The sequence below is a fragment of the Gobius niger genome (genome assembly GCF_951799975.1).
Source record: "Gobius niger genome assembly, chromosome: 13".
NCBI lineage: Eukaryota > Metazoa > Chordata > Actinopteri > Gobiiformes > Gobiidae > Gobius > Gobius niger.
In genome coordinates, this window is record NC_136864.1 from 33,026,879 (window position 1) to 33,098,967 (window position 72,089).

Below are 72,089 nucleotides of genomic sequence, written 5' to 3' on the forward strand. Positions count from 1 at the left end.
AAGCTAGCTTAATGATAGCTACGGCTCCACAAGCGTTAGCATTCAATAAATACGCGACATTTACTCCTGGAATCTCTCGTTTGAGCAGCTAAGAATGTGTAGCTCTACGTAGTGGAGCTATTTTGACCCGTTTTCCAATGTGTAAAACAAGTGACAGTGTTTTCAGCTGCTAAAAAGTTCTTGCTCCTATTAAATAACATGGTAACCGGAAGTGATTTACTCACTTATCGGAATGCGGAAGTGGTTAGCGCATAACCCCTATTAAAAGCAGAACATATGTTACGGGTATACACTACACCAGACCAACCATGACAACATTGGCATGTAAGAAATGTAATTCATATGTAATATTTTGTGTTGCCACATTTTTTGGACAGTGTTTTTTTAGAGCCAATGACAGAACGCGCAGACCATTCTGAGGCCTACATTTGTAGAGTGTCCCGGCTTGTTCATTGGCTCACGTTCACACGCGCTCTTTCAAACACTGACCGAAGCCAGTTGGGCAATACCGCTACTACAACAATATTATGTGCGTCTCTACATGACTCAGGTAAAATCATAGTTACTGTCTGCTGTGTACAGACGTGGTGTCCGCTGTTTGTGTTTTTTCTGCCTTACTTGCTGGGGCAGGGTGCAGCTGACATGTCGGTCTGTGGTCCTGGGAGCTCCGAGTACACTTTGCATAAACGGTGGCCAACGGTTGGTCCTCCCTCTGCCTCTATGTCCAAGTACATATGCCATCCTTTTGCCGTGGTCATCCTCTACAATCTGCGGCACCTCCCTGGGTGCAGATTGATGTAAAGATAAGAACAATATAAACATGGATGGAATATTCCAAAATAAATTGAAACAGCATACATACATTTGTAGATTCTGGTCAAGTAACAAAGAAAGCGATCAAAAAATATATATCCAAACACTTCTTTGATTCAATGTTATTTGGGTTGATATAACATATATTAGTGATTACTTATCAGAGTGGGGGTACCCTGTTTGTTTGCATGGTAATACTTGGGGTGGTGCATTCGCAACACCAACACAACACACACACACACACATTTGCTCACCGCATCTCTTCATTTGTGTTATCTTTCATCCGTGCTACTCTGACTATCTGTCAATAAATGACTAATTTGAAACAAGTCTGGTCTCCCTGTTCTGATCAAAAACTCAATTTCAGCACACGACATGTTAGCTTATACCAGCACGACGGTATGGCTCGCTAATGTAAACAACCGGTACATCAACGCACATGCGCGTTGCCCTCCCACGCAAAGTTTGAATTACCACACTACAGGCAGTAGGCAACATTACAGTTGAACACAATTATAACCCGGACTCAAACATTGTCATTTATGATAGTCCTTCGGCATTTACGGTAGTAAACGTACCACTTAGGCTCTGCTTGATGAAATCATACTATAGACCATATTGTACGGCTAAACTGCCAACTGTAAATGACAGTAACCCACGAATCACAACATGACAAAGTGCCAGCACCTTAGCAATCATAAATATGTGGCTCATTCATATCATTCATATCTATTGGACACCGGTGTATCCACCGGAGAATCAACAGCATGCCCATAGCGTCCGCTAGCTAAACGGCTAACGCTACATAATAATGCCCGCTCCCTCACGGTCCGATATACGTTACCTTTTTATCCCCAGACAAGGGTCTTCGCTTTTTTTCGCTGGCTCTGCCATGTAATGAACCATAGAACTGTTTCTGAAGACGACCGTGCGCAACTAGTGGACTGACGATGATCGTACATTAGTGTTGTCTTGGATTTCTGTCCAGCTGGTTGTTACCGCGATAACGAGAACTGCCAGAAGTGTCCGGCTCAGAATCAGAATAATGGACTAATAATTTACTCCATTCAATTCCTTTTTTTGACCCCATTATGATAACCACTTAATAATAATAGTATATAATAAACATAAGTGCTGTATTTCGCCCAGACAGCAGGGGGAGATGACACACCCTTCAATCGTCCTATAAACACCTGTTCGGCCTCACAGGGACTTGGGACAGGATACATTATGCTCATAATGTTGCTTAGTTCTGCTTCAACAGGAGGAATCATCTCATCAGTCAAAGAAGTTTAGCAATACAACATTTTATGGAACTTTTAAAACAAAAGCACATGCCAGGAAATTGGGCAGCAAAACAAAATTGAAAAATATAATAATTATAATATAAAATAATTATATATAGTTATATACATATATATAGTCATCTATATAGATATAAATATATATTGCAACAGACAAGTGGAAGAAAATATATAGATTATATATATATATATAGATATAGATATTGACATAGATAGATAGATAGATAGATAGATAGATAGATAGATAGATAGATAGATAGATAGATAGATGTAGATATACACACACTTATAAAAAATATATATATACAGGGGTAATATACTGAGTAACAGTCTGGCAACAGTGTAATGCCTCATTTGAAATAAAAACGATTGAAACTTGTGGCATTGTTGGCACATCTTTGTCATCTGTTCTTTCAAACAGGATACATTTTGTGGATGTCATGAAATAGCCTGCCTACTATTCCATGATGATGCTCTTTACCGAGCCAGTATGTCCATTCAATAAGCCGAAGCACATTTTTTAAACTATTTTCGGACAAATTTCCCCTGCACCGATAAACCTGCTCTTTGCACGTCCTCCAAGCCCTTTCAACATGCTGTGTGTGCGCTCCCGTGACTGGATGGACAAAAAAACGCTCATGGTTTACTTGATAATGAATAAATCCTTCTTGGGACAAAGTGTTATACGCCCTCCATGAATCACTTAAAATGTTCCCGCCCGGAACTACATATTTTTGGATTATAGGCAGCAAGTGTGCCCTAGACCTTCTGCTGGCGCCGGTGTCGGTCCACCTCCAACATTCAAACACCCATGCGTTCCGTCTCCTCCAGGTCCTGCCAATTCTTCCTCTGTTATACTGAAAACACAAGCATAAACATAAGCTATTGACATGCATCACCTTGAAAAGGCAAAGTATTTGTAACCTTGTGTTTTGGACAATTGTAATGCCTTGAATATTGGACTGGACCAGCGCTCCCTATAGTGCCTGTGAGTGTACAAAATGCCGCCTCCCCACTAAAACAAAGAGGCGTGAGCAGATCAGCCCTGTTTGTGCACCTTCCTTACACTTGCTCCCTGTCAGCTTTCGTGTTCAATTTAAGGTTTAGTTGATTGTTTTTAAATGTTTGTACGTTCCGAGTCCAGCTTATCTGAGTGAGCTGTTGCGACCTTACACTCAGTCCAGAGCCTTGAGGTCTGCTGACCAGCTCCTGATGGATTTTTCTCAAAGTTGGCAAAAACGACAGGTGATACAGCCTTCTCAGTGGGAGAACATTCTTCCTCTGTCTGTCAGTTCCTCTCAGTCTATGGGACAGTTCTACTCTCAACTGTAAACACACATGTAATACAGGATTACCTATTGGACCTATTGTCTTTGTCGGTTATCTTGTATTTCTATGTGACAACATTTTGAACTTCACAATAAAAAAAAGATCAGTTGACCAAATACAAAACAATTCTATTGTTGCTATTCTACAATGCAAAGTGAGAACTACCTTTCTTTTATGGCGGAACATGCTTTCGTCGATCACAACAAAAGCTCTTCTCCAATTTTCATGTGACGATGTCTTTCAAGGCGTTCCATGGCCTTAACACAGCATGTTCGCAAACAGTGATGAATTTTGGAGATGGACCGACTGCTTCGTACTGTGTCCTCTTCCAAAAGGTCAACGTGGCGACGTCTCATTCCTTGACAAAAACTGTAATGAAGAAAATTACATTTAAAAGACACTGTGTTCACTTCTTCAGAGCAATGGTCTGTGTCAGATACTTGTAAACAACAAGACACATGGTTCGCTCATGCAACAATTTCTTAGACCAACTGTCCTAATATTCTTCATTAGGCCTATTACAACAAAAGCTAGTGATTTTGTATTGCTAAATGTACATATGGATATTGAAAATCTGAAAATGCAAACCTGTGGATTATCTTCACCCACGTTTTAAGACTCATGTGCGAATTCTCGAACATGGACCCAACCCGGATTGATCGTGAGATATTGCCATGCCTCCGATATCTGCATCTCCTACAGAATACAGTTTCATTTCAATGAATAAGCATTTGAAAAAAATACAATTAATTACTCTATAGTAACCAATTTAACACAACCGTGGTGGTGAATTACTGTCATATCTCCATTTTCATTTTTTTTGTTTGCTATACCACAACATGGATGTTATTCAGTCCCTTACTCTGGTCGGGTTTTTCACCACAGTACCTTCAGCAGAGCCACGTTTGAATGGAAATTTAAAATGTGTTGGCCTCCAACATTGTATTTTAAATATATTAATACAAAATATTTTGCTAGTTGGTAACTAGCTGAAACACTGGTTAGCACTTGTGCCTCACAGCAACAATTTCCCCAGCTAGATTCCCACCTGGATGGGGCCTTTCTGTGTTCGACCACTTAAAACTTATACAATAGGTTCCTCTCTGGGGCCAGGACTCCCCTGAAAAAGAGATTCTTAATCTCAGTGGGACTTTCCTGGTTAAATAAAGGTCAAATAAAATAGAATAAAAATAAATAAGGGGTTCTGCCATGTCATTAATTTACATCTTATTTGGTTAAGCCATACCCGCTCCACCCATAAAGTTGTAAAGCTCAGACAAAGGCAAAAAGCAAGAAAACTGTGCCATCAAAGAAAAAAAAATAGGTTTGCAAACAGGTAATATATAAATAAATGTCTCATGCATAAATCCACTTCCCATAGAGTCTACAGCAACTAGCAACACAATGACAACTAGCAACATTATCCCAACACACACACATAGAGTTATTCAAATCCGCGCTACCTCCTTCTGTCCTAAAACAAGGAGCTGGAAACGTAATGGTCAGCAGGGGGCGCTGTGCATGCTTAGAGTCAGGGCGTCATCAGTCGCACTGGAAAAGTTAGCCTGGAGAAGTTCACTGGTTTCTCGCAGAAAAACAAACTTCTGTAGTAGTATTCCATGTAGTAGTATTCCAGCAGTGTTAGCAGCAGCCGGCCTGTGTGAGACACGGGAAGCCATGACACGCCCTCACGGTGTGCGCTATTTCTCCAGCTTTTTCATCCTGAGATTTCACGCTTTTAACTATACCAATACTGTTATCTAACACGGTGAGGCTTCTTCGTGATCTCAACTAAAAGAATCCGCAAAAAAGCGAAAATCACAAATTTTCCAAAAAAAACAAAAAACCTCGATTTGCGGGAAACTGAGTCAGCCGGCTTGTGTCCCTGGTTCACGCGACGGGGCCAGGCCCACCTTAATGTATCCATTAAGCCCTGGGGCTTGAACCGAATTGTAGGCCCCCACCCCCACTCAGTGCAAACCGTAATCCTAAAGGCCTATTCATACTCCACAAGACGCGAGAACTTTGTTCTCGCACCCAGAGCTCCGAGAACAAAATGACGTCATTTTCTTCTCGCAGCTCCTGTTCGGCAGCTCTTGCTGACGCATCAGCTCAGCAGAACTTTGTTCGGCAGGGCTGCGAGAACTCTGGCTGTGATTGGCTGGATTTTTAGTGGGCGGGGTTATTTTAGCGGAAGCGGGAAGCGAGAATCCAATGTTTACGTCCTAACACCGGTGCGGAAAACGGAGACAACATGGATAGTTTTGCGGCACCGCTCGCGGCAGTAAAACACTTCGTTGAAGGATTACAAGGACACGCACATGTAAAGAAGTCCTGGGGAGAAACACGCGGACGTTTTGGGCGAGGACGAAGAGGAAACAGAAGAGCCTGGCGCTGCCTGCGTAAAAGAGGCGAGTGATAAAGAAAAAAAAAAAGTGGTTCAGGTTCGTGGACGGAGGGAGACCAGGCTTGTACATCATAGACCCTTTCATCAAACACCGGGAAACATCACCAACATGTTCAGTGAAGGTTCTTGGATGGACAAAACCTGTACTGAAAGCTACACAGACGTGAAACTATTAGATATTATAAGACTTGTTCTTCTCCTCTGCTCCGTTTCATTCATACCGTGTTGGCTTGGCGGTTTTATTGTGATTGCACAACATCACTTTTGAATGAAATAAATAAAATGAAATGAAATGAAACAACATGGTTTTACTGAGTGACACGGAGGTAAGCTTTTAACGTGAACGTTTTTTAACGTAATAAACCAGCGGGAGACGTGGCTAAACATGAAGTCAATCTTCAACATGTTTTCAATATCGTGACTGATACATTTTATAATAGTTTGAAGTCAAATGGCTCGTTTTATTTCGGTCATTCCTTGTTTGTTTTGGATGCGGAAAAAGGGAGCGTGGCAGTTCGGCAGAAACACGTCTTGTGGAGTATGAAATGTCAGAGCTCAGACAAACTTTGTTCTCGTTCTTTTTGCCTCAAGAACAAGAACAAAGTTCTCGCGTCTTGTGGAGTATGAAGAGGCCTTAAGGCTAACGCTAACCTACTCCAGGTACACACATAGGAGCGCAGCGCAATCATGGCATACGGTTAGTCATGCCGCAGAGTGAAGTGACTGACATGACAATCAACGGATCACTATTTTTCTCCCCTTAATTCTGATAGGCCCTTGACTGGTAGGCCCCTGGGCTGCAGGCTCTGCTAGCCCATTGGATAAGGTGGCTCTGGACGGGGCACAAATAAATCAGATTAAGAACCAATAATGACACAATGGTTAAAATAAAACATACATTCTACAATAAAATAATAACAATGAACACATAACACCCTCAAACATGGCGGATGTCCATGTTAACAGGGAAAAACAGTGTTGATGCATACAATAGGAGGCTGCATATTGAGGAAAGGGGAGAGTTCAGCTTCTCAAGAGGAACTGGACTTCATTCAAGGTCTAGTACCCCAACATTTCACTGCAAAATCTTGTCTATATTGTATTTTTTAGAACATGTGAGGCCATTTCCTTTCAGCACTTGACACTGAATTAAATCAACGTTTTCATATATCGATTTTTTATGATAATCTCACGGTGTCATTTTTGGGCTCAAGTAGCATTTTTCCAAATTACTTTTGTACTTCTCTCGAGCGATTAGGCTATATTAGCCGCTCTCTGCTCAGAAGTGACCCTAAAACAGGTCACTCGAGTTCACGCACTTTAAATAAGCTTCCGTCGTCTGTATCGGCCTCTGTGTACTTTCCACTTCTTTGATTGGTTTCATTTGTAATTCAGGAGCCATGTGCTTTCAAGCTGACCGGTTTGTGTCCCGCAGCGTGAGGGAAAGCGACTGTCACAGGGAGTTTTCTTTTTTGTGCGCGCTAATTTGGGCATTAGCATAACTGCCACCGAGGAGCTGGAAGGCTAACGTTAGCACTTTTAATATGTGGAGCCAGCAAACGGACTGATGGGAAAGCAATAACTGGAGCTTTGAACTCGACAGCCGCTCGCTCTTTGAAATGCACACGAGACAGCGAGTCAGAGCTGACTCTTCGGAGACAATGGCCCAGTGCTTTGTAGTTATGGGACCTCGCAGTAGTGGCGGCAGCAGTAAAAGTAGAGGTAGTTTGGGTTGACTTGGCAAACCTTTGTCTTTGTTCATTAAAGATATTATTACAATAGATTTCCAAATAATACCTATGCCCAATACATAATGATTTTGTTTTTATGCTACGTGCAAACCTGAAGTGTCAAAGCGTTTGTGTTAGCGCTGGTGGCTAGTGGCTAGACTAGGTTAGCACGCCACGATCAGCAGCGGCTCATTGTTAATGAGAAGCGTGCAATAAACTATAAAGTCAACAAGCCCCCTCAGTGTGTGTTCTTGTTTTCTCACGATTGATTGGAGCTAGTAGCATTAGCTTTCTCCAATGCGAATGCTCTGTGTGTTACGTTTGTCTTTATTGTACCCCCTTTACTTAAACGTCCTATATCATGCAAAATCGACTTTTTGGAGCTTTTAGCCATGTTGTTATGCTATTTCCTTATCAAAAACACCCCCAGAGTGGTTTGTGGCTTCATTCACGCAGCTCTCAGTAATCCTCCTGAATCCTGCTCTCTGAGGCTCCGCCCTCCTGCTCTCTGAGGCTCCGCCCTCTCCTGGTGAACGACTGAGTGTTCAGTTGTGTCGTCACAGCGGAACGGAAGTGCTCGACGTCTGTAATGTAACGTCTTAATTCTATGCTTACGGACGGATTTTAATTTGTAAACCACCCTTTTCATTATTTCTGTTGTAAGAAATAAATAAATAAAGGAAAAGGAAAAATAAAAAGGATGTGCCCGAGGTGCTTCCAGGTCAGCTGAGGCAAAACAAACACATCCCTGAGCATCTGAACAGATCAGTCATGTTTGTGCTGCAGCTGAAGATGGAGCTCGTTATAACTGGACACACCTGTTCTTTATTCTTACCTAACGATCATGTCACGGAGAAAAAGAAGAGCGTTTGGCTACGAGGACGAGGAGTTTATACAGTCTATGATTCAACCTTCCTAAAGAAGAGGCCACTCCCGTCAGAAGTTGTTTTTTTCTCCGGGATTCAGCAACTTTCACCAAAATATTGTTTTTCTGTGACTGTCACTGATGGATGTTTGGTGAACCTTCGCCAGAACCAAAGTGGATTAACTTCTATAACCAACGCGAGTCCCACAATGTAAACAGCGATGGAGCAGAGGGTGAGTCAGTCCAAACGTGTGTTAGCATATTAGCATGTGTGTTAGCCATTTATGAAGCTGTGTTGCAGATGTCAACTCCGTATAACTGCATCGTGAAGTAACTTCACTTATTGTTGTTTATTTATCTTACGGTAAAGTATGTGCGGAGAGAGGGGGCGGAGTTAACTGAATCGAAGCGTTGTGTCTTCCGGGTTCGAGAAATACCTCCAGAAAACACTTATATTTATCACAAAAATGAGTGCTCCATAATGGTAGAGGTACAATCATTCATATACATGCCTATACTTAACTTTGGAATGGCTAAAATAGCAGGATATAGATCCTTTAAATAAATAAGTGAATAAAGGATCCCTGACTGAAAATGGGTCATTGATCCGTCAGTGATATCACTTCATTCATGTTTAAAGGATTAGGCCACCGTTTTTAAATACTAAGATATGTTCTTAGCTTAGACGAGTTCATTTGTACCTGTCTGGTCTTCACGCGTACCTTCAATCACGTAACAATATTATATAAATTGTGTATATTACAATATAGTTCCCTTTTTTTTTCCACTTAGAAAATCCACATTGTTTAATTTTGAGTATCTATACTTTATCATGTAACACTAACCATTCTTAAATAGGGAAAACGTGGAAGAGCTTGGTAGCTTCTATCTTCACCTGGTTTGGAGCTATAGAGGAGAGGAGGAGAGGCTAAACGCCGTCTGTGCTGTGTTTATGTGACTGAAGGCACGCGTGAAGACCAGACAGGTACAAATGAACTCGTCTAAGCTAAGAACATATCTCAGTGTGTAAAAACGGTGGCCTAATCCTTTAAATAAACAAAAAAAAAACACTGTCCTATTTTAAAAGGAATAAACCAACCACTTATGTATTATTATAAATCACGCTCTGACTGAACTCTTGATCATTATTGGCCTCAATTGACTGTGACAGCAGTGGAGCAGTGAGGCTTCATTAAGATGCATGACCGCATCAAAAGTGTTGATATTGGAATAACGAGTGTCATATTGTCCCGTAAATCTGAACGTACAATTACACATTAGTATTTTGTTGTGTGTGGGTGGATTGGAATTGGGGAGTGCAGTAGTATTTTATATGTATTTATTTGTTATTTATCTATTTGTTATTTATTTATTTAATAACCCCGTAGGAGCACTTCCACTTTACTGCGCGGCCGTCGAAGTGTAACTGCTCACTTAACCGTGAGTAGGGAAAATGTGGAAGAGCTTGGTCACTTCTAACTTCACCCCATAGAGGAGAGGAGGAGAGGCTAAATGCTAATAACATGTGTTTTTGTTTGACTGAGTGCACGCGTAAAGACCAGACAGGTACACATCAACTCGTCTAAGCTCAGGTAAGAACATATCTCAGTATGTAAAAACTGAGTAGTTTACGACTCATTGTGTGTAAACAGAGCTCTTCAGTCTCACACAGTGGCTCACCTCTACCTAACACTGAAAAACCTGCCAAAGATGTGAGTTTTGAGCTGCAGTTTTGTATATTTCTTATTGCGACTCAGTTTTATCAGCCAGGAGCTTCACCCCCTCCCGGTAACCTGGTTAAAGTTCAGGTTCCGCAGGGGACATACTTGAAACCAGTTTATTGTAACACCCATAAAGAACCAGGTGACGCCCTCCAGCCCCTCGTCACATTTTGGATGGATTTATCTGGCTTCTGGTTTCCACTGAAAAGATGTTTTTGGGACTTCTCTTCTCACTCTACACCTCTGTAACTTCACGGTGTGTTTTGCCATTTCATGATCCAAATCTGCTGTATCTCACTTTGTGGTTATGTGAAGTTTTACTTATGAGCTGCGATCGCGAGTGGAACCTCAATAACGGAGCGCAATTTTAAAGTTGTTTCACAAATATTCCAACAAATTGTAAGATACAAGATTAATGCAGTGAGTGCTTGAGGTGGTAGCTTGAAATCAGCAGAACTGACATGCGGCTATCGTCCTGTGTTTTGTAGCTTGTAATGTTTGTTTACCCTAATCATGTGTAAATGTCCTTTTCAAAAGTGACATTCAATTCCCCATCAAAACGGGCAAAGTGGAGGTCAGCAGCACTCTGCTTCTGCAAGAGCTGCTTCTTCCTCCTCTGTTCTTCTCCTTTCTTTCTCTTTCTCTGGCACGTTCTGCCTTGAAGTTGGGTGTTGCTTCAGACGAAAGAGAACAGGCCATAGTTTGTGGGAAGTTGAGCCTATGGTGTTGGGTTGTGACGTGATACAACAAAGACATGTTGAGTGAAAGTGGTGGAAAGTTCCCACTGTGTCCAACCTTATACTTTCACAAAGTCTTGTGTTAAATATCGCACAACAGCGCAGAAACATATTACACATATGATCGACAGTTTATGAAGATAATAATGGCTTACTAGGGGTGGGCCGAGACACAAATCCCACAAGAATGAGACAAGATTCTGATGCAATTTACAACATTTAATAAACAAACGCTCTGTTCTTTGTTCCCATTGTATTGAATAGTTTGTAATAGAATGAACAAAGTCAGGGATGGTAACTGATATGATTCTGTCACTTTAAATGCCATTTACTATTCCTCTAGTTCCAGTTGTCAGTTCTCTTGGATCCCTATTAAAGTAAAGTTTAAAAGTAGTTTTATATTTGAACAGGGCTTGTGAATCGGGCTCTTATGACAGAAGTTATTTCAAAGCATGAAACATGCTTTTGAAATGAATTTAAAATAACCAGGATTTAAAGTTAGAGGAGACGCACAGTTCTCTAAATAAAACGCTCAATTGGCCAAACTGGGCGACATTCTGTGCCAGGAAATGATGCAGAGGGGCTACAGGGAACAGGCAAACAAACAGGTGAGAATAGACACGTCGGAGACGACAGCGTCACATAGGAATGTTGTATAGGCGAGGGAAATGTATTTGTATTGTGTTTATTTATGTATTTGAAAGGGACAGACACAAAAACATAGACAACGCTTGTCTCTAGATGGGCTTCAATGGGCAGTTAAAAGCACAAAACATGTTTAAAAGGGATGAGAGACAGACACAGAACAGTACACACAACATTACATTACATTAAAAGATAAGAGTGATGATACGAGCAGCACAACGTCCACGCAGTAACTCCTAAAGACTCCCGCCCGCTCACCTCCGTCAATAACCTTTAGGAGTTACTGCGCGGACGTTGTGCTCCTCGTATCATTACGCCTCACAATATAGTTCCCCTTTTAATCTGCTTATAAAATCGACATGCTACATTTCTGTGTAAATATACTTCGCATGAAAACACTTCACGTAACTTTATTTAAATAGGGAACACGTGGAAGAGCTTGGTAGCTTCTATCGTGAGCTTTTTTGGAGCTATATGACATGTGGGAGAGGCTGCGTATGTGTGAGCGCACGGACAAAGACCAGATGGGGATATATTAACTCGGCTAAGGTTAGGTAAGAACATATCTTGGTATGTAAAAACGGTGGCCTATTCCTTTAAGTCACTTTTTATTTGACAACAATCGGCCTCATGTTTTCGGCATCATGGTTCGATTGAATTAAGCTGGGTTTGTCTTGTCAAAAGTGAACAATACAATCACAGGAACAGAGGCGGAGCTGACACAGGCAGGAGAGGGTTATGGGGGCCCCATTGGGAAACACTAACACTTCACTGTAAATAAGAAAAGTACATGAACAAACTCATTACCAGCTTTAAATGTGTGGGTGTTGCTTCAACAAATGACGATGCCACCACTTACCAAAGTCAACTTTAACCCCTCAACGCCTGAATGTTTTTACAATTATACAAAAAAATATATTAGCAGTGTTTTTGCTTTCAAGCTGATGGTAAATGGTAAATGGTCTCAACTTATATAGCGCTTTTCCACCTACATTTGGCACTCAAAGCGCTTTACAGCAAGGATCCACTCACCCATTCATACTCTCATTCATACACCAATGTACGCAGACACTGGGGGCAATGCGGGTGAAGTGTCTTGCCCAAGGACACAACGACAATGTGCACTTTCAGGAGGTGGGATTCGAACCCCCGACCTTCCGATCATGAGACGACCCGCTCTACCATCTGTGCCACTGTCGCCCCTGATGGTAAATTAAGTCAGTAACATCTTCATTCCTGCTGTTCCTGTCATCAGTGCCCTCACTGCTGCTGCTGCTTTCATCACCTGATGCAGGGAGGGGGAAAAAAGCAAAAATTTATCTATAAAATATCTACAATTTTTATGACTAATCATCATATTTGACTCCCTTTCCTGAGGTTTTATAATACATTGTACATCAGATACCTCTATTAACCATTACTTATTTGCGAATTATATTATAATTGCACATTATTTTCGGACATGGAACTCTTGTTTGTGGTCCAGTAGGTCCACCTTGTGGTCGCTTGTGGTTTCATTTTGTTCAGTGTAAAAAAAGGGAAAACTTTTTTTGTATCCTTGTACGTAATAGCACTGTAATAAATCTAAATACTACTAAAATGTGGTCACGGTGGCCACCAGATGGAGCTACTGCAGTTCTCCTTTATGGCCTGATGTTGCAAATTCATGACATACTGAAATCTTCAAATAACAAAAAAAAAATCCATCACACGAAGTTCATTCCAGTCGATAATCTAAAGATGGAAACGATGAGCTGCTACATCATTTTATTTTAGCACAACTCAACTTACATTAGAAGATTTCATCAAAGTTTCAGCCTCGATTTGCAGAAATGCTATTTCCGCTAAATAGCTGCCATGACCCGGTTGTGGTTCCTTCTCTGACCGGTCCTACGAGAAACTAGTGCTTGCAAAACGTTCCTAGGTACGGCCTGGATGTGCAAACAGGCATCAAGGGAAAACATGCCTTATTTTAGACACAGTCTTGCAAGAAGAGCTATGTTGTAAATTTGCACCAATAGGCGTTATTAATCTCTGAAAATGACAAACATCACAGACCACTATAATGTTTTGTGCAGGGAGCAGTAGAATGACTCATTTAACAAGTCACAAATCCAGTCTCTTTTTGGCTAGCCAATCCCAATGATCTGGTTGACCAAGAAGAGACGGAAATCCCTTTGTCACAATGTCGGCTAAAAGTAGTAGAAGTAGTAGTAAAAAAAGTGTGGCTTATCAAAAGATGAGAGATTATCTGAGTGAGCTATCCTTACAGCTTCGTAATCCGTGGTGTTTTTCTTCCAGACCTGCGATCGTCTCACGCCAAGCATTGGTCAAAACTTCGACAGCCCTGTTGCCTACATTGCCTGATAGTAAAAACAGTTTAAGTGGAGCAAAAACATCCCTCGAGAAGAACCTTGGCACGGCAAAAGAGCCAGTGGAGGAAGCGGATTGAGAGATCCTGGTCCCTGACCCTCACAGATGAGAATGGGCAAAGCAAGGCCAAACCAAACTGCTGCATCTGGAAAGGAAACAGCTCTTCCTTTCAGACATTTGTTACACAGGCCTTCAGCTGCACCTGTAACCAAAGTAACCATTGGCTTTGCTCCCTCCGAATATTTCCTTAAATGATGGCAGCGGTAGCCGGCGTGCCTTTTGTAAAGCTTTTTCACAAATTCAACAATTATTCACCATTTATAACTGCACCAAATATTCTGTCCACACATCTGTTTTACAAAAGACCGTTTACCCACCCTCACCGCGATCAATAATAATGACTTAGATTCAAATTGTTCATGTTTGGTTCATTCCCCACACAGTGTTGCTTAATAATGTAAGTGCCCTGGGGCTGAATAACGGATATGTGGCTGCCAAGACGTGTGTATGAACTGTGTTTACAGAAAATAATGAATTGAGAATGAAAGCCAGCAGCTACAGTTGTGACAATGCAACAGGGTGGGGGGAGGCATTCTCCAGACTGCACTCAGAAGACATACAATCACAGAGGCTCATGCTGTAGCAACTATTAATATGAAGTACGAAAAAAAAAAAAAAGCACTAAACCTGCGCAATTATGTGGGAACAGACAGATTATCTTTACTGTGAAAAGGCTGAAGGGCTTTTGGATCAGAATCAACTTTATCGTCATTGTGGGTTACTTCACAATAACATCCATTTTAGGCTCGAGAAAACACAGATTATAGACAGCACAAGTAGAAAACGCTGTAATCAATCATTTTAAATGTCATGAGATCACTTAGCTCTGGATGAATCTGTTTCTGAGTCCAGTGGTGCGAGACTTGACAGCTGATATGTCTTGCCTGAAGGAAAGAGTTGAAAGAGGTGGGAGGGAATGGTCTTTTAAAATGTTCTTCGTTCTACTTAGGCAGAGCAATGAGGCCATTTCTTCAAATGAGGGCATTTGATTTTGTGACTCATTGCAGAGCTTTTTCTTCTGTATGTGAGGACTTCCAGTCCAGGTTATTCCTCCCTCTGTCTCTGCTGTGCTCTCCTGACTGTTTCTGTGGTGTTGGCTGACCATGAGAGGTCCTCAGAGATGTGGACGCTGAGGAGTTTGAAGGTCCCCACCTGTTCCACACAGACTCCCATTTATGCATTTCTTTCCTTCCTGCTGAAGTCCAGGAGGACCTCCTTTGTCTCGGTGGTGTTAGAAGCAGGTTGTATGCTGAAAACCTCTTTGTTACTGTCTCTACCTCGTCCATGTATGCTGACTCATGCCCCTGAGATAAGCTCGGCGATGATTGTGTCAGACTCCGTTTTTAGTTTAGCTGAACGGTGCAGTGAAGGGTCGGGTACTCGTTTCACGGATGCCATCGTGTTCTTTCTCTTGAAAAAGCTAGATTGAAGCAGAGAAAGACGCAGCAGGTCCATGTGCTGCGCTTTCGGTTTCAATGTGTCTCTCCTTCACAAAGCGCATTTTGGAGTGATACTAAGTCTGTGCACTCTCCAGAACCATGAGCAGAGAGCTCTAAATCATCAGGCTTTAATATTCAACAGAAACAGAATTTGCCTCAAGTGGAGGAGTTCAAGTATCTCGGGGTCTTGTTCACGAGTGAGGGACGGATGGAGCGTGAGATCGACAGATGGATCGGTGCGGCGTCAGCAGTGATGCGGTCGCTGTATCGGACTGTCAGAGCTCTCCATTTACCGATCGATCTACGTTCCCACCCTCACCTATGGTCATGAGATTTGGGTCATGTCCGAAAGGACAAGATTGCGAATACAAGCGGCCGAAATGAGTTTCCTTCGCAGGGTGGCTGGGCGCACCCTTGGAGATCGGGTGAGGAGCTCAGTTACCCGGGAGGAGCTCGGAGTAGAGTCGCTGCTCCTTCACGTCGAAAGGAGCAGCTGAGGTGGCTCGGGCATCTGTTCCGGATGCCTCCTGGTCGCCTCCCGCGGGAGGTGTTCCAGGCATGTCCTAGTGGGACAAGGCCTCATGGAAGACTCAGGACACGGTGGTGGGACGATGTCTCCGAGCTGGCCTGGTGTCGCCTCGGGGTCCCCCCAGAACAGCTGGAGGAGGTGTGTGTGGATCGGGAAGTTTGGGCATCTCTGCTGAGACTGCTGCCCCCGCGACCCGGCCCCGGATAAAGCGGAAGAAAATGGATGAATGGAGAAACAGGATAAATTCAGATTAAATAATTGCAATGTTTTGATCCTCCTTGCTCTCCCCCACTCAGTTACCTTTAACTTTTTGAAGCAACTGTACTTTAGTTTAGTTACATAATATTGTACTTTTCTCTTGAGTAATACTGTGTTCTAATGAAGTAAAATTGCTCCACAGTGAGTAAATCTTTAAGCGGCCAAAGCTTCATGTTGACATAAATAAAGCTGTTCTTTGTGTTTCATGTACTTTATGTACTTTTATTGACTCTGACTTGAGTGCTTATTTTGGCCACTACTTTTGACTTCAAAGTTAAGTTTCACACAGTGAGAACCTCAGAGAGTGGTGTCCTGCTGGTCCCAGAGTCAGGACTAAACACGATGCAGGCTGCTGTAGTGCTTTGTATGACCCACCTTGAAAACATTCCCATATTTGAGTGAAGGACCTCCAGATGGACGTGCCTGGCCTCGACACGCAGCATGATCACATGTTTTCTCTGCATTGCTGTTTCTCCTCTTTCACGCGCTCTCCTCTGACATTGCCTCTCCTTTGATTTCCACAGCTCCCATTGTGTCCCCTCTACATTCACATTTTGATGCTAATCGCCGTGAAGCGTGCGCGTCCGCTCCGGGTTAGTCCAATTCTTCTTTCTTCTGTTCCTCGCTCTGCCCTCCAGACCGCGACCTGTAAATTGGTTTTGCGTGAGCGCAACTGTTCGAAGACGGTAAATTTAACCTGGCAATGTCAGGCAACAAAAAAGACCTTCCGACGACCGACTGCGGAAGACAAAGGGAAGGGCGAGAGGGGTTTGACCGGAGCCGGGGAAAGAATAAAATAAAACCAGGGGACTAATTCTATTTGGTTTGTAAAATAGTTTTGGTGATTTAATGCGGTGTGAGAGGACGGACAAGGGCGCTCGGCTGCAGGCACATGGAGAGCTTCCTTTGACATTGGGATATTGTAAGTCTTTATGCCTTGTATTTGTTATGGAAAAGAACCATGAGTGTCCTCGCATGTTGATGGAAGAAAGCCTCATCACTGTCAGGAGCAATCCAAACCAATATTTTATACTTTTATGTTTTTCATGTAACAACACTGTACCCTAGTAAAAAATAAATTAAAAAAAGGATTTCAACTCATTCGCACATATGGATCCGTATAAGCTTCTTGTCCGTCTCCTGCATGAACATGACCACTGTGTTACCTCGGCTTTAACAGACTAGTCATCTACACCGGCATCATTTCAGCCGAGTTGACTAGTCGTGTGTTAATGTGTTAATCTCTCTCTGCCTAGTTTTACCAGTAATGTCATGGCTTTTTAACTTTACTCTCATACGGACTCATTTACATAATAATAATCCATTCATCCATTTTCTTCCGCTTAATCCGGAGCCGGGTCGCGGGGGCAGCAGTCTCAGCAGAGAGGCGACCAGGAGGTATCCGGAACAGATGCCCGAGCCACCTCAGCTGCTCCTTTCGACGTGAAGGAGCAGCGACTCTACTCCGAGCTCCTCCCGGGTAACTGAGCTCCTCACCCGATCTCGGAGGGTGCGCCCAGCCACCCTGCGAAGGAAACTCATTTCGGCCGCTTGTATTCGCGATCTTGTCCTTTCGGTCATGACCCAAATCTCATGACCATAGGTGAGGGTGGGAACGTAGATCGATCGGTAAATCGAGAGCTTTGCCTCCCGACTCAGCTCCCTCTTCACCACGACAGACCGATACAGCGACCGCATCACTGCTGACGCCGCACCGATCCGTCTGTCCATCTCACGCTCCATCCATCCCTCACTGAGAACAAGACCCCGAGATACTTGAACTCCTCCACTTGAGGCAAGGACTCCCCACCGACCTGAAGAGGGGAAGCACCTTTTTCCGGTGGAGAACCATGGCCTCAGATTTGGAGGTGCTGATCCTCATCCCGGCCGCTACACACTCGGCTGCAAACCGCCCCAGTGCGTGCTGAAGGTCCTGGTTTGTTGAAGCCATCAGAACAACATCATCCGCAAACAGCAGAGATGAGATCCTGAGGTTCCCAAACATAATAATAATATGTATACTGTATGTAGCCACAGCTGCCCCAGGGGTCGACTGACGGAAGCGAGGCTGTCAATCTGCAGCTAAATCACATACATGTAAACATTGCAAAGCCGAACTTGCGTATCATGGCAGCACGACGAGCACCTAAAGCGTGAGCACCCGGGAGCTGCCATGTCTTCACCAAAAACACAAGGTAAGATTTGGCATGTTAACGCTAATACTAAATCATGTATAAATAGATAAGTGTACAGAACCTTTCTTTTTATATACATATACTGCCTTAATGCTCACAAAGTGGTGTGTGGAGTTATATTCATGTTTTGCGCTCATAAAAGTACTATATGATTTCTTAAAATGGAGTGTCTACGATGCTGTCGTCGGTTCCCTGCTAATTTGCTGTCACATGGACAATATCTACCTGGCTCAGGTTAGGGCCAGGAGTTGGAAAAGGCCCAAGTTTAGAAACAGGAAAACAATTAAGGTTAAAGGGATATTTCATGATTTTTGACATAGGGCCTCATTTCCTAGTTATCCAGAGTGTTGCTGATTTCTGGAGATATTTTTTTTTATAATTCATGCAGTTCTTATGTTTGAAGAGTTTCGTGGCGCTAGGCTAGTGTAAGGCTAACACATTTCTATGGTATCAGCTAGCCTGCATTAAAAACAGTGTGACCCGCTCCACAGAGCACCTGAGGCAAATCACTTATAACACCAGACTAACCATATACATGTCTGTGTCCAAACATAAGAACTGCATGAATTACAAAAAAAAAATATCTCCAGAAATCAGCAACTCTCTGGATAACTAGGAAATGCCCTATGTCAAAAATCCTGAAGTATCCCTTTAAGACTAGGAAAGTGGTTTGGATTAGGTTTATTCAGGAGCATATATTGACATGACAGCTTAATAAAGCAGTTGACTTAATTACCCAGCATATAGATCCAAGCTACTACCCTGGGGAATCAGACTCACCGCTGTAAGTGAGTCTGGTCACCACAGCGTCAATTCCATTTCCACAGCGGTACATCCGCAAGCAAACAGGAAGCAGAGTCATCAGTCAACGAAGGGCAGTGATGTGGTGTTATTTGCAGTTTTGCGTTAATATTTGTGCAGGATTATGAGTCATGAAAGTCACCTGCTGTCGATGTGTTTTTGGTCTTTCTCTCTCTCGTGCGCCGCTCGTAGATTGGTATAGACCATGTGCACAATAACGGATGCTAGTTCCGGTTGATGAACTCCGGAGAGCCGTTCTACTTCCTGTCCCCTTCAAAGCCATGTCAAGATTGATGGTCCTTGCAGTGAACCTTACTTTTCTACATGCCTTGGGAATTTGCCGAAAATTTTAGTCAATGATGTTCATCGTATTGCATGTGTATAAGTTTTACGAGCATTCAGAGATTGGCATTAATGCTAGCCAACATACAAAACAATATTGTATTGTTTTTGGCTAGTAATACTAATTTTCTCTCACGATCACTTTATTATTTGAGTCTAAGATCCAGATGAGTAAACCTTGAAATATATATCTATATATATTTGTATTTTATAGCTTCTCTCCTTAAACCAGGGGTGAAAGTAAGTTTGAATGGCCCGGTACTGTGTTAAATGTGTTGAAATGCAATGAAAAGATTATGTCCTGGATCAACAAACTTTCTGCGTGCATAGTGACGGGAAATTATTGAGAGTGGAGTGGACTGAGTGGACTGTGTGAGCCTGAGCACTGAGCTCCAGTGCACGTGTGTGTCTTTAGAATGATATATCTGCACTGTGTTTGTTTACATGGCATACGTGGAGAAGAGCAAAGATCCATGTCTTACTGTCACTAGTATTTTACAGGTGGTCCTCTAAGACTCTGCTCCTGTACAGCTGGTTCATCACAGTTGTACATGCAGGCAGGGATAGGTTTGTGCAACCGCTTGCGTTGCACTTCTTTTCCAGTCGGCCTACTACTGCGGACTCAATCTGTCAGTGGCCCCCCCAAGTTTAAGCTGCACAGAGGGAGAGCAGAAGTGGCATAAACCTATAGTTCTGGTGAGTTATTCCAAAAGCACAATATTTCATATATATATATATATATATATATATATATATATATATATATATATATATATATATATATATATATATATATATATATATATGTAACCAATTGTGGTTTTACCGGTTCCCTACATCTCTCTCTCTCTCTCTCTCTCTCTCTCTCTCTCTCTCTCTCTCTCTCTCTCTCTCTCTCTCTCTCTCTCTCTCTCTCTCTCTCTCTCTCTCTATATATATATATATATATATATATATATATATATATATTCTACGAACGTAATATCGCGTTACTTCGGGACGCTTTCGCCAGACCTCCCACGCCTATGGTGCAGAATTAATTGAATTGAACGACGATGAGTACTCTAATGTTTATTGCCTGCTTTTGAAATGTACATGTACTAGACTTACTTTTGTTTTGAGGATTAATATGTGTAAACAACATTACTGAAAGTTGGTCCTGTTTATGCAGGCCAGGTTCCTCCTGACCCGATCCATCCGATCCATAGTTGCTCCATACAACCTATGGACCTTACCGATGGCGAGCTGAAGCCCAGGACCTTTCATCAGAACTGCAGTTGGGTAGGAGGCGGTGTAGCCTGCTCAGCCCACACACACGCTCAGTCTGAACTCTCAACTAAATACTTGGTTTGTGGACAATTTACAATACAAGCACTCAACCTATAAACTGGGACATTTTATTTTCCTTTTTGTAAATATTGGACGTACTGTAAATATTCAATACACCTCACATCATATTCTGTGTCCTGTTGTGGTTTAAACCGTGTTCCATGTCCCTCTTCAGAGCCGAACATAGACTTTAGTTCCTAGCCTACTATATAAATATCTACTATCCATGAACATACGTTAACTATCTCTTGCATATTAGAGAGAATGTTCATGTTCAGATGTATACATGTATAAGGGCTGATTATAGTATGAGTTGATGATATGATTATTTTATATCCAGGAGCACACTCTACAAAGGTGTACATGGAGACCTCCCTGACTTCTCTGTTCTGAGTTTGTCTGAGGTCTATAAAGACTTTGCTCATGATGATCTTCTTCATGGTATGCACCATGGGAATTGATGAAGGCCTACCTCAAGTGGATTCACTGTTTGGGAAAGTATAAGTGGGAAGTGTACTTTCATACCAGCAACCTGTCACAATGGACAACCAAAGATTTAATCAGGCCCCACCACCTCCATCATTGCCACTTGAGGGATACAGACTGCCGCCAACTGAGTGCATGTTTGTGTGCTCGAGAGAAGAACAGTCTGGAAGTGACATGGCAAATGTCACACCAGATAGAACGTGCACCCGGGCGCAGAGTCTGTGTGCTCAGTGGCATAGCCTGGGCCAGACCCAGACTGACAGCAGGTTTTGGGAAATATGTCACGTGGGTGAGGCATCTGAGAAGGTGCTAGCAGAGCGCAAGGCACTCTTGAATGGCACGTGCCAGACAGCAGCTGTGAAGACGGGCTTGGAGCTGGAGGCAGATGCCATTTGGGAGGACTGCCAGGGCAAGCGACTTAACCACTCTAAATGTGGTTTTGTGGTGCACTCTGATGCTCTATGGCTTGGTGCATCTCCGGATGGGGTGGTGTTTGACCCAGAGGAGGACCCCCAGATTTGGCTGGTGGAGGTAAAATGTCCTAATGTAAAGAGCTATGTGGACTGTCCTTATCTGAAGGTCATAAATGGGATGGTACAGCTGAAACCAACTTGTGCCTATTACTGGCAGGTATGCACCGCGTTCAAAATTATTATGCAAATGACATTTTTGTCTGATTTTCTAAATTGTCAACTCAAATAAGAGTCAGCATAATTTTCAAGTCTTTAACTGGTAGAGGATCATTTAAATGTGGTTGGAAAAACCTCCCAGTGATAACAGTATTTTTTCAAAAATAAATATAGTAAAAACCTCAAAATCCTCTGTTCCAAATTATTATGCAACTCATCGTTTCAATACATTTTAAAGCTTGTAATTAACTGAATTAGGAGGTCATATTTACTGAAATCAAAAGCTATTTCAATCAAAAACATCTTAGCAAGCTATATTTTAACATAGGAGCCCTTGTGTGAAGCAGCTTCAAAATTCTTAAATCCATTTAACTTGTGAGTTTTTGGACAGTTTCTGCTTGGATTTCTTTGCAGGATGTTAGAATAGCCTCCCAGAGCTGCTGTTTGGATGAAAACTGCCTCCCACCCTCATAGAGGTTTTTCTTGTTGATGCTCCAAAGGTTCTCAACAGGGTTGAGGTCAGGGGAGGAGGGGGTCCACATCATGAGTTTCTCTCCTTTTATGCCCATAGCAGCCAGTGATGCAGAGGTTTTCTTTACAGCAGGACATGGTGCGTTGTCATGATGAAGAGGATCTTGTTTCGGGAAAGCTCTTCTTTTTGTATCATAGAAGACAGTGGTCAGTCAGAGGTCATTTTCACACCTTCAGGGATCCTAAAGGGGCTCTTCCCCATGATTCTGATTCTGGCCCAACACATGACTCTGCCCCCTCCTTGCTGACATCACAGCCTCGTTGGGACATAGTGGCCGTTCACCAACCATCCACTACTCCATCCATCTCAAAAGAACTTCACAGAACTCATGGAAGATAACTACAGGGATGTTTTCCCGATGATGAAACATCATTTTAAAACCAATACAAACATAGCTCTTACAGCTTTTTACAAGTGTTGTTGACCCCTAAGTTCTATTTAGGGGTCACTTGCCATTTTCTTTCTGATGATTGGGAGCTTAACAACTAAACCTCTTGCTGAGCGCCACACTGGACAAAATATTGCAACAAGACTTTGAAAAATCTCCAGACAAAATCATTGTACATGACAACGTTTCAAATGTTGTAGTGGCAGCAAATATTTTTTGAAGGGAAACATTTCAGCACAATGTTCTGTTACTCTTTTGCAACATTTTTGTTGGGGGTTAAGATGTTATAAAAGATACAAAACCAAATAGGATCTCCAGAACACTAACCCGTGCAAGCCATTTCAACCAGGTGGAATGGCACTTATGATATCACGCCTGTCACCGCCACTTTGTCTGATCCCGTCATCACCCTAAAGCCAGAACAATGGAACATGCTGGAAGACCTCAGTGAAGCCCTAAAGTTGAGGGTGCAACTGGGTTTTTAAGTGGGGAAAGTTATGCTACAGTCTCTGCCTTGTCTCCTATAGTAAGAGGGCAGACTCACTATTGACTCAACACCTGTGCAAGCCTTCCAATCTGCTGCGCAACAAGTTTAAGAGAACACTCGGCAAAAAAAATATATTGCGGCTGCACTAGATCACCTTTTTCGCAAACTGAAATTCCTCACACCTGCAGAAAAGTTCACAGCTCAAGAAAAAAGTACAATCCATGGCCCAAAACTGCAAGACTGACTGTGCTACAAGAGAAACGGAACAACTCTGTGGCTGTGGTCAATGACCCTATTGTACTTTTTTTCTGTCTGTTTGCAGGATCTGTTGTACTTCACTGAACCATAAATACCAAAATCTGAAAATCCTCTGTCATGGTGTAAGGCCAACAAGAGCTAAATTCCACTCTTGCGTCCCTTGCAAACTCTGTCCGCTGCTTTCCGGTTACCTCAACTCTCTCTCAGCAGCTGAGAACATTGCATCAAAGAGACGGGCCAGCCTCACCCAGAGCATGTTAGTGTGCTCACTTTTTTGCCTCACAACTTAAACTGCTGCCAGAAATGTTTTCTTTGACAAAAGGAATGTTCTAGTTTGCCCTGTATTCTCCATTGCAATTGATGAAATATTAATGTTAATGTTGAGTTAAGAAGGCAGATGAACTTGAAACTGTTTACAAGGCCCTTTGTTGTGGTTGTTTTTTTATATAATAAAACACGAGTCAAGTTATTGTGATTTTGATTTAAAAGTACTTCAGGCTCTTAGATAACTTGAAAAGATAAAAGTTTTTTTTTTTTCTTTTAAAAAGTGGAATTTAAGCGCTTTAACAAGTCACACAAGCCAGCAGCACCTTCTTTTTCTTCTTGTTTTCTTGATAACTGTTTTGCATTATGGGTAATTCTGGCTTGAGCAAGGCAGCGAAGGCTACACTGATGTATCCTTGGTATATTAGCCCCATGCTAACCAAAGGGAGGACTGGTGCCTCCAGACGACATAGATAGTTGGATTAGTCTCTCACATTCACACAAACAGAGCAGGATCTACAGAATAAAGAAGCTAAAAAACACATTTTAAAAAGCAATAAATACAAGAGTTAAGGCACTGCGAGACAATGTTCGAGACATTTCCCCCTCTGCTCCTCCCTGACGTGGCTCTGTTATAAAGCCTGATTGCATGTGGGACAAAAGAATTATTGAATCTGTCCTTGGAGCATGTCAGAGAGTGGAGTCTGGAGCTCACAGCGCTTCTCTGGCGGGAGAAGACCGAGTTAAAGGGGTGGCTCTGATTGGACAGGATCGCCCGGATCTTAGAGAGCGTCCTTGCGCTGCCCCCCTAACAAACAACAGCATAAAAAAGAACACTGGACACAATAAACTGATAGAACATGTACAATAACTTAGAACAGGCCCTGAATGAGGCCAGCTGTCCAAGAAAGTACATCCTACTCTGCCCCTTCTTGTAAACAGCGTCCATGTTCGCTGCCCAGCTCAGCTTCTTGTCCAACTGCAGCCCTAGGTACTTGAAGGTGGAAACCACTTCTACCTCCGCTCCCTCGATGTTGATGGGCTACAGACGGAAATCCTCCCTGGTTTTTGCTGAGTTCAGCAAGAGCTTGTTCCGCTGACTACACACCACAGAGTCCTACACCAGGTCTCTGTACTCCCCCTCTTCACCCTCCCTGATACATGCCACGATTGCAGTGTCATTAGAGAACGTCTGCATATGGCATGTACCGGAGATGTAACGGAAGTCAGCAGTGTAGAGGGGGAAGAGGAGGGGTGAGAGCACAGTGCCCTGAGGGGCTCCAGTGCTGCAGGTCAATGTTGAGGACCTACAGCCCCTTGAACATTGGAACAGCACTTGGGCGGTGAGTGATGATGTGGCTGCCTGACCACGCCCACTTCAGACCACGGCAAGGCGAGGTACCAAGGCTTTGGGAAACAGCCATGGTCGGTTCCGCATCCCAAACAAATCCACAAAGACTGCCCAATTTGAACACCATGCTAGTTAGGGCCAATCTGCCCACTCGGGCTCAATCCCTGACGAATGTGCCACATGACAACTACCAATATGGCCACTGCAATCAGTGCAACTTTACACAAAAAAAACATTCAATCACCCAAGAACTGGTAAATACCAAATCAAAGGAGTTATCAGTTGTAAAACCAGTAATGTAATTTACATGCTCAAATGCCTATATTGGGAAAACCTCCAGACCACTCAAAAACAGAATCTCCGAACACAGAAGCAATATCAGACACCAGGACACAAAAGCCCAGTTGCTGTCCATTTCACTCAAGCACAACACAAGGTAAGCACGCTACGCTACACCGGCTTTGAACAAGTCAAACTCTCTAACCGTGGTGGGACATAAATGCTGCTCTACTCAAAAGAGAAGCATTTTGGATTTATTCTCTTGATACACTTCGTCCAAAAGGGCTCAACGAAGACTTTGACCTGAGACCTTTTCTTTGATTGACCAATTGTGCACATTTTCACTCCAGTGTTTGCACATTTATTGGTTCATGTACATCACTGCAGTATTAGGACTCAACATGGTGCTCTCCCTCAGTGGTGTCAGGTTCTCACATCCACTAGAGTGCTCGGGCAGTGTCTCCCCTTCATGTACCAATATTGGTCCTTGTAAATGTTCTAATGTTGTCCTTGTATATACTGTAAATACTGTTTATTCTATGTACATAGATATATATGTATATATATATTTTTTCCCTCTGGATTACTATATCATGCTGTGGTTGTGGTTTCTGTCAACCCTTTTCAGTGGGTACCCATCGCAGTTTTGCTCCTATTCTTTTGTTCCTAAATGTGCGCATACATACCATCTATGTAAACTCTCATTTGAAGGTCATGTGATGACCCATGTGTTGTTCACCTCATTGTTGACTACAAAAACCGGTATGTAGCCAAAATTTCTCTGTCTGACAAAGGGCTTGTGACGCCCGAAACGTTATTTTGTGGTGCGAAATAAATTCTTTGGGAGGTGCAGAGTTTCCAATCCTTTCATCTCACGTACTAGTGAACTCTTACACGCTACTTAAAGAGGGGGTATTATGCAAAATCAACTTTTTCAAGCTTTCCATCATGTTATTATGTCATTCCCTCATTAAAAACATGGCTGAAGTGTTGCCTTGGCACATTCACGTATTTCTGAGTAATCTGTAAAAACTCTAATGGCGGCCATTTTAGGGATAGGTTTGCTTGAGTCCTCCTAGGAACGCCCCCACCTCCTGGAGACGCCTCCGAGCTTTGGTCACCAGCCGAGTAACCAACCACTGCTCCTCAGCAGAACCCCCTCCCCACTGATGTCACAGACAGCGTGTGGAGGGGGCGTGTCTGAAAGGCTCAGAGGTTCTTAAAGAGACAGAGGCCTATTTCAAGACATTCACTACAGCCATTTTGAGATAGACTTGTAGGCATTCGCATTTGCATAGCATGTTCTCTAATGTTTTGAGCGTTTTCTGTCACTTTTGTGACTTCCGCTAAAATTTCTACATGTTTTGGTGGCCATTGAAGCCCATTGACTGATATTGATAGTGTTTTGGAATATTCGGAAATTAATACTTTTGTAGATTGAAATTTCTGACAGTGCACTTTGTTTAGAATGTTAACTTTGAGTACATGTGATTCTGAAAATGACTACATTTGATGAGTTGACTATGGAATTCAAGTTATGGTGAAACACCATAGGAAATGAAAACAATTACTTTATTTTATTATACTTACTATAAATGTACAATAGATATTATAGCACTATACAGTTAAATGTGCTTTTGAGTTTTTGGTAATTATTGATATGGTATTATCCTCATTATACTAATGCATTTGCATTAAGCATGTATGTTTACGTGTACATTGATTTACTTGATCATTTGTTAAGTATAGTTACTTTAGTTAATGCTTTACTTTAAAGGAACACAACACCGTTTTTACATACTGAGAGTGAGTTCTTGCCTGATCTTAGACGAGTTGATGTGTACCTGTCTGGTCTTTGTCCGTGCCGTCAGTCACGCAAAACGACTGAAGATGTTGTTAGCATTTGGCCTCTCTCAGTATATTCCTACAGCTCCAAACGGGGGTGAAGTTAGAAGCTACCACGCTCTTCCATGGGCACTCAGAAAGACCAGTCAGGTACGTATCAACTCGTCTAAGCTCAGGTCAGAACATATCACAGTATGTTAAAACGGTGGTCTGCTCCTTTACATTTTTAATGGACTTCTTTATTTGTATTTTTGACTTTTTTTTAGGTCTGGTGTTGTTAGTGGACCAACCAGTCCCCATTCTCCACTCATGGACTTTGAACTCTCGACCGTCCCAACTCCAGAGCTACAATCGAGATGAAACCTCGAACCCATAACACACATCTACTGCGTCTGAACTTCTCCCAACTGGATTACTATTGTCCAAACCGTGATCCACTGGCATCTCTCTGAACTCTGCCTCGGGGGGTTTTCCACTCCTTTTTTTTTTTTTCCTTTTCCGGGGCAGCCCATCAATCTGCAATTCGGACTGAACATTGAACTGAAGGGTTTTTTATTTTGTGTGTCATTGAAGGCAGTCTCTGTCCATATTTTAGTTTTGTTTGTTATCTACTGAATACACAAACTAAAACTAAAATCTATGACTCTGGTATACTCATTCACAACCCAGGCTCCGTAATGACCCATGCCTCTGAGCATCCACAGTCAACTGCCGAGCTTCTTACTCATACATTTGTAAAACATTCCAAATCACTTGTTTCACTTCAGTCCATTTTGGAATGTAAACATAACATAATTGTGAAAAGTGTAGGGGTTTGTAGACTTAAACCTATCCACTGTAATGTCTCTACTCAGTCAACAAAATATCCATTTAGGAACTGAGAGAACCTGCAAACTCTACACTGCCTTCCAAATTATTATGCAAATTGTATTTTTGTGTCAAAAAAAGGTAAAAAAATGAAATAAAATAATGAAACTCATGGATGGTGTTGTGTCTTGGGGCTCTATGAATCACTGACATTAATCTCAGAGACCTGGGATGATTAGTTTTCAGGTTAAACCCAGTTAAGGGAAAAACTACTGAAAAAGGACGTTCCACTTTATTATGCAGATCATCATTTTCAAGCAATATGGGAAAGAAAAAGGGTCTCTCTGCTGATGAAAAGTGTGAAATAGTGGAATGCCTTGGTCTAGGTATGAAAACCTTCCATATTTCATGAAAGATTAAGCGTAATCATCGAACTGATAAAAGATTTGTGGATGATTGAGACACACTCGGGTTTGTGCAGATAAAGGCACAATATGGACGGTTTTCTGCCAGACAAACACATCAGATTAAGAGAACAGATGCTACAAAGCAGCAGACAGGTATTTGAAGCTGCTGGTGCCTCTGGAGTCTCCTGAACATGAAGGTGTAGGACCTAGAGATTAGATCGGGCCCAAAAAATCAAGCCCGACCCGACCCAGCCCGAGCAATTAACGTGAATTGTCAGCCCGAACCCGGAAAAAAACCCGACGTAAATAATTATTTATTTAAGGCTCAGACAGGTGCATCTGCACAGCAGCACCATGTTTGTGAGGTACGCGGCTACGCGCACGGCATACGTGCACGGCATACGTGCACGCAGCAGCGCACATACCTGGGTGGGCAGAGACGTACGCGGCGCGGAGCAGCTCCATGTGTCTTGTCTCCTCTTTGCCGTCTCCTCGTTTCCATATCTCTCTCTCCTCCTCCTTCATGTTTCATGAACATCGCGCTCTACAAAAGCTACTTTTTACGCAGTAACAGGAACCAAACTGCTTATTTATCCACTGTTAATGAAACGCTGTCCTGAGAGAAAGACTGAAGAGTGATGTTCTCTGTGTGGCGCCGGTATCACAGCCTGACAACGCTGCTTAAACGTGACAACACAGCAGCACGTGCGCCCGCCCCCCGCACCTGCACCCCCTCCCTCCCGGACTCCTCTATTTTATATTGCGTATTGCCACATTTTGTATCCAATAGACTCCGCCTATTGCATAGATTTTTATTAGAGATTATAATGACATTAATAAAAAAAAGAAAAAAAAAGAACAATTGAGCCCGACCCGACCCGAGCCCGACTCTCATGCGGGAAATCTCGGCCCGGCCCGAATGTCGGGTCGGGCTCGGGCCTAAAATCTAACCTCTAGTAGGACCCTCCAGAGGCTGCAGTTGTGCATAAACCTTCTCTCCGGCCTCCCCTAAACTTTGAATCGAAGCTGATGAACAGAAACGGCTGCAGTGGCTCAGAAATACATGAAGACTCATTTTCAAACAGTCTTGTTCATTGATGAGGCCGTGTGACCCTGGATGGTCAGATGGATGGAGTAGTGGATGGTTGGTGAATGGCCACAATGTCCCAACAAGGCTGTGACGTCAGTAAGGAGGGGGCGGAGTCATATTTTGGACCAAAATCATGGTGAGAGAGCTGGTCAGTCCCTTTAGGATCCCTGAAGGTGTGAAAATGACCACTGTCTTCTATGCTACAAAAAGAAGAGCCGTGTTTTCCCGAACAAGATCCTCTTCATCATGACAACGCACCATGTCCTGCTGTAAAGAAAACCTCTGCATCACTGGCTGCTATGGGCATAAAAGGAGAGAAACTCATGATGTGGACCCCCTCCTCCCCTGACCTCAACCCTATTGAGAACATTTGGAGCATCAACAAAAAAAACTTCTATGAGGGTGGGAGGCAGTTTTCATCCAAACAGCAGCTCAGGGAGGTTATTCTAACATCCTGCAAAGAAATCCAAGAAGAAACTGTCCAAAAACTCACAAGTTTAATGGATTTAAGAATTTTGAATCACACAAGGGCTCCTATGTTAAAATATAACTTGACTCGTTAAGATGTTTTTGATTGAAATAGCTTTTGATTTCAGTAAATATGACCTCCTGATGCTACAAATTCAACAAATGACCATTTTCAGTTAATTACAAGCTTTAAAATGTATTGAAACGATAAGTTTCATAATAACTTGGAACAGTGGATTTTGAGGTTTTTACTACATTTATTTTTGAAAACAATTTTCACTAGGAGATTTTTTCAACTACATTTAAATGATCCTCTACCAGTTAAAGACTTGAAAATTATGCTGACTCTCATTAGAGTTGACAATTTAGAAAATCTTACAAAAATGTCATTTGCATAATAATTTGGAACGCAGTGTACACATCGGAGGCCCCAAGAAGTCCAGACCATCCGATCTGGGACCTTCCTTCTAAACATAATACACGTCAATTAGTACTTGTGCTACTGTCGCTATCATTTCTCTGAGAGCGCACTCTCCCTGCAGCTTTCAGGAAAACACTAATTTGACAAATGATTAAACAACAGCGTTCAAAACAGTTGGGGCGGAGAAGGAGGTGCCGCTTCTCCAAAAGAACGTTGGCCTCTTCACCGGAGATGAAAGGAAATCACTGCCTTTATCTAATTATTGCTCGTACTTTACAAAATGCCTGTCCGCCGGCCGTCAGGCGCTCTTTTATAACTCCGCGTTTCAAGGTAGGGGGCTTTTTGTTTTTGAATGGCACGTCGAGTCAAGTTGTGCACACTTCAAAGTACACGCACGCAGTCATTAATAGAAAAACGAGCAGCTACAAAAGACGCGGTGGAACTCGGCAGCGCGCGTCGGAAAAGAGAAGAAAACGCACTTCAATTAGCTTCGCCTGAGTGACGGACCATCGGAAAGAAGCGTCTACAAAAGAGCAAGGGAGGAAGTAAGCGTAAACAAAAGATTACTAAAGATGCAGCTTCAATCACGCCAGGAAGACGGCGCTTCTTCAGAGTTGCTAAATTCAGTTTCCAGATTGTCACGGTCGGCCAATGACCTGCCACAGTTTACATATTACAGTGGTGTGCATTTAACTTTTCAACATTTTGCAATACTATGGACCATACTACATGAATGTATTTAATTTAAATTTCATGTGAAGACACACACTAAGTGACAGACAATTGTGCAGTGAAATGAAATTCATACATGATTTTGAATTTTTTTATGAATAAAAACTGAAAAGTGTGATGTACAAAAGTATAGGCCCCCCTTTCCTTTTAGTGAAACCAACTGCCTTCAGAAGTTTCCTGATGATTTGTGAATGATCACATGTTGACCCACTGACTAAATGGAGTCTACCTGTGTGTGATCTAATGTCAGTTCAAATACAGCTGCTCTGTGATGGTCTCAGGTCTGTTAGAGACTATTGTGGAGCAGAAGCATCATGAAGTCCAACAACACACCAGACAGGTCCAGGATCAAGTTACTGAGAAATATAAAGCTGGGTTAGGTTGTAAAAAGATTTCCAAAGCTTTGAACATCTCTCAAAGTACAGTTAAATAAACCATCCAGGAGTGGAAAGAGTCTGACATCACTGCAAACCTACCAAGACCCGGCCGTCCTCCTAAACTTACTGACCGAACAAGGACAGCACTGACCACAGCTGTTACCAAGAAGCCTATGATGACCCTGGATGAACTGCAGAGAGACACAGCTCAGGTGGGGGAAACTGTCCACAGGACAACTGTTAGTCGTACACGGCACAAATCTGGCCTTTATGGAAGATACAAATGACAAGGGTTTGTTTTTAATAATGAAGTAATTTAAACACAAACAAGGTTTTTCACACTTATTAAAGAGGCTAGATGCAAGTTGGCCATTTTGTACTCACTACTGCCACCTCAGGTCATACGTGTAACTGCAGGTTATATATTAAACTCGTGCATGACGGCACTTCAGACCAGAATTAACACCTTTCTGAGTGACCGTACAGGATTTTAGAGGCAGTTGTGGTGAACAGGTCTGAGCTCATTCTACACATTAGGACATCGCTGGAACATGTAGGGGGAGGAAAATACTGAGGTTTAACATTTTTAAACTCTGTATAGTCCCTTTAAGAAGAAATACTTAAACTTTGTGTCACTCATGGTGTCTGACCTGAAGTCTAACTCTGAAGAAAGGTTTGAAGGGCACCTCCTTGTGTCCAATTGTGTCCAAATGCCCGGACCAAAACTGGCACCCTGAAGAGGCTGAAAAATAAGCTGTGTGAAAGTAAAAGGGCAAATGCAACCACTTAACCCAATTTTAAATGAGACGTAAAACAAGGATGAAACTGCAACAAAAAAGCAAGAAAAAGCCACCAAAAAGTTACAAAAACAGAACAAAAAAGTGACGCCAACATGGCAACAACGCAAGCCTTAGCTTACCTTCCATGTTAGGTGTCACACTGGCCGACAGACTGTAAACTCCAGTCGAGAAGCTTTTAGATTTGGGTAAAGCCGAACTGAAGAAAATGGGCTCAGAGAGGTTAAATCCAGTCCTCTTGTTTTGTAGATGACAGAATTCCCTTTTGTCTGTACGGTAGTAAATATATGAACTCTCCTTGCTTCCAAACTCATGACGTGACAAAACACATCCTCCTTCTCATAAGAGCAGGATTCCAGTTTGATAAGGCTCTGTTCAAAAAGCGGGAAATCCGTCTTCTGTGTTATGATCCCGTCTTCTGGTTTCCATACAAACCTTATCGTCATCTCGAATAAAAGACAAACCATTTTTTTTCCTCCCATAACTAAACCTTAAAAACTAATTAAACTTGATTCAAAGGATATCATCACGGAAGACCAGGGTAAGAAAGAAACAACATGAAACTAATTTGCTGCAAGAATTTGGAGATATTCTTTTTTCTCTCGAAACATCAACGCGGGAGTCGTCGTTAATTACTTTGGTGTAACTTTGAACCATTCCGGTGAGCGCGATCGGCTGCTGCCCTGTCAACCCCTCCTCCCACGACTTCAGATAATTATCAGCCAGGAATAAACATTTGCAGGTGTCAAACTTCATTATTTCATTTTTAAGAAAAGTTTTCAGGCTGTCTCTGTGTGTGTGTGAGTGTGTCTCCACTGTCTGCATGAGGAGAGGAGAAAAACAGCTCCTTATCATTGGACTGTCAGACCGGCCTAATAAAGCGCAGATGGATGGACGGTGCGGGCCGGAGGAGGCTATGGATAATGAATTAAGAGGAGAAGATCCAAAAGACGGAGCGGCTGGAGCCTCCCTCTCCCACACACCGGGCCGAGCCGGCGGCGCAGGTGGCTCGCATTAAGAGGAGGATTTGAGTTTGATAAGGCTCTGTCAAAAAGCCGTGGTTGATGTCGGGGAAATCCGTCTTCTCTGTTGATGATTCCATCTTCTTACTGGCATAATATAATATGAAGAAAAATGGAGTGCACGTTTTCTTTCATGTTACAGTGGGAGGAACAAGTGAGTTCACCGTTAGGAATGTCTTACATTTCTGAAATTGGTAAACTGGTAAAATCACAAGAATGGACTAATAAACTAACACCACCCAAGCATTTACATTTGATCATGTTTTTATTGGCCATAACATGTAAACATTCACAGGACAGTGTGAAATAAGTGAGTACACCCCCTGGCTAAGGATGCTCCAATAGCTAATTAGATACATTTATGCAGACATTTAGAGTCAGGTGTGAGCCAACCTGAAGTCCAATCACTGAGGTGTGGCTTAAAGCTGCCTCGGAAAAACACACACTTCGCTTCAAAGAGCTCTCTGAACACCTACAATCAAGAATTATTGATTTGTATAAAGGTGGAAAATGTTACAGAACCATCTCCAAAAGTCTTGATGTTCAGTCTTGATGTTAGAAATGTTTTCTATGAATGGAGACAGTTTGGCTTCACTGTTGCTTCACTTCCAAGGAGTGTCCGTCGTGTAAAGAGCAAAGCGAAGAATACTTAATGAGGTAGAAAAGAACCCTAGAGTGTGAGCTTAAGACTGACAGAGGTCACTGACACAGGCCAACATCTCTGTTGACACGTTGACATACGTAAGACAATGCACAAGAATGAGATTCATGGGAGAACGGAGAAAGCCACTGCAGTCTAAACATGCTCCACAGCACTACTGGCAAAATATGCTGTGGACTGATAAAGCTTTAAAAAGGGAGCTCCCACAACGCAGCGTGTTATACTAAAATTGCCACTACATAAACAAATTTCAACTTAGAAACAAATCCTTCGGGTCATCTTACACAGACATCTGGCCGCGACCAGAAATGTCCCATTTTGGATTTGAAATGTTAAAGATATTATATTTTTTTTGTGTTTTTGGAACATGCGCTGTAGCAACTTTGGGTCCGAAAGTTGGCAATGAAAGGGTTAAAACATTATGAAAGTTATATTATTATATTTTATTATTTTATATGTATGGAAAGAGGAGAGTCAGACCATCAAAATAAAAATAAAAAGTGACAAGAAATATTGTTCCTTCATGGAGTTAAAGCTGTCAAAAGTTTCAAGCACATTTTTGTGTCGAAGCTCCCTTAACGTGAGTATTTTTTTATGGGAGAAAAACAGAAACATGAATTAATAAGTTAATCAAGGTATTTTGCTGAAAAGCTTGAGGCCATCTGTCAAACAGCTGAAGCTCAACAGAGGATGGAGCTGCAACAAGAAAGATGACTTTAAGGCAATATTTTTTACATTTCTGACATAATTTAACTTTTGATTTAAAACAGTACATTTTGGAGATGTTAGGCCACGTACGGTCTGCGGTGGTCATACCGCCTTTGCTCTGCCCAATCCCGTCAGACCTTGGAAGCTAAGCAGGGAAGGGCCTGGTCGGTACTTGGATGGGAGACCGTTTAGTCACACCAGGAAGCCTCGCGAATGGAGTGAGTGAGTGAGTGAGTGAGCGAGTGAGCGAGGGGTCGGAGGGGTCGGAGGGGCAGACTGGTTGCCTCGCTTCCGTCAGTCTACGCCAGGGCAGCTGTGGCTACAATAGTAGCTTACCACCACCAAGTATGGAGTGAATGAATAGTGCAATCTAAAGCGTCTTTGAGTGTCCAGAAAAGCACTATATAAAACCAATGCATTATTATTATTACTACATATCAAAATACAGAATCCAAACTCACATCACTGACCTTTTACCACCCGCCTTAACCGAGCGCGTGTTCTCCAGTTTGGCATTACCCAAATGTAAAAGCTTCTTGAAAAAAACAATGAAAATGAGATGTAAACAAGGATGAAAATGTGACAAAAACTTTACAATAAGGCAATGAAAAAGATGATGAAAAAGCACCAAAAACATGACAAAAATATGTCAATAAATTGACACCAAGACGGGGAAAAAGTTGCATAATGCACCTTTTAAATGTGTCCAATACCAATTCACCCAAATTTCCAAACAATAGCTGTCATCTGGGTTGACGTGAGGACTCCCCATCATGGTATACGACAAGCCGGGGCCCTGTGAGGAAATGAATCTATTCTGGCTTTACCGTTTGCCAGGATTCATTTGCAAGAACATTTGGCAGACACTGGAGGAACTGGAACAGCACGGATACGACATACTTTCCTGGGTACAATTTCCTGTCAGTCATCACCGAGTCTGTCCGCTCCCCTCAGTCAGCACAGCGACGGTAGCATTTAGAGAGGGGGGGGGATCCGAACCAGCACAAATAATGCTTTACGGTAGAGTCTATTCTGTCAAAAAGAGTGGCTAAGTACTAAGAAGTACTCGAATTGGGCTTAAAATACAAAGAAGCAAGATTAGTACTGGCCAACAGATATGGTATTAATGTAGCCTAAGTGAAAGACATGTTATTAAATATTACGTGGAAGCTGTACGAGGTCTTGGAGGGTGTCCCAGAGTCATGAGAGGCCATCTTGGGACAGAGAATTGTTACAGATTAGCATAGCCAGGCCTCGAGATAGGAGAGAGGGTCACTCCCCTACCGCTGTCTGATTGTGGAGGTGTCAGCCCAGATTCCTGTGCAGCCCCACGTCCCAGGGACCTCCTAATACGTACAGATTCAGTACCTGCAACGTTCAGTCAGTCTGCGCACAAAACAGGCCTGAACTACCAGTGCTCAAGTCTGTACTAAATGCTGAACTTCTTCAATTCTTCAACTTGTCGTGAGAGTCAATATGCCAGATGAAGTTTGTTCCTCTGAAAAAGACTTCTTTTCCATGGACACACTGTTTGGATCCAATTCCCTGAGGATAACGCACGTCTTCCTTTCTCACGCCTAAACCATATCCCCTGCTCTTGGCAAACATCCACCGGTATGTCCAGAACCGTGCACACAATTATATCATTCTGGTTATGAATTCAGCCAGAACCGCCAGGCCAGAGTATTCCTTATGCCTTGAGTGCCCCTTTGCCATTTAGCCAACAGGAATACCATGTCTGTTAATTCTTTGTATTTTAAACCCAATTCGATATAAAGGTCAATTAATGCCCCACTATTCGTGGAGGATGGTAGCGTTCAGTTTTAATGTTGGAATCAAAATTATTACAAATGACTAGCAAAACCAAGTGTGGAGACGCCACCAAGTTACATTTCTTTGACAATAATGAAGTTTACCTTTACTGACCTTCTGTATCGACATATTGGGCCCGATCTTGTATATCTAAAGGTCAGTGGTGCTCTTTCTTTTTTATTTTGTCTATTTGTTCATTTGGTCAGCTGTTATTTATGTATTTATGGGCCGTTAAAGCACTTTGTTCCTCTCTCTGTCTCTGTCTCTGGTAAAAAAGACATCCATAATTCAGTGTTTGTTAAAGTGGTGGTGGAGCAGTCAGTGAAAGCGTCGTTCATTTCCCCCTTTGTTTTCCTCCTATCAGCTTTGAATGTGACTGTTTGTGTGCGTTCCCACAGATGCCGTCTGTATCGGCGTATATTAAAGACAAAAGAGTGATAATTGAGTGATTGAACTCACTTTCTTTCGTGTACATAGTTGAAAACAGGACATTTTAATCAAAGAAATATCAGTATTCAAAAAGGCGGCTACTGCGGAATTCTACATTCTCAGTATACAATACAATAATTAGTAACATTCACCTTTATTGTGTTCACACATTTACTGGAAATTTACACATCTCTTCAACTCATCGTTCATACTGTTCCACATTTTGATCCTTCAGATGCAAAGTCGTCCAAACACTCACATCTGGGGTTGCAAATGGGCGGAAAATGACTGATTAATGGAAACTTAAGCTTGGAAATGTTGAGAATTTGCACAAATTAAAAACTGCCCAAACGCTTATCATATAAGCAGAATCCCACAGGCAAATGGTATCCTCGAAGAGGTGACAAGGAAAGAGGCTACGCCAAATACCCCTAAGAGTAAGGCAGGTCCTAAGAAGCAGCTCAATGACAAGAACAAGTCCCAGCCAATAAGCAGCTTGGCCCTCCCAGTGGTCAGACACCCTGCAGGAATAGTGTGTTTGTACATGATGTCACTTTTCCGAAGTCGGACATGATGGCGACACTCGCCCATATACTTATCTATCAAAACCAACAGTACGGCGAAGTTTGAAACAGCAAAATGGTTAATTAGTGTCGCATTCTCGGCCGTCACAATCAGTGATGTACCTGAACGCGTTCATTGAACGAAAGTTCATGAACGCGTTCATATTTTGGGCGAACGTGAACTGAACGCACTGGATTACTGCCTGATGAACGAAACCGTGAACGCGTTTATTCTGGTGCCTGTGAACGGCATTTCCCGTTCTATTTACGTTCGTTCATTATGGAGCCAGATTTCTAATATCTGTGGTTTAAGACCGCGGATCAGTGAATATAATTATAAAACCCCGCCGCGCCGTCAGAGTTTCCCAGCGGTTCTAAACTCTGGTGAGTCCACGGTGTAGCTCGCGCTAGCTCCGCTCCGCCCCCGCGCCCACGGTCCGACTGTGTCCAGTTCTGTGGGGGTGACTCTGCTGTTTATGGCCCTGTCACATGCCCTGGCACACCGGTAACCAGCGGGTCCGCACGGTGCCCGCGAGCAGCCACAGTGTGAGGCTACGAAGAGAGTTTCCCTTGTGTAACGTCTGTCGCTCCAAACTCCTCTGCTCCACGGTGCGCGCTCATTTGCATAAAGTCACAATGCGGAGTTTTTTAACTTCAAATTAGCTCCTAAAACATGTTTTTTTCACATGATAAATTAACAAATTAACACAAATGCAATTGAATATCTGTAGCTTCATTTTCCACTAAGAATAAAAAAATAAAAACCAAACAAAATATGATTAGCAAAGATATCCAAAATCCACTCATAAAACAGTGACAGGCTGACATGACATAGCTTCAACACTAAGTGAGGAGGCCATGATATTTTTGACTCATGGCTGAAGTCAACTTTCTCCAGCTCTCCCAAGGTTGGCAAAAATGCATCTCAAAATACATCAGATTGTTGCTTTAAGATATGGAATATAACTATTAAGCATGAACAATTATGAACTATGAACAAACTAGTTCATTTTGAAATTTGTGAACTGAACTAGTTCATGTAGGAAATGAACTTTCCCAAGATGAGACAGAGAAACTACTTTGCAGTTTTACGTTAACCCAGAGAAGTGCAGAATAAAGGAGAGCAGACAGAACAATCATCTACAAAAAGGAGAAGAATATGTGTCGTGAGCCTCAATTAATTTCTGAATTTGTGCAGCTTATTTTGTAGCTGGTTTGTGGATTTAACATTTAATTAACAGGGTTAAGCCTGTGACATCACATTTTCGATTCTCCAGAGGTGGGAAATATAACGCAAATAAAAATTACACACATTTCTAAGAGTGTTATGTCAATTTCGAATAAAGAGCATGATATCAAATATGGATGAGAAAATGGATTACGGGAGGTAAGATTGCAGATCGCCTCTGAACAAACTGGAAACTTGGAACTTCAGTTTGTTAATAAAATGTATTTTACTGTACAACTGGTCAACTGTGTGCCAAGTTTTGGGGTCTGATCTCGAGGGTTTATCGCGAAACCTTGCATTTTAGTCCAAAATTGATAATCCGGCTCGTTAATTGGCGTGAGCTGTATTTCTAGCATGGCGGCACATCCGGGTCTGAACCAGATGAAAACACCCTATAATAATCTGGCCAAAGGATGAGATACAGACCACAGATGTTAAGACATGAAAGCTCCTAACCATGCACGGAGGGTTCCACCCCAAATCCAGCACTCTGAGACTGTATAGCTGTAAGGAAGGAGGCCGAGGACTAGTGAGTGTGAGAGCCACTATCCAGGATGAAACATCCAAGATCCATAAGTACATCAAGGACAAGGCTCCGACAGATGACGTGCTCAGTGAATGTCTCAGACAATGGGGAACAGAAGATGAGGTGCTGGAGGTCCCGTCATGGGAGGACAAGCCCCTACACGGCATGTACCACCCAAACATAACTGAAGTGGTGGACTTGTCTCATTGGCCTCTTTGCACAGTCTACACCTGGGCTCTTGTCTGGTGTGGTAGATCTGGGCCTCTATTGCTCTGGTGCTCCAGGCTCCTGTGCAGCCATGATGAGCCTCTGAGCTGTCCTTCAGTCTCTTCAGCTCTGTGTAGTCATTGGTAGGATTTCCTGATATCCACCACTTCAGTTATGTTTATGTTTCAGTTATGCTTGTCCTCCCATAACGGATCCTCCAGCACCTCATCTTCTGTTCCCCGTGTTCTGAAACATTCACTGAGAAGGGTCTGGATGCAGCCAATCATGATCATGATCAGTGGAGCTCCACTTCTCCATAGGAAATGACGCCACCTCTGTTTCACAACACTTAAACTAATCAAAGCTAAACCTAGCCTTAAGGATCGTGGAATGTATGAAAAGCGTTGTTATTGAGATGAACTTAAATGTTGTTTCCTGTGGAGGTCTGGAGCTCCACTGATCATGTGAGTCTCCATCGGCTGCATTTGGACCCTTTTCTGTAAGTTTGCAAAGTGAGGAGAGAGAGAGTGAACTTTGTAAACCTCCTCCCCCTGTCTCCTGATTGGACCTGATAGGCTGGTTCACAGGAAAAGCTTGTCTCATTGGTCGACTCAGGAGGATAGAAGACTCTGACTAGTGGCTGAGGAACTTTACAAAATATCATATAGCGGCTGAAATGAGGTGGCTGGGCGCACCCTTCGAGATCAGGTGAGGAGCTCAGTTACCCGGGAGGAGCTCGGAGTAGAGTCGCTGCTTCTTCACGTCAAAAGGAGCAGCTGAGGTGGCTCGGGCATCTGTTCCGGATACCTCCTGGTCGCCTCCCGCGGGAGGTGTTCCAGGCATGTCCTAGTGGGACAAGGCCTCGTGGAAGACCCAGGACACGGTGGTGGGACTATGTCTCCGAGCTGGCCTGGTGTGGCCTCGGGGTCCCCCCAGAACAGCTGGAGGAGGTGTGTGTGGACCGGGAAGTTTGGGCATCTCTGCTGAGACTGCTGCCCCCGCGACCCGGCCCCAGATAGAGCGGAAGAAAATGGATGGATGCATATAGTGGGAACCCGTTTTCTCAGTGTTAAATCAGTTTCTGATTTGAAACTGATTTTGAGACTAGGTCAACCAGAATTTTCAAAATAATTTCTGGTATAATTTTTGGTGATTTCGATGAACTTATACAGTAAAAATTGTTGAGCAATGTCATGTCCGTGGAAACCCTGCCAATGTAAATAGTTTTGAAATAGAAAAAAAACAATACATAAAAAAAGTGTTTCCAAACTTTTGCCGGTTCTGCATGTACCTCTTTAAACAAAGACAAAAATGCATCTTATCTGCCCAGTCTTGTGACAAAGCGTTTTGAGAAATGAGCTCAGTCAGTTGCTGGTTTGCGTCATCGATCGAGAAAGCTGTAAGTAACCAAAACCAGTTGCTATTTCGAGTGGAAAGTCTGAACGCTTGCGACAAAACAGTTTTCCTCCACACGAGATCCGGCAGACCCTGAAGTAACGGGAACATCCCAAATAGGACATTCTTTCCAGGGTACAATCCTTTTCCGTCAATCCCTCATAACTAAGTCTGTCCTCTCTCTCCCACACTCTTCGCAACACATATTTCTGAAAACTTGGGGAACTCAATGCTCCACTTACTCCGCAAAGCCATGGCAGCATCCCGGGTAAAAAAAAAAAAAAAGTCTGAAAAGCACTGCACAGAATCCCTCACCAAAACCCAGAGTGTTTATCCCATTTTGCACGGCGCTGAAAAGGAGGACTAATTGCCGTGTTGTGCCGTACAAGGCCACAGCCCACACTCAGGGAAAAGAAACTGTATCTATGTCTTCTCGAAGTGCTTTCACAGGTCACACAATATAAAGAATAGAAAAGTATGCTCTCAGCACAATGCTGCTAAGTGGAGGAGGAGGACTGGACCGAGGGGAGGAGGGGAGGAGAACTCGTCGAAGTTTTTTAACGCTGACTGTCTGAGACGCAAGACATTGGAGTTAGGGATGAGTGAAAAGATGCCAACGAATTGACTCACACCGCAAGTAGAAACGAAGCTGGCATCTCTAATTAGACTGTGTTTCACAGCACAGACTTTCACCTAAAACAAAGGATACTTGCACCTACATAAGAGGCTGTTTAATCGCAGTCATTGCAAATCGAGGTTGTTCTTTAAAAATTTTTTGGGAAACTTGTCATTTCAAAGGCTGCTATTTACGCACCACTCTTGCAACAACATCTTTAGTAGCTCCGACAGACTCCAAACTTTACAGTCTTTGGCGCGACAAGATTTTGAAGTTTTCTCTGAGGGATATTTTAGTATCTAAGTGGGCATCCTATCCTTGTATCCTAGCCTGATTTACTGAGCTTTGAACCCCCAAAAACAAGGCCAAATTTGAATAGCTTTAGGGATGCACTGATCTAATCTGTTTTTTCCAGACCCTTGTACTCATTGCGTTTCATACAAGGGTCTGGACCTTTGAGCTTCGTTAGGTGGGAGGGGTGAGCTCCTTTGAAATGATTGGATCTGATTTTCGCAAGTGTTTGGTCGTGAATATGGACGTGCTCTCATTCGGAAACTCTGGATAATTAAAGCAGTACTAAGTTACTTGTTTACCTTAATAAATCCTCTCCGTAGTCCCTCTGGGGGTAATACAAGTGTTAGTGGGATGATTCATCTCCCCCTGGTGTCTCTGGCCAGAAAACCACAATTGCAACTTGACTGCCACCGGACCAGAGCAACCAATACACACTAATAGAATCATAAAGAGGAAGCTAACGGGCAAAGCTAACTGCGGGCTAGCGCCACTTAAACTGCATTTACAGCCAAGTTTGAGTGAAAAAAATGATCTCCATTGTGTAATTGGATGAACAACATCCCTCTGTCCCTTTGTCTTTTCTGTCAGCGTAGGATTTACTCTCACGGACAATTAATGAGTAAAAAAACGCAACATGCTACGACACTTGCCATGGAGCTTATGGCCTCTAGGGGCAAGAGTTACTTAAAGGAGCTATCCTTCATTTTCTGTTATTATTTATTATTTAAAGCCTTTTAAACGGTCATAAAATGTCAGGCTAGCAGGCATATTTTACAGTGAAGTGACAGTTCTCCTCCCTGAAAGTTGTGAAACCTGGTTTAAACTCAGTCCCTGTGAAGAATTTTGATGTTGTAATTTCATTAGGAAAGTTTGAGACGAGTTTGTACCAGAAAATAGCAATTTGAAATTTGTACAATCAGGTATAGCTCCTTTAATACTGCTTTACATTGATTAGTTAGTTTTAAACTAGCAACAGTATGCTAATTATGAGGGCAATCAAAACTGGGACAGAAATAATGATTGGATTACCTAGTCACTGCTGCAGTGGCCAAGTTTATATTTTAGTTCATGAGAATAACTGATATTATATTTATAATAAGTTATAATGATCAGATCACATTATGCTGTGAATTCATTGCCTGTCACATCCCCAAGAAATAAATAATGGAAAAGTCCAGTGATCCTTGTGTAATGTTTTTCCAGTCGTTTATTAATATGTACAATTAATCAATGCCCTGTAGCATCTCTCGGAATTTTGGCCGTTGGTTTGCATAAAATGGCAGAAAACTTGCTATAGATTCTTTTCTCATATTTATATCAGTAATGGTTAGCAAACGTTTCAAATTGATTTGCATAATAAAATGAGTGCGTATTTGACCTTGCAGTGACCCAGCGGCTGTATCAGTGGTCAGCGTGGCGCCTTTACGTTCCATCACAGTGGTCTCTAAGACACTCCAGGATCAATTGTTTGGAAGGTTTTCATTTCTGATGGACCCTCTCACCAGAAAACCTGCAAAACAAGTGATCCTGGAGCGTTGTAGAGGCCTCCGTGCTCGAAAGTAAAGGTGCCATGCTGCTGGGTCACAGAAAAGTGTTCCATAATGTACCTTTAAAGGACTTCAGATTCAAGGTTTACTTTATGGAAGTAAAATGTCCTTATCTACAGGTACAGTGGGTTCTGAAAGTTTTATTATGGTGCAGCTGAATACAAAATCTGACTAGGTTCCCTTTTATTCATAAAATTCATATTACAAAAGCTGCATTAATGTGTGTCCTTCAGTAAACCTTCTGCACATGGCTCTAAGGAGCTCAGTCAGGGTCACCCAGCGCGGGCTAACAAAAGCTCATTCACGCTGGCAGTTTGGCTGGGATTTTGGAACCAGCTTGTGTGATTAGAACAGGGTGAAAATGCAAACAAAAATAGCAAAATACCAAATAATTAGGGTGATGTTGCATATGTTAAGACAAATACGTGGTGGTCAGAAAGACAAGCCCCTGTTCAATAATGTTTCAGTGCAAATTCATGGAAGCAAGGTGCGGTCTGCATCCTGGCACGGCGTCGCTCAGGTGGTTGGATAAAACCAGGAAGTGACGCTACTTAGGGTTAATTGATACATCCAGATCAGCAGTCTATGGGGTCACCACAGGACTCCTGCTCTGCTCTCCCACAGAGCTGTGGTCTGGATGTGTGTTTTAGAGCGAGCGATGTCAGGGACTCCCATCAGCCCTGGGTGTATCTATAGCCTGTCTTCAGCCCTATCTGCAGAACGACTCCCATGAGCCCTGGGTCTATCTTTAGCCTGTCTTCAGCCCTATCTGCAGAACGACTCCCATGAGCCCTGGGTCTATCTTTAGCCTGTCTTCAGCCTGATATGTAGGGGGCCTCCCTTTGCTGTTTGGTCCAGCAAGAGGCAACTCCTGTTGTGATATTGGGCAGTAGAAAATATGTAAGACTGAACACTTAAGGCCTATTCATACTCCACAAGACGCGAGAACTTTGTTCTCGCACCCAGACCTGCGAGAACAAAATGACGTCATTTTATTCTCGCAGCTCCTGTTCGGCAGCTCTGGCTGACGCATCAGCTCAGCAGAACTATTTCGGCAGGGCTGCGAGAACTCTGGCTGTGATTGGCTGGATTTTTAGTGGGCGGGGTTATTTTAGCGGAAGCGGGAAGCGAGAATCCAATGTTTACGTCCTAACACCGGTGCGGAAAACGGAGACAACATGGATAGTTTTGCGGCACCGCTCGCAGCAGTAAAATACTTCGTTGAAGGACAAGGACACGCACATGTAAAGAAGTCCTGAGGGGAAACACGCGGACGTTTTGTGCGAGGACGAAGAGGAAACAGAAGAGCCTGGCGCTGCCTGCGTAAAAGAGGCGAGTGATAAAGAAAAAAAAAAAGTGGTTCAGGCTCGTGGACGGAGGGACACCAGGCTTGTACATCATTAGACCCTTTCATCAAACACCAGGAAACATCACCAACATGTTCAGTGAAGGTTCTTGGATGGACAAAACCTGTACTGAGCTACACAGACGTGAAACTATTAGATTCTATTATGAGACTTGTTCTTCTCCTCTTCTCCGTTTCATTCAGACCGTGTTGGCGGTTTTATTGTGATTGCACAACATCACTTTTGAATGAAATAAACAAAATGAAATGAAACAACATGGTTTTACCGAGTGACACGGAGGTAAACTTTTAACGTGAACGTTTTCTAACATAATAAACCAGCGGGAGATGTGGCTAAACATGAAGTCAATCTTCAAAATGTTTTTAATATCGTGACTGATACATTTTATAATAGCTTGAAGTCAAATGGCTCGTTTTATTTCGGTCATTCCTTGTTTGTTTTGGCTGCGGAGAAAGGGGGCGTGTCAGTTCGGCAGCAACACGTCTTGTGGAGTATGAAATGTCAGAGCCCAGACGAACTTTGCTCTCGTTCTTTTTGCCTCAAGAACAAGAACAAAGTTCTCGCGTCTTGTGGAGTATGAAGAGGCCTTTAAGCCTCTTTTCTACTGGCAGACACTACACAGCCCAGTGACTGGTCAACCCGGTTGGTCAAACTTTTCGACTGCCGAGGCCAGGGCCAATCCGGTCTGACCAGGTATACGTTTTGGCCCCAACCTCTGGCTGTGGCTATATGTACATTAACTCTATGGGCCGGATCTTGTGTTTCAAAACGCAGACTATAGCGTAACATCTGCTGAGGAGGAGCACACTTTGTGATCTTGCAGCTCCAGACTTTAAAGGGAAAGTACTTTGGGTGGAGAAACACTTTTTCCTCCAACCAGAGAGAGAGGGGTTGTGGGGAAGTGGGGGGGATGATGAACATGTGCATTTGTTTTGTTTTGCGTTTATGGCCAGGCCGATGCGCTCCACAGCGGGACCACTTTCTTTCAAGACACGAACATTATTTAACTCACGATCACTCACCATCAGAGCAGTCACCTCCTCCTCTCACAAGCGGCGGGGGCGTCAGGCACAAGATCTGGCCCTACATCCTTCTCACATTGTTGTCTGTGACATGTTTTTACTTTGTTTTTTTAAAAAGTCTCATTTTCCCAGGCCTATCTTAAGTTTTGCTCATTGTCTTGTTTGTTCACATGTTTTGAAATGTGTGAGTGATTAGTTTTGTAAATGAGACGCTAGTGTCAGTTTATGATGACTGATGTCAGGGCGGGGTAAGCTAAGCAATGTCAGGCCTGACAGCGATGGAAGCTCAGACAATCTTGATAAATACAGTGTTATCACAAAAATCAGATTGAATGCCTCTTAAAGTGCTCTGAAAATGCTTTCAATTCCATTAGATTTTCTTCGGGGACGTGCCCCCCAAGCTCCCTACTTGGTCGTGAAAGATGTACAGCCCTGGGCTTTGGGAAAAGTGGTGCTTTACTTTGGGCCATATATATAATGACAAGACACAGTACCCGTCAAAAGTTTGGAAGCACTTTTTATGTACTGGTTTTCAAGCCTATTTACTTTGTGTGATTCAGTCATTAAACTATGAATGAACACGTCCTAATTATTATGCACATTGTATTTCGGTGTCAAAAAGGTAAAAAAAAAGGAAAAAATCAATGAAACTCATGGCTCTTTGAATCACTGACATCAGTTTCAGACGCCTGTAATGATTAGTTGCCAGGTTAAGCCCAGTTAAGGGAAAAACGATGTTCCACATTATTAAGCAGACCACCGTTTTCAAGCAATTAGGGAAAGAAAAAGGATCTCTCTGTTGATGAAAAGCATGAAATAGTTGAATGCCTTGGTCTAGGTATGAAAACCTTCGATATTTCATGAAAGATTAAGCGTAATCATCGTACTGATAAGAGATTTGTGGATGATTCAGACACACTCGGGTTTGTGCAGATAAAGGCACAATGAGGACGGTTTCTGCCAGACAAACACATCAGATTAAGAGAACAGATGCTACAAAGCAGCAGACAGGTATTTGAAGCTGCTGGTGCCTCTGGAGTCTCCCGAACATGAAGGTGTAGGACCCTCCAGAGGCTGCAGTTGTGCATAAACCTTCTATCCGGCCTCCCCTAAACTGTTAATTGAAGCTGAAGCAGAAACGGCTGCAGTGGCTCAGAAATACATGAGACTCATTTTCAAACAGTCTCGTTCACTGATGAGGCCGTGTAACCCTGGATGGTCAGATCAATGGAGTAGTGAATGGTTGGTGAATGACCACAGTGTCCCAACAAGGCTGTGACGTCAGTAAGGAGGGGGCGGAGTTATGTTTTGGGCCAGAATCATGGTGGGAGAGCTGGTCCAGTCCCTTTAGGCACTTTACCCCCAGATTCCACATTCTCCGTGCTCGCCCCGCTCCGCTCCGTTCCACTCCGCCCCGACCTCCGCAGCAAATGCGTTGCTATGTTGAACGTTCAGAAACATTCCACATCGTCCACTCCGCTCCGAGGGGCCTGCGTCGCCTCTCCGCCTCGCCACAATAAAAATACGGATCAACCCTATTTTCAGGTCCGTCTGCGCCGCGTCAGCTCCGGCCGGATCAAGCTCCACAGTTCAGACCGCACTAAACGGGAAAGAGAACGACAACAATATCCGTATTTTCAAAGTAAATTCCCTCCGAGCGGACTTTATTTTAACGAAAATGTCACTATTTCACACAAAGTGACCACGATAATTCCCTCTGCGGAGTTTGTTATCACAAAAACAATCACACGACCCGATTCAGCTTCTGTTGCTTTCGTTCACGTAACTTTTTTTCCTGCCTCTCTCTCCCTCGCGCATGAGGGGGGGGGGCACAGGCTTCATGCTTCAACACCGTATAGCTCGCATGCTCATAAATAGTTGTGTATTATTTTATTGGGAGGTTTATTTCTCAAAGTCGTTGCTTTGTGCGCGTGCTCCTCATGGAGCTGGAGCACTGGCGGAGAGGCCCGGGGCGGACTGAAGCGGAGACAGTGGGCGTTGATGTCGCAGCCGTTCAGAGTTGGGGCGGAGCGGAGTGGAGCTGAGCGCACAGGCGGATGATGTGGAATCCCGGGGTTAGGCTCCCTGAAGGTGTGAAAATGACCTTTGAAAAATATGTGGAGTTTCTGACTGACCACTGTCTTCTATGCTACAAAAAGATAGCGGTAGCGCAGCGGTTAGCGCCTCCGCTTCACAGCTAGAAGGTCCCGGGTTCAATTCCCACCAGGGCGGGGCCTTTCTGTGTGGGGTTTGGATATTCTCCCCGTGTCTGCGTAGGTTTCCTCCGGGTAGTTCGCTTTCCCCTACCACTAAAAACATGTGCAATAGGTGAATCCTCCAGCCAGGTGATTCTGACCATCAGCCTGGCTCCACATCATGGAGATGGGTCCCCGGGCGCGGCACGGCTGTCGCCCACTGCTCCTTACAGGTCGCCCCAGTGGCATCGAAGGATGGGTTAAATACAGAGGACAAATTTCCCTACGGGGACAATAAAGTAAACAAACAAACAAACAAACAAACAAACAAACAAACAAAGAAGAAGAGCCGTGCTTTCCCTAACAAGATCCAGTTAATTACAAACTTTGAAATGTTTTGAAACAATGAGTTGCATAATAATTTTGAACGGTAGATTTTGAGTTTTATTTTTGAAAAAAATACTGTTATCACTGGGAGGTTTTTTCCACCACATTTATAAATGACCCTCTAACAGTTAAAGACTTGTAAATTATGCTGACTCTCATTAGAGTTGAATAGTTTGGAAAATCAGAGAAAAATGTCATTTGCAAAATAATTTGGAACGCGGTGTATGTAGGAAACAAAAAGGGGTTAAATATGTTTTATATTCTACATTCTTCAAACTTGCCACTTTTTCCCCCATTTTCTCAATGACTTTCAAGAGTCAAAACCATTCCGAGTGACGATATCGAAATGATCAAAAGTGAATAATCAGTAAAAAGCCGGCTAATTTGAGAATCTATTTCACCTTTTCCACATGCGTTCAGTGAGAATCTACAATCTGATTAATAAAAGAACAACCAAATCATCCAAAAAACATTTCCACACTTTTAACGGGTATCGTGGTCCTGTAAAGTTATGTTTTTTGCTCAAAACATAAAGTACATAAACAAAAACAGGCAGAAACTGAACACTGACTTCACTTGTTTGGCATGTGTCTTTCATCCGCGGTGCTACCTATGCGTTATTCCTCCGGACAGTTTCTGCCCCGTATCTGATCCGCCGGGCTCCACCAATTATCCCCTCCGCTGCTCGGCCGTATCATCCGCGTTACCGCTACTCCCTGGCCGGCGCGGCCGACCGCAGCAGGCCGTTTGGGTTCAGATCTCGGACGGATCGGACTCTTCCCGGTGGTTATCCGCCGCCTTTGTGTGCGGTGTGTGGGTGGAGGCGGCGGTGCGTGACCTCAGCTTAGATAATGGAAGCCCGAGCAGATAAAAATCAACTCACTGACCATGCAGCAGGTAAACACAAGAGAGGGCAAACGGCAAACTGGAGAGATCACATCTCGGAACAAATGGACTTTATTGGCGCTGTATTATTCTTTCGTCATGCTTTTAAGGCCGGACCCTCCAGGTGGATAGGGCAGAAAGAGGAGAAATCAATGACGGACTAACAGCACTTTTATACTTTAAATTGAAGGTGTTCTTTGTCCAAAAGTTCATTTGGTCTTCTTGTGTTAAACTTTACGTTTTCATTTTAATCAGACCAGTGTTCTTTCATGTAAAGTTTTGGTTACGCTTTAGAATACAGCCTGCAAGTTCCAGGTGTAAGTAAAACGGGTAACAAGAAAGTAATTACACATGTAAGTACAGGTACGTTTACATGTGTCACAAGGGGGAACAATGTGTAACAAGGAAGTACAAAGTGTCACAAAGTGGAACAATGTGTAACAAGGAAGTACAAAGTGTTACAAGGGGGAACAATGTGTAACAAGGAAGTACACAGTGTTACAAGGGGGAACAATGTGTAACAAGGAAGTACAAAGTGTCACAAGGGGGAACAATGTGTAACAAGGAAGTACAAAGTGTTACAAAGGGGAACAATGTGTAACAAGGAAGTACACAGTGTCACAAGGGGGAACAATGTGTAACAAGGAAGTACAAAGTGTCACAAGGGGGAACAATGTGTAACAAGGAAGTACAAAGTGTTACAAAGGGGAACAATGTGTAACAAGGAAGTACACAGTGTCACAAGGGGGAACAATGTGTAACAAGGAAGTACAAAGTGTTACAACGGGGAACAATGTGTAACTTTGTACTTCCTTGTTACACATTGTTCCCCCTATATGTTGTAAGAGTACCAGTACTTACATGTTTAATTACTTACCCGCACTTACACATGGAACTCGCGGGCTGTATTCTGAAGCGTTGCCAAAGTTTTCATGTAAAGATTAGGCATTTCATTACATTCTAAATAATATTGTATGTTGAGCTAGTCCTGTTAAGATGAAGTCTGAGCCGCTGTGGACCTTCAGTGTCTGAAACGGTGCAGCGCCTCCTGGGTTTGTCCCTGACTCAGAGCGTGGTGTCCTCAATGTATGCTTGAAAATGTTCTCTTTACGTAGCAGTGTATTTCATAGATTCACACGACTTTAGTTTCAGTGGCATTTGTTGAGTACAGTCACAAATAATAAAACATTCAAACACAGATATCGGCATGGGTAGTTTAGCTGTGAGTCTTGCCCGGATACCTCCTAGTGTGACCCGTTTTTCTTTCCTGTAGCACTTCTTGTACTGTGCAATTCAGCTGTGGGGGGCTCTTGGTGCCTCTTCAATGTTTCAGAAAAAGACATTTGTAGGTCTCAAATGTCTTTAGCTCAGAAGCTAGCTGTTTGTTTATTTTGATTTTTGGCTCGCAAAAAAAAAAAAAATCCGTAATGGGTTAAAGAGCATGAAGAGTGGACAGAGAGATCATGTAACACAATCACTCAATTCAATAAAATGTATTTAAAAAAAGTACTTGGAAAATACGAAGGCAACGAAACATAAGAACCAATGTTGACAGATTTGAAACAGTCATTGATTTAAAGTATTATTGTACCTTGATATAGGCCAAAACAAATGAAAAACGGTCGAGCCGTCTGTTCAGAGCCAGCTCAGATTTGGGAAAAAAAAAAAAAGGGGCATGAAATTTATAAGACGATGTCTTCCTCATGCTCCTATTCAGCATTGAATACTTTGTTGTTGCTGTTGTTGTTATTATTATGTCTGTAATAATGCCATGGCTGAATAAAAAATTTGAACTGAACTGAACTGAAAAAAAAAAATCACCATTGTGTAATTGATGTACAATATCCCTCCCTCCGTTTGTCTTTTCTGTTCAGTTTAGTATTTACTCTCACGGACAATGAAGGAGTAAAAAAGCACAACATGCTACAACACCTGTAGTGGCGCTTATGGCCTCTAGGGGCATTAGTTACTTAGTACTGCTTTAAAGTGAACATAACTTAAAATAACATTATTTTTGTATCTCAGCATTGGAACTATATGTTTTATCATTTGAAATGATGTCTGTGTAAGAATGAAACAGTAACTATGAAAAGCAGGTGCTAGAGGTGGTGAAGACTCTTACTGGGGCTCCCCCTGATGGCAGCTCTAGGAATAACTTAACTAACGTTCTGTTTCGTTTCACCGCATAGTTAGCAGCAGATAAACACACTCTAAGTAGAATGGCTTAGACTGTTTAATTGTTTTATTATGGGCTTTAAAAATGTGTGCAGTTATATCCAGGAAGGAGAGTAATCATTAGGGTGGTTTACAATATGACGCTGTCAGTAAAACCTTTCCAACTTTTGCCAGATCACATTTTCCCTTGTTCCTATTGACAATTTGAACATCTGAACCATAAATGGAGCCAATAGAACGACTGTAAACGGTGGCACACTTTGTCACATTTCCTATTGCTCTGTCTATGTCTAAGAATGCGTAACTTGGGTCATACTGCCTTTGCTCTGCCTGATCCCATCAGAAGCTAAGCAGGTAGGGCCTGGATTGAGACCATCTGGGAACACCAGGAAGCCTGGGTGAATGTAGTGTGTGAGGTTGGTGGTGGTCAGAGTGGCTGATGGCGCGGATCGGTTGCCTCGCTTCCATCAGTCTGCTCCAGGGCAGCTGTGGCTACAATAGTAGCTTACCAAGTATGGAGTGAATGAATATAGCAATGTAAAGTGTCTTTAAGTGTCCAAAAGCACTATATAAAACCAATGCCTTATTATTATTATTATTATTATTATTATTATTATTATTATTATTATTATTATTATTATTATTATTATTATTATTATTAACTTGACCATGACCATAACTTAACTTAACTTGAACGATAGAAAGATAAGTTTGATCATTAATATTCTCTCTTTCCTTAACATTAGAACAGTTCAAACACTATATACTTTACCTCTGTGTCCTTGCACAACAATGAGAAAAAATAGCTTTTGGTCTTCATTCTGTACAGATTGTTGAGAGCATTTAATAAGGCCAATGCCTCTCTGTGCTGTCGTTAATGACCTTTAAGGAATGAACTTTTATTTATTTTTTGTTGGCAGATTCTCATCTGTGTGTCATCAGGTTTATACTCCTGCCGTTAACGTGGCCTTCAGTAAGAACTTCAAAGTAGTGGATTGAGCGGCGAGAAAGGTTTGCTGTACTGCTCTTACGGACGAAAGACTTGGTATTGAATCTTATGAACTTTTACCCAGTAAATGTTTTTCCAGTTCTGGTTTTACACAGACTGGCAGAGAGAGCCCAGCCCACTCAGCGCGAGGACATCATTCATTCTTCTGTAATTAAGCAGAATGTGTGTATTTAGGACGAAATACTCAAAATACTGAATGGATTTCGCCTCAAATACACGACTGCAGAAGGTAAAGCGGGTCCACTCATGGTTGGGGGTTTGAATCCCGGCTCCCTCAGGTGCACACTGTCGTTGAATGAACGAGAGTGTGAATGGGTGCATGGTTCCTTGCTGTAAAAGCGCTTTGAGTGCCTATAGTCGAAAATGTGCCAAATAAGTTGAGACGATTTACCATATCCAGTCTAAAAATGTGATCGTCCTTCATTTGACCTATCGAGCATATGGTGATTATCGCAACAGGCCTAACGTTAATATGTGTCAATGTCAGCGATCTGGCATAAGATCATTTTGTGAACCAGCCTTCGTGAACCACATTCAAGTCGTTTGTTCTCCTTGTGCTCCTCCCATCTGTTTTTCCAAGGTCCTTTTTCCTCTTTGAGAGAAAACAAAGCAATTTTTAAAGCCCATAATCCCTCACCGGGCATATGCTGCGCTCAAACACGTGTCCGTCGCGCTGCCATCGGTTCGCTAGCATGCCACTTGCCTAAAGGGAAAGCTTCTTACCACTGTTGTATATAACGTGCCATGGCCATTACTGCCTGCAGAGGGAGCATCATCCCTTGATATAATCCTGACCAGCCCTACAATGGAACAACACGTAGAGATAAAACACAGTGGCGTTGCTGCAGACTTGTAGGATGTTAGGCTCTTCAGTCTGGATTTACACATCGTCGCCGTGAGGTGGAAGTCGTGACCTCACAGCAGGTAGTGAGCGTGTAGGTGTCTTCACATAATTATCACGGCGGCGCTGGTGTTGATAGTGTTATTGGTGGCGGGTTAGACTGCACGTGTTAATGCCTGTGACTGGAACGATGACGAGTGACTTTGGATTACGCTTGAAGCTGCAGGTCGTCGAGCAGCAACTGTTGTGGAGGCTGTTGGCGCATCTGTGGTTACTTACCAAGCTCCCCCATTGATGTTGGAGAGTAAATAGCAGCAAAGATCCCTGAAACTGTACATGAATATATGTGTATACCGTAAATTCTCTAATACTGGCCTGTATTCCATTAGCGACCCGGTCTCTAAACAGTGGCCGGGTTTGCGGCTGGCGGAGGCAAATAAACGCCGGTCTCTAAAACAGGCCGGGGCTTTTATTAGAAACTATAGCAGTAGAAATATTCCCCATGTTAGGAATTTGTCTCATACTGGTGTAAATGAAAACTCAGGTGCAGGAAGTAACAAACTGAACCCGGGCCGAGGGCGACGCTGCGGAGGAGCTGATCCGAGCGTAACTTTGACACAGATTTAGCCACTTTTCAAACCTCCTGTGACCATATTTGGAAACAGGACAAATGTTGTGTGACCCTCCAGGGTTTTAATAAAGTCTCCATCGCGTCTTCAAAGCACGTCCAGCTGCTCCGTGTGCAGGTCAGTCCCACGCCTCAAAATAACTCCTCCCATCAGCGCGAGCGTCTCGTCTTCTCTCGGGTCAGTCTCATGATCGATCACAAACACAAACGCTCCGTCTAAACTCCCCTTTTACACAAGATAACAACAAATAATCCGGTCCGCGGTAAAAACGAAACAGAAACCTGCAGTGACACTGATGTCAAAGCTCCGCTAACAGCAACGAAACACTTCCTGTTGTCCCGACAAAATAAAAGGCGTCAATGTTCCAGCCGCTGGGAGAGGGTTTGTAATGTTAATAAATGAACCTAATATTTTAGGTGCAAATGGACACAAGTCTCGTTTTTCTTAATTTTCCTGGTCGTCCGTTTTGCTCAAATAGAAATAAAGGCCTGTCTCTAACTGTGGCCTGGTTCCAATAAAGGCCTGGTCCTAGATGCCCTTGAGTAAATAAAGGCCCCGGCCTATATTAGAGAATTTACGGTGTGTGAACAATTATCAGATGTCGTGCTCAGTGAATGTCTCAGACAATGGGTAACAGAAGATGAGGCGTTGTAGGCTCCGTCATGGGATTAGGCCCCTATACGGGAAGTACCACCACAAACCCTCCCAATGGCTAGACCAATGGCTAGTCGCGGCCCAAACACGGCGACGTCAAGTGTGAAACACATATAACTGCAAATAATAATAATATTATTATATTATAATATTATTTCACTTTCGGTATACATGATGATTCTATCTATGCAGTGAAGATGTTACATTAATACAAATGTTAACTATGGCAAAAGGCTAGTTTTCGTCAAACAAAATCAACAACTGTAGAAATATAGTACAAAATGTAAACAACAACAACACCTGTATCTGCAGCAGCTACAGTGACTTTGCCTCATTCATTTAGTAACTCAGAGAAAATGCCCTTAATAGTAATAGAAAATTACTTAAAAGTGTGTAGTTGTCAAATGTATTATTATTTTTGTCTCCGAAGTGATTATCCTTCAGGTTTATTCAGGTTCTGGGGCAGGGGCACCAACTATTACACTGTTACGTCTAAACTCAATTATTTTAATTCTACAAATATTATTAGTAGTCTACTACGAAAATCTGAAATTGTACCTTTTGTGGTTCCAGAATATTAGTGGTTGGCAACCTTGTTTTTATGTTTATATAAGATGTTGGGAACATATTTCATGAATATGCCAATCGCGCATCGCCTTCGTTTGTTTTTTATTAAAGAAATAAGAAGAGAATGTTTACCAAAAAGTCGTACCATATTTAATTTTATGTGACAACAGTACATGGATGGAAATGAGCCATTTCAGTTAACATTCACAGATTAAATTTCAAGTAATTTATTTATGCATTAACCGATGAAGATGAAATGTTGCATACTGCATGAGGTTGATATAGTCTATATACAGAGTAAATTAATTCAGAAAATCTGGTATCGTTTTGAAGATACAACAATTGAACTGACTATCAGCCAGTTCAGTTATGGCAGCCATCTTGTTTCCACTATGAAAAAACTTACTTTGTTTATTTTTAAATCTATAAATCTAAGATTTCCTGTGAAGTGAGATATTGTCAAACTACACATACAGTGCAAATATCATGAAAAAATCTTGTTCAATATTGCAGATATTTCATTTTATCTGACAGACAGTACATGATTTAAAGGTCCTATATCATGCAAAATCGACTTTTTAGAGCTTTTAGCCATGTTGTTTTGCTATTTCCTTATCAAAAACACCCCCAGAGTGGTTTGTGGCTTCATTCACGCAGCTCTCAGTAATCCTCCTGAATCCTGTCCTTGTGTGTTAGCCATTTATGAAGCTGTGTTGCAGATGTCAACTCTGTAGAACTGCATCGTGAAGCAATTTCACTTATTGCTGTTTATTTATATTATGGTAAAGTATGTGCGGAGAGAGGGGGCGGAGTTAACTGAATCGAAGCGTTGTGTCTTCCGGTTTGAAAAATACCTCCAGAAAACACTTATATTTATCACAAAAATGAGTGTTCCATAGTGGTAGAGGTACAATATATCATATAAATGCCTATACTTAACTTTGGAATGGCTAAAATAGCAGGATATAGATCCTTTAAAGTGTGACTTTTTGGTAAACATTCTCTAATTATTTCTTTAATAAAAAACAAACGAAGGCGACGCGCGAAATATGTTCCCAACATCTTATATTAACATAAAAACAAGGTTGCCAACCACTAATATTCCGGAACCACAAAAGTGTTAACGGAGCCCTTTTTCAGATTTTTTTACTTGACTATATTGTAATTTCAAGCCTGAGTTTAATTTTAATGAGGTACTATTTCTTCCTGTCTTTCTTCTGGTTTGAGCACCAAAATGGCGAGCTGCGTCCCTGGGTTTTATTAACCTTTTCCTCTTCTTTCCTCCCTTTCCTCCTGAACACTCCTTTCCCTCTCATTTGTCTCGGCACTCCCTGCTTCTTCAGTCTGGGCATGTCTCGCTGTTGGACTGCTGTCTTTGGCGTGAGCAGATTGAGAAGGTGAGCCCGCTGAGGCGTGAGCGCTCCGGCGCCTCAGATGAGCGCTGAGGACGATGCATCACGCCTGTTCGCCAGCGCTCCGTTATCCCCGTGGAGTACATCAGGAACATGCACCGACGCTTTGGACTGGGACTTGTCCACGCGAGGGCTAACTGGATCTTGATGGGAATGTGATGTATGATACTGCTGCTCTTCTCTTTATTTAAAAATGGTAACAAGAGGGATCAAAAGAGTCACTAACGGTATCATTTAGCCTCTTGTTTCTCAGAACAAGAGTCCCAGCCCCATTATGTGCAGCTTCTACAGAGCGACAGCAGACATTCTTACGGCCTGCTGCCTCATACATGATTTGAACAGTTCTCGGACATTTGAGGGGGCCTGGACGCAGCAGAATCTGGTATTAGCACCCGAGAGGTAGACTCCTTCATCTCCTGGCGTGAGCTATACAAAAACATGACCCAGTGGTGATCGGAGGCAAACAAATTCAGCAGGTCAAATACTTCAATATCTCGGTGTACACACTGATGACCTGCTCAAATGGGACGTGCAGTACTCGCCTTCATAACTTTGTGACTGGACTATTGCAACGTCCTGTCTGGGACCATCCCAAACTCTGCTGCTGGGGTCCTGACTCACACCAGGCCCTGGCAACACATCACCCCCACACTCATCCATTTACACTGGCTTCCTGTCAAATACCACATTCAGTACAAAGTCCTTCTCCTGACCTCATCCACATTTACACCGGACCATGGGAGACAGAGCCTTCTGTGGGTCTTACTGTAAACGAGCTATATCAAGCCAAAAGATTATTCTTTCTTTCTTTGTAAAATAAAAAAAATCAAGTATAGGGCCTTTTAAATGTATTTTACTATGAAATGTTGCTTTTAAGGGACTATAAATTTTCAAAATGTTGAAATGTAATGTAAGTATTTTCCTCTCCCTACACGTTCCAGCCATGTCCTAATGTGTAGAATGAGCTCAGACCTGTTCACCACAACTGCCTCTGAAATCCTGCACTGTCACTCAGAAAGTTATTATGTCGGGTCTGAAGTGCCGTCATGCACGAGCTTAATATAGAAGCTGCAGTTACACGTAAGACCTGACATGGCAGTATTGAGTATAAAAAATACAAACTTGCATTTAGTCCCTTCAACACATTTGTGTTCCATGATTCTATTCAGAACATTTTGTTTAGTTGAGTTCCATTGGTATATAGCTCTGAAAAATGAATAGTGAGAGATGAATTAATGACAGATAAATACAGCTCTATAAAATTCTCCCTATCAAAACAAAGTTTAACTCTAATGCAGCCCCCATTTTTCGCCAAAAGTAAATAAAAATGTGCACAGGAAGCCTCTCCCGGCAGCACGTTTTTCAAGCTCTCATTTGTGACCTCATTCCTCTAGCTGTGGTCCTCGAGCTTTTAGCCTGTGATTAGCTTTGTTTTGTTTACGTCTCTAAGAGAAACCTCACTCCAAACGTTCCATCTGTTGCTTGATTAGCCTCCAGTGACCACTAGCGGCATGTGAAATTAAATATTTGAATTATTATTATTTTTTTAAATCACAGGACAGGATGACTGACATAGCCGATTCACATGGGATTAACGTCACAGACTTCCTCCACAATTGTCTCAGGTAAAACGAATCCCATCAGGAAAGTGTTTTAAAAGAGTTGATAACAATGATTACGATGCGTTGCTGTATGTCCTCCCACAATGATGGAGCTGAATTTCCCGTTTCCACAGACCGATGCGGTGATGTATCTTGGTGTCCGTCGAGCCGGGTCGTGCCACGGTAAATCTGTCTACAGTGGACACGCCGACACTTTTATGAAAACGGATGGTGCTTGGGGCCGTTTCAATATTCTTGTAAGCGTCTGGGCCGGTGACGTATAGCACTTTAAGGAGGATGTCTGATAAGTGGCCGGTCATCTGTTACGCCCCGTGATGCAACAGCTTCCACAAATCAAATAGCAAAGAAATACAGACATGAGCCGGGAGGATTTGACAAATAAAACACTCAGAGGTTGGGCATTGATTGCACATTGTTCACTTTGAAGGTGAGAAAGAAGGTTTCACATATGGTGCATAATGTCAACACGTGATATACACATTTTGATTGTCTTTAGGGATCTGGACTACTTAGCTGATAACATGATACAAAACCATCTGCGGTGATGGTCATGTGGCTGGTGGTTTTCAACAGTTGCGAGTCGCCAAGTGATTTCACAAGCCAAAACTAAAACGTTATAGATTTACATGGAAAACCTAATATAAAAGAAAGCAACAATAAAAGACTGCTTAATGTAAATGTATTGCTGTTTTGTAGCACTGTAGCAAGTTCATGATCAGTCCTAGTACCACTGATAATGTATTTACTCAACAGAACAGCAACAGAAGTCCTAACTCAATACATGTTAGGTGGGGGATCAGTCTAGAACCCCCACCCCTGGTGGCGGCATCAGAAAAATCTGTAACACTTTATAATAATGGTACATGAGTTCATGCATGATTTCATCCCTGAATGAAACGTGTCACGACTGTAATGAATGTACATGAAAATCTTACCACAAAATCGTTCCACTGTGGGAAATGGAATTGACCCTGCGGTGACCTGACTCACTCGCTGCTACAGCAGAGAATACTCAGTCTAAACCAGCGCAAAACATAACCTGAAGAAACAGCACAGGAGGTCTGCACCACCAGGGACAAACAGCACAGGGTAGGAAGGTAAGTACATTACTTGCTTAGTGTCATCGTAGAACAGTCTTTCTCCATTTTGTTTCCATTTTGTCATTTAACGCCTCCGTCTCATCCTCGTTTCTTTGTGCGTCCTCCTCCACTATTCTTTGTCTTGTCATCTAGCTTTCTAACTCTTTCTATATGTCTCCAAATCTTTGTTAAAACTTTCCTGGAAGAAACTGTTTGCAGCTGAGCGGGCTCCGAGGGCGGGTTCAATGTCAAGATCTGGTTCTGGTTGAGGTGAACTTTATTGTCTCCTGCATTTGACCTGTGAAGCCTGATTCATAGTGGAGCGTCCAGCCCCGCCTTCTGCCACATCGCTACAATTTCCCATTTAAATCTATGGAAAAAGTTGTGTCAGTTTAATAATCTTCACATGTTATTATGAAGATTAGGATTTTTTATTGTTTCCCGGTGAAATTTTCTAAGAGACCAAATTAGCCCAAAACATGAAAATGATAAAAATGGAGTTTTGCCCGTGTCTCCCCTTAAAGGAATAGGCCACGGTTTATACAGCCTCTCCTTCTCTCCTCTATGGCCATAACACCAGCTGCTGCTGGTCACACAAGCCAGCGCCACCTTTTTTCTTGAGCGCTGTGTTGCATTATGGGTAATCCTGCCTTGAGCAAGGCAGCAAAGGCTACACTGATGTATCCTTGGTAAATCAGCCACATGCTAACCTAAGGGAGGACTCATGCCTCCAGACCACTTGAACATTGGAACAGCACATGGACGGCGAGTGATGATGTGGCTGCCTGACCACGCCCACTTCAGACCAAGGCGAGGTACCTAGACTTTGGGAAGCTTAGATGTGGAGCCAGGCTACTGGTCAGTATCACCTGGCTGGAGGGTTCACTTATTCTACTTGTTTTTAGTGGGAGGAGGAACCCCATGCAAACTCCACAGAAACGCCCCGGGGATCGAACCCGGGACCTTCGAGCTGCGCCACAGTGCTGCCACGGTGAGAAATGTCTTCTCTCTAAACAACAGTGTGTGTCCTCTCACACAATTACTTTACAACAGCTGTAAGAACACTCAGGGGGGCAAATACTCAGGAAAACGTGCAATCAAAGAGGAACAGGATCATTGGCAAACAAGGAAACAGGGATATCTTCTGTACAAAGAATATCAACAACTCTAAAGAATATAAATAGCAATAAAAAGAACAAACCTATCCCTAATACTGAAACAAACTGCGGTTTTATTTTCTTGTGGATGTGTTTGCAGTGCTCTTTCACACGTCCTCACAAAGTACACATTTTGTTTACATATTCCGTGACGAGCTTGTGTCCAGCAGCAGTGTCCATGAAAGAGCAGATGGTTCGTAGTTGAGTCTGGAGGCTGGTCATGACATACAGCCCCCACTGGACCGCGTTAGGAACCTTGAACACTGGAGAAAATACTGATATTTCAGGCACTGGTCGATGTTGAGATTCATCGTTTTCCACTCTTCTTCTATCTTAGTTTTAATGTCAGAGAATGGAAAAGACTAAACTTACCCTGGACGATGCTTATTTTAGGATGTTTTGTCACTAATGAGCCGGAGAGAAGTCATTACGTGCTGCAAAAGCCGGCTTCCCTCGTGTGTTCATTCAAGAATATTGATCATTTGTAACCGACGTGTACTGTAGAGGGCGACCGAGACGACGCTGCAATCCAAATATGGTCGTTTCCTTTGTGGGAGACAGATATTACATTGGCAGAAAAACACTCACATGTGCAGATGTTACAAACCTTTAGGGTCGGTCTTCACCATATTCTTAAGGTCAGCACATAATACACGACTTTTATGCCCGATTTTGCTCTAATTCTCAGTCGTGCCGAGTCTTGTCAGTCGTGTCTAGTCGAAGACAGAAGACAGTCACACAGAGTCGTGTCTAAAGGTGCGTACAGACCAAACGTGCGTCCACGCCCCATCTGCCTCTCGTTGGACGCCAAACAACGCAGCTTCACATACTTCACACTCGCGACAAACGCCTGTTTGCTGCGCGTGAAGTTTTGCAAGCGTCAGACATAGGAGGCGTGTCTGTTGACTCAGGGCGCACTCACACTTGACATCCGAACCTGCCACTCTCTAGCTCGTTTGAGGAAAGGCCTGGATGCCCCGAACGGCCGCGCTCACACTTACACAAACGAACCGAGCCGTGGCCGAACGCGAGGAGTTGTTTACAAGTGCACGTGAGCAGCAGCAGCGCAACATAATGCGGAAGAAAAAAAAACCTAAACAGCTGCGTGAAATAATGTCTACTATGAGCCCTGTCAAATCTCTTTACTCCACTTTTCTTTGCATTTTACTACAGTTTAACAAAAAGGGCTATGCTAAATCACAAGTGATCTAAATGACCCGCAGGTTTTATCTGTCCCACTAAAGCCTGCGGACAAACCAGGTACAGCAGCAGAGAAGCTCGGACACAGGGCGGGAGAAGCGCAGCCGCTCCCGTAAAGTCAGCCCGAGACGTGCGTGAAGCGTCCAGGGCGTCGGGAGTGAGCGGTCAGGGAGACGTGCGTGAAGCGTCCAGGGCGTCGGGAGTGAGCGGTCAGGGAGACGTGCGTGAAGCGTCCAGGGCGTCGGGAGTGAGCGGTCGGGGAGACGACCGGTGTGTGGCCGGGGGTCCGGGGAGCCGCCCGGGAGCGAAGCGGTCGGGGCCGGGGAGACGAGAGCGAGGCAGCCGCTGCTCTGTTTGATAAATACAGCCTTTTCTCTCTGTTTTACGTGACAAATGCACCTGCCCAAACAACAGCCGCTTGTATCCGTGCGTGTGCGCAAACACGAGCAGCCGAGCCGCGCTCTGGCCCCCGTCCTCCAAGCGGCCACAGTCCGGAACCGAGTCCGACTCGGGCATGGTTTGTTGCAGGTAACAGGTGACGCCTGAGCCCAGTCAGCATCCCTGATTGGTTAACAAGGCATAAATGAACGCACGTGTAGATTGGATTACTTGAGTGCATGAAGCAGTGGGCGTGGCCTCCCTGTTCGCTCACCGCGCTGTTCTCCCTGTTCACTCACCGCGCTGTTCTCCCTGTTCGCTCACCGCGCTGTTCTCCCTGTTCACTCACCGCGCTGTTCTCCCTGCTCGCTCACCGCGCTGTTCTCCCTGTTCGCTCACCGCGCTGTTCTCCCTGTTCGCTCACCGCGCTGTTCTCCCTGTTCGCTCACCGCGCTGTTCTCCCTGTTCGCTCACCGCGCTGTTCTCCCTGTTCACTCACCGCGCTGTTCTCCCTGCTCGCTCACCGCGCTGTTCTCCCTGTTCGCTCACCGCGCTGTTCTCCCTGTTCGCTCACCGCGCTGTTCTCCCTGTTCGCTCACCGCGCTGTTCTCCCTGTTCACTCACCGCGCTGTTCTCCCTGCTCGCTCACCGCGCTGTTCTCCCTGCTCGCTCACGGCGCTGTTCTCCCTGTTCGCTCACGGCGCTGTTCTCCCTGTTCGCTCACCGCGCTGTTCTCCCTGTTCACTCACCGCGCTGTTCTCCCTGCTCGCTCACGGCGCTGTTCTCCCTGTTCGCTCACGGCGCTGTTCTCCCTGTTCGCTCACCGCGCTGTTCTCCCTGTTCGCTCACCGCGCTGTTCTCCCTGCTCGCTCACGGCGCTGTTCTCCCTGTTCGCTCACCGCGCTGTTCTCCCTGTTCGCTCACCGCGCTGTTCTCCCTGTTCGCTCACCGCGCTGTTCTCCCTGCTCGCTCACGGCGCTGTTCTCCCTGTTCGCTCACGGCGCTGTTCTCCCTGTTCGCTCACCGCGCTGTTCTCCCTGTTCACTCACCGCGCTGTTCTCCCTGCTCGCTCACGGCGCTGTTCTCCCTGTTCGCTCACGGCGCTGTTCTCCCTGTTCACTCACCGCGCTGTTCTCCCTGCTCGCTCACGGCGCTGTTCTCCCTGTTCGCTCACGGCGCTGTTCTCCCTGTTCGCTCACCGCGCTGTTCTCCCTGTTCACTCACCGCGCTGTTCTCCCTGTTCGCTCACCGCGCTGTTCTCCCTGTTCACTCACCGCGCTGTTCTCCCTGCTCGCTCACGGCGCTGTTCTCCCTGTTCGCTCACGGCGCTGTTCTCCCTGCTCGCTCACGGCGCTGTTCTCCCTGTTCGCTCACCGCGCTGTTCTCCCTGCTCGCTCACGGCGCTGTTCTCCCTGTTCGCTCACCGCGCTGTTCTCCCTGCTCGCTCACGGCGCTGTTCTCCCTGGCTTTCACGCGCGTCTTTCCTCATCCGCTCGCGTTTGCTACGCTTAATACGCGCGGACAGCTTTGCTTGCATTTCGAAGCGCGTTGAAGCACCTCTACATAGGGTTAACATGGAAGTTGGAGGCGTGGACGCTTTTGGTGTGTACGCACCTTTATAGTGTGGGTGTGTGTGGGGGGGGTCACGACTGGACTCGCGTTCGAATCGTGTATGGGCAGCCGTCAAGACGCAACTCGACTTCAGTCGCAAGAAATCAAACATGTTTGTTTGTGAAGCCTGACTTTGGACACACAGGAGAAAGAGGGTGATTTTAACATTCCCAATGCGAACACACAGCCCCCCTTATTATTTCTCTGGCAAAACAGTGACACAAACAGCTCATTTCATGGCCACAGCCCCACATGAACCAGCACGACTTTTATCACCAAAGTTCATGAGAACCACCTTTTCCAGCTACATTTCAACCACAAACAGAGTTTAAGGGCAGCACTTACTGCGTTTGGACACGAACTGATAGATAGATAGATAGATAGATAGATAGATAGATAGATAGATAGATAGATAGATAGATAGATAGATAGATAGATAGATAGATAGATAGATAGATAGATAGATAGATAGATAGATAGATAGATAGATAGATAGATAGATAGATAGATAGATAGATAGAACTTACTTTATTGATCCCGAAGAAAATTGCAATATTGTCGGCTGCTCACATTCACACAGCACAATAAATAAATCTCTCTCTCTCTCTCTCCTCACTTTGCAAACCTATATATTCCTATAGCTCCAAACGGGGTGAAGTTAGAAGCGACCACGCTCTTCAACGTGCACGCACAAAGACCAGACAGGTACACATCAACTCGTCTAAGCTCAGGTAAGAACATATCTCAGTATGGAAAAACGGTGGCCTGTTCCTTTAAGACGAGTGCGGGTTTCATCACAGCCTAGTGTCTGATGGAGGGAGAGGTCAGGGAAGTGGTCCCATATTTATATGTCATGGACTACATGGTCCACATCCCCACTGTAGCGCTCCATGCAAACATATGACTGATGCTCCATGGGTTCATCAAATCATCCACAAAGTTAGTGCGATATATATATATATATATATATATATATTTTTAGTGGAGCAGCTGGGTCAACACAGACGGGCCTTACAGACACATCTGCTCCGAGTTTTGGGAAGGGTTTTCTTCTGACCTGGTTAAGCAGAGTGATAATAAAACCCACATGGGGCGCTGAAGTGCCAGGGCTGACACGTGCGCACTTAGCAGTGACAGATGGGATTATTTCCATAGATTGGGCTTGTTCCGTTTTACCAGCACTGGTGTTGTATTTTGGAGGACGACTTCCACTGGGAAAAATGGTGTCTTGACTGGCTCACCCTCTCTGTGTGTGGTTGAGATGAGGCCCAAGAACAAGAAAGTTATTACCAAAGACACACACTTTTAAGGTAAAGGAGGTTCTATGACTCCCGGGTCATCGGAATGAAAGAAACCTCCACTTTCCGTAATGATGTAGCGCGGTTGTTAAACTTGAACAGCATTTCTCCAACTGAACTGCTGAATTGCTGTAAGTGCCTTCCTCCGAATCATGATGAAATAGTCTCCAGGAGGTGGTCCCCTCATGAGGGCTTAAGTGGAGCTGGAGGAAGAGCTGGAGAAGATTAAGAGGACGAGAGCATTCATCACGGGCAGCGGCCGAACAAACTGTGTCTGGTAGTGCACACATTTGGGTGACGGGGGCACCTGGGTAACTATGTCTACACTCTTACATCATTTATCAAGATGAATGCGCCGCTTTAGCACTGCCTCGGCAACACGGTGGGTCCTTTAGAAGAATGGAAGAGATCCAAAGTCAGATGAGGGAATTAGGGTTCTCTAAACAGCTTCACTGTGTGGTGCTTCTGCATGACACAAAAGCAATAGTGTCCTCGTCATTAGTACTCCGGTCTCTGGTCTTAGCCCACAGACGGCCTGTGCGACCTGTGAAGGTGTGTTCAGACCTACAGCGGCTCCCTCTGAAGATGCGGGTGATTACTACATGGTCATGGGCGCGCACATGTGAACGCAGCGTGAGGAGGAAGTGGAGTCCAAGCTCACAGATTCGGGGAAAAGGTCAGATCATAACCACCGAATTATACGCGCCAATAAACTTCTGAAAACACGGCACTGGATTACAAACATGCTTTAAAGGATCTGTGTCCTGCTATTTTAGCCCTCCCAAAGTAAAGTATAGGCATTTATATGATATATATGCAATTTCTCCATCTGTGAGATCAATAAAGTATCATCTTATCTTATCTTTATCTTATCTTATATTGTACCTCTACCACTATGGAGTACTCATTTTTGTGAGAAATATAAGTATTTTCTGGGGGTATTTTGCAAACCCGGAAGACAAGATGCTTCGATTCAGTTAACTTCACTCCTTTTTTGAGCAGATCTGCCCGTGCATTATTAGCAGTAAAATACATATAAATTAGCAATAAGTGAAGTTACTTCACTATACAGTTATAAGGATTTGATATCTGCAACACAGCTTCAGAAATGGCTAACACACATGCTAACACACACGCTAACACACACACACTAACACACACACTAACACACACTAACACACAAGCTAACACGTGTTTTGACTCACCACCGCTCTGTCCCGGCCTCTCCATCACATTATGGGACTCGCGTTGGTTATAAAAGTTAATCCACTTTGAGAAGATTCACAAACATCCATCAGAGACAGTCACAGAAAACTCTATTTTGGTGAAAGTCGCTGAATCCCGGAAAGAAATTCCAACTTCTGACGAGTGTCCTCTTCTTTAGGAAGGTTGAATAAAGTCCTGTCCTCTCGTAGCCAAACACTCTTTTCTCTGTGACATTATCGTTCGGTAAAGAACAGGCGTGTCCAGAACAGTTTAGAAAGACATCTGTTCAGACGCTCAGGGCTGCGTTTGTTTTCAGCCCTGACCTGGAAGCGCTTATTTATTTATTTTTTAAAGCTGTTTTATAAATTAAAATCAGGCTCGAAGGCATTACATTACAGAAGTTGTGCTCTTCCTGTTCCTATGACGTAAAAACTTCAGGATGTCATACATCAGTGGCTTTCCAGCAGAGGGCGGAGCAGCTGCTCAGAGCAGGATTCAGGAGGATTGCTGAGAACTGCGTGAATGAAGCCAAAACACACTCTGGGAGTGTTTTTGATTAGGAAATAGCATAACAACATGGATAAAAGCTCCAAAAAGTTGATTTTGCATGATATAGGACCTTTAAATGGGGGAGGAGAGGGATCAAATTGCACACTATTTCCTAAGGAAGAGTGTTCTGAACCGGGCTCATAATCCTCGTCTTTTAATGCACCACAAAGCATCATGCATCAGGAACATCATCATCATCAAAAAAAAAAAGCTGTAGGGCAGCTGGGTGGGGGTTTGGCTCGCTCTACACTCTGACTTTTTAACGCACTACACGATGTGGGCTTCACATAATGCATTGTACAAAAAAATAAAAAGGGGGAAATTGTACACAAATTAATTTGTATTATACTGAGTATGGGAATGAAAACTGGGAAGCAGCAAGATCACAGAGTATAATATGTATAATATGTATAATATGTATAACTAATGTGCCTTTTTAACATTAAACTAGTGACTTTGGTGATGTTAACTATGTTAGGCTTTGGTATCCATCTGAAAGGAATTAGGATTGTTTGTTACTTGTTTGTACGAGACATCGCTCACGAATCGAGTTAATTTTATGAACATTTCAAACAATGCCTTGTAATTATAGTCTGCGTTAGAATAGCCACTCTGAAGTGTAACAGGTTATCATCTGCTAATGAGGAAAATCAAAGTATGATTGTACAACTGATAGAGTTTGAATAGGATAAAAATAATTCATAATTGGGTATGTTGTGTGTATGTGTATACAGTGCCTCTTGAAAGTATTCATACACCTTGAACCTTTGCACATTTTGTCCTGTTCACAACCCTAAACATCAAGATTTTATTTTGATTTTTTTACTTAACGTTCACACACAAGTAACAGACAACTGTGAAGTGAAAGCAAAATGATACATGATTCTGTTATTTTTCAAAAAATAGAAAAGTGAAAAGTGGGGCTTGCATAAGTATTCATACAGCATGAATAAATACTTTGTGGAACCCCTTTTGCTTCAATAACAGCAGCAAGTCTTGGGGTCTGACTCTACAAGATTTGCACATGTAGAGACTGACATTTTAGCCCATTCATCTTTACAAAACAACTCAAGCTCTGTCACATTAGAAGGAGAGCGTTTGTGAACAGCAGTTTTCAGATTATTCCACAGATTTTCAATAGGATTTAGGTCAGGACTTTGACTGGGCCATTCTAACACATTAATATGTTTTTATTGAACCATTCCATTGTACATTTATCTTTGTGTTTAGGGTCATTGTCCTGCTGAAGGTGAATCTCCGCCCCAGCCTCAGTTCTCTTGTGACTCCAGTAGGTTTTCCTCCAAAATCTCTCTGTATTTGGCTCCATCCATCTTCACAACTATTCTTACAATCTCCCCAGTCCCCGCTGAGGAAAAGCAGCCCCACAGCATGATGCACCCCCCCGTATATCTGACACTGGGGATGGTGCACTCAGGACGATGAGCAGTGTCAGTTTTGCTCCATACATAACGTTTTGCATTTGGGCCAAAAAGATCAATTTTTGTCTCATCTGACCAAAGCTCCTTCTTCCACATGGAGCTGTGTCCTCCATATGACTTCTACAAACTTCAAACGGGATTTCTTATGGCCTCCTTTCAATAATGGCTTTCTTCTTCCACTCGTCCATGAAGGCCAGATTTGTGTAGAGTAAGACTTATAGTTGTCCCATGTACAGATTCCCCCAGCTCAGCGGCAGGACTTCACAGCTCCTTCAGAGTTATCTTGGGGCACTTGGTTGTATTTCTGACCAGTGTCTCCTTGTTCAGTTTGTTAGTTTAGGTGGACAGTCACGTCTTGGTAAGTTTGCAGTGGTGCTTTACTCTTTCCATTTCTGAATGATGGATTGAACAGTTGCTCTGGGAGATGTTTAAATCTTGGTAAATCTTTGTGTAACTTAACGCTGCTTTAAACTTCTCCACAGCTTTATCCCTGACCTCTCTGGTGCTCCTGGACCTTCATGATATTGTTTAGTGACCAATACACTCCGACCACAGCTCTGAGGGCCTAAAAGAACAGCTGTAATTATACTGAGAGTAGATTACACACAGGTGTGAACATTCTGGAGTCATTAGGAATGTTATAAAGGCAATTTAATGCACTCAGAAAATGCTGTATGATACTTATGCAAGCCCCACTTTTCACTTTTCTATTTTTTGAAAAATAACAGAATCATGTATCATTTTGCTTTCACTTCACAGTTGTCGGTTACTTGTGTGTGAACGTTAAGTTAAAAAATCTAAATAAAATATTTATGTTTAGGGTTGTAAACATGACAAAATGTGCAAAAGTTCAAGGTGTATGAATACTTACGAGAGGCACTGTATATAGGTTCCTTGTACTGTGTACTTGTAATATGTAACGTGTACTATTGATATGAACATTTTTGATTGTAATGATTCGGGGGTGGGCGCTCGTAAGCTTTTGCTTCGGCCCACAACTTCTGAGCAGAACGATTACTGCTCAGACAAATAAACTAAACTAAAAGTGATTTAATCATGACATGAGGCTGGACAGACAGGTACTGCACACTCAGACCACACATATTGATAACATAATAATATCCGGGAGAGGCAGGAGGGAGGAAAGAGGCGAGATGTCAAGTGTCAAAGAAAGGAAGTAAAACTATTTCACTGTCACCAAAGCACAAGCAAAGAATCAGGAAACAATGTTCATTCTCATCTTAGCGCTGAGGAGCAACAGTGCAGAGCTTTTTCTTTCTCACAGCCGTGGCTCTGCCTGAAGTGAACACATGCGAGCGACTGATTGCAAGCGTTTCAAGCATCCACATAGAAGCTGCAGCATGATTTGTCGGGTTAAGAGTGTACGCACTTGTACCCATGAGTGCCTCTGGTTTTAGCCTGTGTGGTGCATACAGGGGGTGCAGGGGTCCACATCCTTTGACGGCTCACAGTCTAAATGTAGGTGTATATTACTCTATAACTCTATGAGCATCGTCTTAGAGCTTTTTACAATGTTACAAAGTTGTTTTTTCATACAAAAACCTGGAAGCTGTGTTTGGAGCTGCTAGCACCTCTTTCAGTGATATTTGGATCTTCTCCAGTGGCTGGTCTTTGTACAGCGGCAACACTCGCACTCATCCTATTGTACGTGTTTTTAGTGGTTGGGGACACCTGAGTACTCGGAGGAAACCGCCGCAGACACGGGGAGAACATGCAAACCTTCAAGCTGTGAAGCACGAGCACTAACCACTGCGCCACCGTGTCGCCCATGTAGGCTAAACTGCTTTGTGATCGGGAGTCTACCCCAAATCTGGAGAGTTGGCAATTATGAATGAATATGTATTTAAACAGTTTATTTTGAATATTTTAAAGGGGGGGTTATTATGCATCATGTTATTCTGTCACTCCCTCATTAAAAACATGCCTGAAGTGTTGCCTTGGCACATTCACGTATTTCTGAGTAATCTGTAAAAACTCTGATGGCGGCCATTTTAGGGATAGGTTTGCCTGAGTCCTCCTAGGAACGCCCCCACCTCCTGGAGACGCCTCCGAGCTTTCGTCACCAGCCACCAAAGTGTCTGCTAAGTGCAGCAATACTTTGAACCTCTGACCCACCTGCGTGACCGTCACCCACAAGTAAGCTAACGTTAGCGTTTTAGCTGAAATGCTGATGTGGGACTTTGGGCTGAGGGAGAATGTAACGAGTCGCCCCATAGTGCGGCTGCAGCGCCACCGCCAGCATAAACCGTGTCCGGATACCTCCGCACAATGGCACAATGCGGAGGGCTATTGCAATCTGACATCGGGGGCTCCCGGTGGCAGATTGCTTTTGGCCGGTTTGAAAAGCAAATGGCCGGTAAAAATAATTTCCATCGGCCAAATTTGCCGACAGTAAAAAAGTGAGAAAAAATATAAAATATAGAAAAATATATTAAACATGTCACCTAAGTCAGTGACTAACATAACAAAGTGTTTTCGAGACAGGCCTAAATATTAAAAAAGGTTCAATATTTCTATCAAAGTTTTGATTTACGCCTCTAGCCCGTTTTACAAAGCGCAGTCGGAGCGCCATCATCGCTGTCTGGATATGTTACGCTCTTTCTTCGTGCTTCGTCACATTTTCCAAGAAAACGCGAACTACAGGTACATTTACTTTTATATAAGTGTGTTAAGAACTCAGCAGCGAATACATTTGATTAGGATATTCTTGAGTGTGTTCAGTCAGACTGACGCGCTGTCCCACAGCAGCTCTTCCTGGGAGAGGGGCCGGGTTTAGAGGCGCTTCCCTCGGTCAGTCTGCGCAGACGCCTCGGCTCAGTTACCGGTGTTGGAGCCGCTCTAAAGCGCAGCAGAGCTGGGTCCGTTTTGAATCGCTCGAGACTGACTGTTGTGACTTTAGTGCTGTTGATTTGTCTCTCCACAATATTTCAGTGGTGAGGGACTTAATCACTATTTTACACCTGAAGCCACGTAAAAGCGTGGAAGGGAATCTACAGCCCAGCCCTCGCTGAGCAGCTGGTCAGACCTGGATAAGGACAGCGTTAGGGTCGTAGATATCGGCTACTTTCTGTCTAAGTTAAAGTGCATATGGTGTATATCCGCGTGACACCTGCTGCTCCACCTGCTGCTCCACCGTCTCCACGCGCACAACTTCATGTTTGGATTTTCGCTGTTGCTACATTTTTCTCACGTCAGTCTTTTATTAGAAATAGCCGTGTTTTGGAATCCACTAAAGCACTTGTGTAGCTCTGTCTAAATGTAGATTGTTGATGATGATAATAAGCCACGTTCATTATGTATATATATTTTTAATGGCCGGTAATTCTTGCGAATGGCCGACATTTTACGACCCAGCCGGCCAAAGTGGCCGACAAAAAAAAAGTCTAGCGGAACCTCTGCTCCCCAGTCCCCGCTGAGGAAAAGCAGCCCCACAGCATGATGCTCCCCCCCGTATATTTGACACTGGGGATGGTGCACTCAGGACGATGAGGCAGGCATTTTCCCAAATCTGCAAAGCGAAAGCTCACTGGAAGGAAACAAACTGAGGACAATATTCCTGAATCCTGATATAGACGGTTTATCTTGTTCAAAAATATTCTTCTTCGTTTCTGGTGCTATAAATAGTACATGTAATAACCTCGAAACATCAACAACACATCGTTAGAGTTCCTTTACTTTGATGTGAAAAGTTGCACTTTTCATAAGGCTTTGTCTGTACTTTTTTTTTAAAGGAAATAAGCACTGTTAAACTTTTTTTGAAACTATTTCAGTTTGTGTAGGACTATCAATGCTTTCTGAACATATTAACACACATTAAAAAAGATACCGCGATAAAACCGAAAACCGTGATCATTTTGGTCACAATAACCGTGAGGTAAAATGT